The 72,089-nt window shown below is 43.2% G+C and overlaps 1 protein-coding gene across 1 annotated transcript; it reads right to left on the reverse strand.

Annotated features, from left to right (window-relative positions):
* Positions 1-24,008: 24,008 nt before the first annotated feature.
* Positions 24,009-28,029, reverse strand: sox4a (SRY-box transcription factor 4a). The gene has a single exon (XM_014178737.3). It carries the CDS (start codon positions 27,504-27,506, stop codon positions 26,346-26,348), a length of 1,161 nt encoding a protein of 386 aa, XP_014034212.1. The 5' UTR covers positions 27,507-28,029; the 3' UTR covers positions 24,009-26,345.
* Between the last annotated feature and the right edge of the window lie 44,060 nt (positions 28,030-72,089).

The raw sequence follows: 72,089 nt of genomic DNA on the forward strand, positions 1-72,089 counted from the left end.
CAGCCGAACTGAAACATGCTGACGCCTTAATGTAAACACAGTGCGTGGTGGACTCCTGCAACAATTCAACAGCTAGCTACGTCAGAGTGGATTACACAGGATTTCAATGTATTTCTAAAAGCAAAGGCTGGTGCCTTCTAGCGCGTAGGTAGGCAAAATAAAGATACAATTCCCACAAAGCAAACAAACAATGTTTAATAACATATTTTCCATTTTTTTCTTTCTCTGTGATTTTCTCTGTCCTCTCAGACAGCCAGCTCCACCAACACCCTTTAGACAAAACACCTGTATCAACAGAACTACTAGCATGACAGACCAAGCCTGGTCTATTAGCTCAGTGGACCAACAGAACTACTAGCATGACAGACCAAGCCTGGTCTATTAGCTCAGTGGACCAACAACAGAACTACTAGCATGACAGACCAAGCCTGGTCTATTAGCTCAGTGGACCAACAGAACTACTAGCATGACAGACCAAGCCTGGTCTATTAGCTCAGTGGACCAACAACAGAACTACTAGCATGACAGACCAAGCCTGGTCTATTAGCTCAGTGGACCAACAGAACTACTAGCATGACAGACCAAGCCTGGTCTATTAGCTCAGTGGACCAACAGAACTACTAGCATGACAGACCAGGCCTGGTCTATTAGCTCAGTGGACCAACAACAGAACTACTAACATGACAGACCAAGCCTGGTCTATTAGCTCAGTGGACCAACAGAACTACTAGCATGACAGACCAGGCCTGGTGTATTAGCTCAGTGGACCAACAGAACTACTAGCATGACAGACCAAGCCTGGTCTATTAGCTCAGTGGACCAACAACAGAACTACTAGCATGACAGACCAAGCCTGGTCTATTAGCTCAGTGGACCAACAGAACTACTAGCATGACAGACCAAGCCTGGTCTATTAGCTCAGTGGACCAACAGAACTACTAGCATGACAGACCAGGCCTGGTCTATTAGCTCAGTGGACCAACAACAGAACTACTAACATGACAGACCAAGCCTGGTCTATTAGCTCAGTGGACCAACAGAACTACTAACATGACAGACCAAGCCTGGTCTATTAGCTCAGTGGACCAACAGAACTACTAGCATGACAGACCAAGCTTGGTCTATTAGCTCAGTGGACCAACAACAGAACTACTAGCATGACAGACCAAGCCTGGTCTATTAGCTCAGTGGACCAACAACAGAACTACTAGCATGACAGACCAAGCCTGGTCTATTAGCTCAGTGGACCAACAGAACTACTAGCATGACAGACCAAGCCTGGTCTATTAGCTCAGTGGACCAACAGAACTACTAACATGACAGACCAAGCCTGGTCTATTAGCTCAGTGGTTCTCTCCCTTTTATGGTTACTGTACCCCCTGTCACATGACTGTACCCTTGGGGATTAATACACTACTACTATATACTGCCCCTGTCACATGACTGTTCCCTTGGGGATTAATACACTACTACTACTACTACTACTATATACTGCCTTCTGTCATTTGACCATTAGACCAATATTCTTATAAGTTTAGTTTTTGACCCCCTGTTGAATATCTTACTAAACAAATGCGGCTGATTTTTTTCTACCAATGTTTGGTTGTTGTTTAAAGTAAGCATGTTTAATGTTTAAAGTTTATTGCTCTAAAATGTATTATTATTTTCATTGTTTAACAGTAGGCTGAATTCAATGAACAGTAAACGAAAGTGACATTGACAATGCTTTTGGTGTCATGAAAATGTCACTGAATAATACAACGACATGTTTTCATACAACAGTTGTTAACTCCAGTTTAGTCTAGTGACATGTCTGCTGCTGGTGTCCAAAGTCCTTTTATGGCCTGGACAAACTGTCCAAATACAGCTATGAAAATGTTGTTTAAACGAGGCGGGCCATCTCAGCTGTCCTGGCTGTCCTGTCTGCTGTCCAGTCTGCTGTCCTATCTGCTGTCCTATCTGCTGCCAGTTTGCTGTCCTGTCTGCTGTCCTGTCTGCTGTCCAGTCTGATGTCCTGTCTGCTGTCCAGTCTGCTGTCCTGTCTGCTGTCCAGTCTGCTGCCCAGTCTGCTGCCCAGTCTGCTGTCCAGTCTGCTGTCCAGTCTGCTGTCCAGTATGCTGCCCAGTCTGCTGCCCAGTCTGCTGCCCAGTCTGCTGTCCAGTCTGCTGTCCAGTCTGCTGTCCAGGCTGCTGTCCAGTCTGCTGTCCAGTCTGCTGTCCAGTCTGCTGCCCAGTCTGCTGCCCAGTCTGCTGTCCAGTCTGCTGTCCAGTCTGCTGTCCAGTCTGCTGTCCTGTCTGCTGCCCAGTCTGCTGTCCAGTCTGCTGCCCAGTCTGCTGTCCAGTCTGCTGCCCAGTCTGCTGTCCAGTCTGCTGTCCAGTCTGCTGTCCAGTCTGCTGCCCAGTCTGCTGTCCAGTCTGCTGTCCAGTCTGCTGTCCAGGCTGCTGCCCAGTCTGCTGTCCAGTCTGCTGCCCTGCTGCTGTCCAGTCTGCTGTCCTGTCTGCTGTCCAGTCTGCTGCCCAGTCTGCTGTCCTGTCTGCTGTCCAGTCTGCTGTCCAGTCTGCTGCCCTGCTGCTGTCCAGTATGCTGTCCAGTCTGCTGCCCAGTCTGCTGCCCAGTCTGCTGCCCAGTCTGCTGTCCAATCTGCTGCCCAGTCTGCTGTCCAGGCTGCTGCCCAGTCTGCTGTCCAGTCTGCTGTTACCATTACCATGACAAAATCCCTCTGCTGAAGACAGCTAAATTGCGTGATTAGGGATAAACAAGTGAACATGACAATCAATTGACATTGACATCACGGCTTCAAATATCGCTGTTGAAATCCAGCGTACCCCCCCCCCCCCCCCCCCGACTAGACATCACTGACATCACAGTGATGTCAGTGAACAAAAGGCCAAAACCTAGGAAGAAACCTCTGCTCTCAGTGTGTCTCCTCTGCTCTCAGTGTGTCTCCTCTCCTCTCAGTGTGTGTCTCCTCTCCTCTCGGTGTGTCTCCTCTCCTCTCTTCTCAGTGTGTCTCCTCTCTTCTCCTCTCAGTGTGTCTCCTCTCCTCTCAGTGTGTCTCCTCTCCTCTCAGTGTGTGTCTCCTCTCCTCTCAGTGTGTGTCTCCTCTCAGTGTGTGTCTCCTCTCAGTGTGTGTCTCCTCTCAGTGTGTGTCTCCTCTCCTCTCAGTGTGTCTCCTCTCCTCTCAGTGTGTGTCTCCTCTCCTCTCAGTGTGTCTCCTCTCCTCTCCGTGTGTCTCCTCTCAGTGTGTGTCTCCTCTCAGTGTGTGTCTCCTCTCCTCTCCGTGTGTGTCTCCTCTCCTCTCAGTGTGTCTCCTCTCCTCTCAGTGTGTGTCTCCTCTCCTCTCAGTGTGTCTCCTCTCCTCTCAGCGTGTGTCTCCTCTCCTCTCCTCTCAGTGTGTGTCTCCTCTCCTCTCAGTGTGTGTCTCTTCTCCTCTCAGTGTGTCTCCTCTCCTCTCAGTGTGTCTCCTCTCCTCTCAGTGTGTGTCTCCTCTCCTCTCAGTGTGTGTCTCCTCTCCTCTCAGTGTGTGTCTCCTCTCCTCTCAGTGTGTCTCCTCTCTTCTCCTCTCAGTGTGTCTCCTCTCCTCTCAGTGTGTCTCCTCTCCTCTCAGTGTGTCTCCTCTCCTCTCAGTGTGTGTCTCTTCTCCTCTCAGTGTGTGTCTCCTCTCCTCTCAGTGTGTGTCTCCTCTCCTCTCAGTGTGTCTCCTCTCCTCTCCTCTCAGTGTGGCTCCTCTCCTCTCAGTGTGTCTCCTCTCCTCTCAGTGTGTCTCCTCTCCTCTCAGTGTGTGTCTCCTCTCCTCTCAGTGTGTCTCCTCTCCTCTCCTCTCAGGTGTGTCTCCTCTCCTCTAAGTGTGTCTCCTCTCCTCTCAGTGTGTCTCCTCTCCTCTCAGTGTGTGTCTCCTCTCCTCTCAGTGTGTGTCTCCTCTCCTCTCAGTGTGTGTCTCCTCTCCTCTCAGTGTGTCTCCTCTCCTCTCAGTGTGTCTCCTCTCTTCTCCTCTCAGTGTGTCTCCTCTCTTCTCCTCTCAGTGTGTGTCTCCTCTCCTCTCAGTGTGTGTCTCCTCTCCTCTCAGTGTGTCTCCTCTCCTCTCAGTGTGTCTCCTCTCCTCTCAGTGTGTGTCTCTTCTCCTCTCAGTGTGTGTCTCCTCTCCTCTCAGTGTGTGTCTCCTCTCCTCTCAGTGTGTCTCCTCTCCCTCTCAGTGTGTCTCCTCTCCTCTCCTCTCAGTGTGTCTCCTCTCCTCTAAGTGTGTCTCCTCTCCTCTCCTCTCAGTGTGTCTCCTCTCCTCTCAGTGTGTCTCCTCTCAGTGTGTGTCTCCTCTCCTCTCAGTGTGTGTCTCCTCTCCTCTCAGTGTGTGTCTCCTCTCCTCTCAGTGTGTGTCTCCTCTCCTCTCAGTGTCACAAGAAAGTATAGTTGCTAGAAAGCCAGAAGAAACCAGAAAGAACAGAGGTACTGTATATCATTGTAATGGCCTGAACCGAGTGCGACCTCGCTGTATTGGAAACAGGTTAACTGGGTGATCTGTCAAGGCACAGAATGGAAGTGGACAAGAAGACAACTAGAGAAGTATCTGGGGAGTTTTCACTTATTTTTTCTCTCCCATCTCTCTCTCGCTCTCTCTTCTCCCACAATATTCATGTAGGTTTTGCTCTCTCTATACCAACTTCTCTCTTTCTACTTCTAGTCTCTCCCCCTTTGTCCCCCTCTGTCTTTTTCTCTCTCTCCCCTCTCTATCTCTGTCTCCCTCTTCCCCCTCTCCTTTGTCTTTATCTCCCTTCTCCCCCTCCTCTCTCTGTCTCTCTCCACGTCTCTCTCTCTCTCCCCTGTCTGGGATACAGTTCAGGTCTAACTCAGAACATGTGGATGAGGTTAAAGACAGCAGACTGGTTTGGACCAGAAGCAACCTGCTAACTGTCACAGCACATTGATCTTTATTCCCCTCTTCCCATCATAACCTACATATAGCTGCATACTATACCCTATAGCTTGAGGAATGGCTTGAACAGATGTTCGCAGTGCTCACTCAACCTTACATCTTTCATCGCTCTCTCTCTCTCAATTCCTCTCTTTCTCAATCCTTCGCTCTTTCGCTCCCTCTCTCTCTCTTAATCCCTCTCTCTGTCGCTCCCGCTCTCAATCACTCTCTCTCTTAATCCCTCTCTCTGCTGCTCCCTCTCTCTTATCCTTTTTCTCTCCTTTTCTCCCTCTTTCTCCCTATACCCTTCTCTCTCTCCCTCACCCCTCACTCAACCTCATATATGTCATCTCTCTCCCTCTTCCCCAGTCTCTCTATTTCTCTTGCCCTCCCTCACCCCGCTCAGTACTTAAAGAACCTCAAATTGCTTTACCCCCTCTCCCCCACTTCTCTCAGTCATGTTCACTCTCTATATCCATCCCATCTCTTCTCACATCTCTAGACCTGATTGAGTGGTAGGCTATCAGGTCAGGCAGATCACTCTAGATTGAATTCAAAATTGGACGTCTGTCCATGTACTGAGGACGTCGGGAAACAATTTCAAAACCGGCCACTGGGGGCAACAGTGAGCGCTATTCCCATCAAGTCAAATCAAATTTTATTTGTCACATACACATGGTTAGCAGATGTTAATGCGAGTGTAGCAAAATGCTTGTGTAGGTTTGGGTTTTTGCTAGGACATTGAGTCTGGATGAGAAGGTTGCGTGTTCAATCCCAGTGGTTGATACTAGTTTTATTTTTGTTTGTTTGAACCCTATCACAATCCTTAACCCTAAAGTTAAAAGTTTACGCTTGGAGAAAAGTATGAAAAAAACGTATAATTCTGCAGTGAGACTGTAAGAGCTTGTTGATCAGGTGCCTCCGACTAAAGGAACAGAGTAAGAACAACACTCTAACCTACCATGAGGTAGACTAACACAAGTCCAACCTGAAAACGTCACACACACACACACACACACACAAACACACACAAACACACACACACACACACACACACACACACACACACACACACACACGCACACACTGCCTTAAAGTAACTCTCTGACCCTCCGTGTTGTGTTCTTGTGTATAGATGCTGCCTAAACTACCAGACAGAAAAATACAGCTGAAAGGTTTTATGTAGTGCACACACACACACACACACACTTTACATTTTTTTTTATTTTAGCAGACACTCTTGTCCAGAGCGACTTACAGGAGCAATTAGGGTTACGTGTCTTGCTCAAGGGCACATCAACCAATTTTTCACCTAGTCGGCTCAGTGATTTGAACCAGCAACCTTTTGGTTACTGGCCCAATGCTTTTTAACCACTAGGCGCCCAACCTGGGATATGAGTCAACAGCAACCTTTGGAAAATCCTCTGCATTAACATTAGCAGCAGACTTGTGCATTTCCTCAGTGAAAACAATGTACTGAGAAAATTTCTAATTGGCTTATTACCAAATGACCATACGTCAGAACATGTACTTACCCTGCACACCCTATTTGGTAAACAAACAAACCAAGTATGCTATTAAAATGAGCAAAAAACACACATTTCTTTCCACGGGGCCGTGGAATGAGACAGGGATGGAGCTTAAGCCCCACCCTCTTCAACATATATATTAACGAATTGGCAAGGGTAAACAGTAAATCTCAGTAAGACAAAAAAAAATGGTATTCCAAAAAATGTCCAGTTGCCAGGACCACAAATACAAATTCCTTCTGGACACTGTTGCCCTAGAGCATATAAAAAACTAAACATACCTCGGCCTAAACATCAGCACCACAGGTAAATTCCACACTGTGAACGATCTGAGAGACAAGGCAAGAAGGGCCATAAGCCATCAAAAGGAACATAAAATTCATCATCCCAATTAGGGTTTGGCAAAAAATATTTGAATCAGTTATAGAATCCATTGCCCTTTGTGATTGTGAGGTCTGGGGTACGTTCACCAAACAATTATTCCCAAAATGGGAAAAACACTAAATTGAGACTGCATGCAGAATTCGTCAAAAATATCCTTCATGTACAACATAAAACACCAAATAATCCATGCAGAGCAGAATTAAGACGAGACCCGCTAATTATCAAAATCCAGAAAAGAGCCATTCAATTCTACAACCACCTCAAAGGAAGTGATTCCCAAACCTTCCATAACAAAGCCATCACCAACAGAGAGATTAACCTGGAGAAGAGTCCCCTAAGCAAGCTGGTCCTGGGGTTCTGTTCACAAACACAAACAGACCCCACAGAGCCCCAGGACAGCAACACAATTAGACCCAACCAAATCATGAGAAAACAAAAGGATCATTACTTGACACATTGGAAAGAATTAACAAAAAAACAGAGCAAACTGGAATGCTATTTGGCCCTAAACAGAGTTTACACAGTGGCAGAATACCTGACCACTGTGATTGTCCCAAAATTAAGGAAAGCTTTGACTATGTGCAGACTCAGTGAGCATAGCCTTGCTATTGAGAGTGGCAGACTGTCATAGGCAGACTGTCACGCCCTGGCCATAGAGAGGGTTTTATTCTCTATTTTGGTTAGGCCAGGGTGTGACTTTTATGTTCCTTTTTCTATGTTTCGGTATTTCTTTGTTTTGGCCGGGTATGGTTCTCAATCAGGGACAGCTGTCTATCGTTGTCTTTGATTGGGAACCATACTTAGGTAGCCTTTTCCCACAGGGTTGGTGTGGGTAGTTGTTTTCTGTTTGGTGTGTTCACCTGACAGAGCTGTTGCGTTTTGTTCCACTTTGTTTTTTTTTTGTTTCAGTGTTCAAGTTATTAATAAACATCATGAACACGTACCACGCTGCGCTTTGGTCTACTCCTTCGTCCAAAGACAACCGTTACACAGACCTGGCTCTCAAGAGGAGACATGTGCAACACTGCCCAGAAAATGAGGTGGAAACTGAGCTGCACTTCCTGACCTCCTGCCAAACGTATGACCATATTAGAGAGACATATTTCCTCAGCTTTATCAGACCCACAAAGAATTTGAAAACAAATCCAATTTTGATAAACTCCCATATCTATTGGGTGAAATACCACAGTGTGCCATCACAGCAGCAAGATTTGTCACCTGTTGCCACAAGAAAAGGTCAACCAGTAACATTTGAAATATCTCTATTCCTTTTAAACTTTGGAATGTTCACTGTACATTTTGGATAGTTTATTTCACTTTTGTTTACGATCTATTTCACTTGCTTTGGCAATGTAAACATATGTTTCCCATTCCAATGAATCCCTTTGAATTGAATTGAGAGAGGAGAGAGAGAAGAGAGAGAAGTACAGAGAAAGAGAGAGATAGCATGTATGTCTGTTTGAGAGAGGAGAGAGAGAGAAGAGAGAGAGAGGTACCGAGAAAGAGATAGCATGTATGTCTGTTTGAAAGAGAGAAACAGATAATCTATCACGCGTGCTTAAAAAAAAATACTATTTTGCAGATACTTTCTATAAAGAGAAAAACTACACCGACACACACACACACACACACCGACACACACACACACACACACATCGTGTGACGAGTGTGAGCAGAACAGAGCTGTCCCTGACTTGAAGAACTTCTGCTGAGTTACAGCCCAGTCAGCAGTTTTGCTCACACACTGTGTGTGTGTGTGTGTGTCCTCTGTGTGGGTGTGTATGTGTGTGTGTGTGTGTGTGTAAGTGTGTGTAAAGACACTACAGGGAAACTGTATAGGGTATAACTTTCCCCCTGTCCAAACTTTAGTGCGTGGGCTAGCTAGCAGTACAGGTGTAGAGGACACAACTCCCACTTCAAAACTTTCCACATCTGTAACGTTGTCCATCCCTGCCAAGGTGGACCTGGGATTCAAACATATCAAAGTACCGCCAATAAAGATCTGCTATCTTAATTTGATATCTTGTTGCATTCATGGTGTAAAAAGCCTTCCAAAGTTTGTCATTTCCACTTTAACATTTCAGACCGTTACAAAAATGTGCATTAATTATGATCTATACCAATCAAAAATATAAACGTAACGGGCAACAATTTCAAAGATTTTCATACAAGGAAATCAGTCAATTTAAATAAATTCATTCGGCTCTAATCTATGGATATTACATGACTGGGCAGGTGCACAGCCATGGGTGGGCCTGGGAAGGCATAGGCCCACACACCTAGGTGCCAGGCCCAGCCAATCAGAATGACGATCCAGCAGGTGAAGAAGTCGGATGTGGAGGTCCTGGGCTGGCGTGGTTACACATGATCTCCGGTTGTGAGGCCGGTTGGACGTACTGCCAAATTGTCTAAAATGACGTTGGAGGCGGCTTATGGTAGAGAAATGAACATTAAAATCTCTGGCAACAGCTCTGGTGGACATTCCTGTAGTCAGCATGCCAATTGCACACTCCCTCAAAACTTGATACATTTGTGGCATTGTGTTGTCTGATAAAACTGCACATTTTAGAGTGGCCTTTTATTGTCCCCAGCACAAGGTGCACCTGTGTAATGATCATGCTGTTTAAATCAGGTTCTTGATATGCCACACCTGTCTGGTGGATGGATTATCTTGACAAATGATAAAATGCTCCCTAACAGGGATGTAGATACATTTGTGCCAGAAAATGTATGCATTTGTGCCAGAAATAAGCTTTTTGTGAGTATGGAAAATATCTGGGATTTTTTATTCAGCTCATGAAACATGGGAGCAACACTTTACATGTTGCGTTTATATTTTTTGTTCAGTGTAGCTAAATGCTACCTGCTACTACACAACCTCCCCGCTCCTTCTCTGCAACAGCCAGACAGAGTTGACCCGTACATGTCAAGGCATGCCAACTCTGTGTAACAGGATGTTGACATTGGAAACACTTCTTTAGGGGCCACACAAAAGTGCACAGCACCTGTCCAGTCCTGGTGCTGGAAACCACAGTATGTGAACGGAGTTGAGCAGTCGGAAAGTCTCGCTCCAGCGCTCCACGTCGTTTCCTTTCCATCCAACCGCTCTTCTAAATCCTGCTCCTCCAGAAAAATAAATAAATGCTGCTCCTCCAGAAAAAATAAAATAAATCCTGCTCCTCCAGAAAAATAAATAAAATCTGCTCCTCCAGAAAATTACATAAATGCTGCTCCAAATTCGAGCCATTCATTGAAATCCCCATTTTTAACCAACACTCATCTATTGTTCTGACTATCTAGACGTAGCATTTGGTTTTGAAGTAATGAAACCATATGATTTGAATGAAAAGTATTTGAATAAACATGAAAAAGATTACTAAAAAGCGCTCACCACTTCACACAGGCTACATGTCATATTAAACAGCATAGAAACACTAAATATGTCAGGAGCCAGACAGGGAGTCTAAGAAGGAATGAAAAGTTATTTTTTGGGGGCTATATTATTAGCCTATTATTTTCAATTATTTCAAGGCCATAGCCTACAGAAAAATGAATTGTCAAGCATTAGCGAGTGCAACACACTTAGAATGGCAGGAACAGTAAGAGCTCAGCATCTAAACAACATTTCCACGTATTCATTTATTATAGTCTATAAATTGCCCCTATAGTCTGTGACTTACTTAGAATTAAATAAAAATTCATTCTACAGTGCTTTTTAATTGGTGATGGTAAACATCCTTCAACTGGGGGATGGTGAACATCCTTCAACTGGGGGATGGTGAACATCCTTCAACTGGGGATGGTAAACATCCTTCAACTGGGGATGGTAAACATCCTTCAACTGGGGGATGGTAAACATCCTTCAACTGGGGGATGGTGAACATCCTTCAACTGGGGGATGGTGAACATCCTTCAACTGGGGATGGTAAACATCCTTCAACTGGGGGATGGTGAACATCCTTCAACTGGGGGATGGTAAACATCCTTCAACTGGGGGATGGTGAACATCCTTCAACTGGGGGATGGTGAACATCCTTCAACTGGGGATGGTGAACATCCTTCAACTGGGGGATGGTAAACATCCTTCATCTGGTGATGGTGAACATCCTTCAACTGGGGGATGGTAAACATCCTTCAACTGGGGATGGTAAACATCCTTCAACTGGGGGATGGTAAACATCCTTCAACTGGGGATGGTGAACATCCTTCAACTGGGGATGGTAAACATCCTTCAACTGGGGGATGGTAAACATCCTTCAACTGGGGGATGGTAAACATCCTTCAACTGGGGGATGGTAAACATCCTTCATCTGGGGGATGGTAAACATCCTTCAACTGGGGGATGGTGAACATCCTTCAACTGGGGATGGTGAACATCCTTCAACTGGGGGATGGTAAACATCCTTCAACTGGGGGATGGTAAACATCCTTCAACTGGGGGATGGTAAACATCCTTCAACTGGGGGATGGTAAACATCCTTCAACTGGGGGATGGTAAACATCCTTCATCTGGGGGATGGTAAACATCCTTCAACTGGGGGATGGTGAACATCCTTCAACTGGGGGATGGTGAACATTCTTCAACTGGGGGATGGTAAACATCCTTCAACTGGGGGATGGTGAACATCCTTCAACTGGGGGATGGTAAATATCCTTCAACTGGGGGATGGTAAACATCCTTCAACTGGGGGATGGTAAACGATTTTCAACTGGGGATGGTAAACGATCTTCAACTGGGGATGGTGAACATCCTGCAACTGGGGGATGGTAAACATCCTTCAACTGGGGGATGGTAAACATCCTTCAACTGGGGATGGTAAACATCCTTCAACTGGGGATGGTAAATATCCTTCAACTGGGGATGGTAAACATCCTTCAACTGGGGGATGGTAAACATCCTTCATCTGGTGATGGTGAACATCCTTCAATTGGGGATGGTAAACATCCTTCAACTGGTGATGGTAAACATCCTTCAACTGGGGATGGTGAACATCCTTCATCTGGTGATGGTGAACATCCTTCATCTGGGGGATGGTAAACATCCTTCAACTGGGGGATGGTAAACATCCTTCAACTGGGGGATGGTGAACATCCTTCAACTGGGGATGGTAAACATCCTTCAACTGGGGGATGGTGAACATCCTTCAACTGGGGGATGGTAAACATCCTTCAACTGGGGATGGTGAACATCCTTCAACTGGGGGATGGTAAACATCCTTCAACTGGGTGATGGTAAATATCCTTCAACTGGGGATGGTAAACATCCTTCAACTGGGGGATGGTAAACATCCTTCAACTGGGGATGGTGAACATCCTTCAGCTGGGGGATGGTGAACATCCTTCATCTGGTGATGGTAAACATCCTTCATCTGGTGATGGTAAACATCCTTCAACTGGGGATGGTAAACGATTTTCAACTGGGGATGGTGAACATCCTTCAACTGGGGATGGTAAACATCCTTCAACTGGGGATGGTAAACATCCTTCAACTGGGGGATGGTAAACATCCTTCAACTGGGGATGGTGAACATCCTTCATCTGGTGATGGTGAACATCCTTCATCTGGGGGATGGTAAACATCCTTCAACTGGGGGATGGTAAACATCCTTCAACTGGGGGATGGTGAACATCCTTCAACTGGGGATGGTAAACATCCTTCAACTGGGGATGGTAAACATCCTTCAACTGGGGGATGGTAAACATCCTTCAACTGGGGGATGGTGAACATCCTTCAACTGGGGGATGGTGAACATCCTTCAACTGGGGGATGGTAAACATCCTTCAACTGGGGGATGGTAAACATCCTTCAACTGGGGGATGGTGAACATCCTTCAACTGGTGATGGTAAACATCCTTCAACTGGGGGATGGTAAACATCCTTCATCTGGTGATGGTGAACATCCTTCAACTGTTGATGGTAAACATCCTTCAACTGGGGGATGGTGAACATCCTTCAACTGGTGATGGTAAACATCCTTCAACTGGGGGATGGTAAACATCCTTCAACTGGGGGATGGTAAACATCCTTCAACTGGGGGATGGTAAACATCCTTCTGGCCGCTCCTGCCAGGTTGTGCAGGGACGCAACGTTTTTTATATTTTTTCTATAGGTAGGCTTAAAAAGTTTTTAGGCAAAATAACCCTGGCAAAATGGAAAGCTCCTTGAAAGAGGTCATATGCCAGGCCTATTGGGACAAAATCAATGATGGTCTATTGAACAGATAATAGAATGAAAATGATACTAAACTTTTAAGAGATATTATTTTTTGTTTATAAATACTTTGCTACAATGACACACTTAGCTACCTTCCTCATTCCTTTCTGATAGCATGTGCACGTAGCAAGTGCACCGTTATGCTTTGCGGATATGTGTATTTTCTGATTCCACAATGATTCTTTAATTGTGGACATCACTGCAATCCTTCTCTTGATCTTGGTCCTCATCTTTGTAAGCCACCTTGATTTAGCACTTGTGTGTTTTATCAGTTTCTTCATGAAAATATTTAGTGAACTCCATGACAGTAGCTAAAGCAAGGGGGCTATAGCAGCACACAAGAAGACTACAAATGCATGCTGGGCCGGGCATGACCTGAGTTCATGAAGTGAAGTGAGGCTACTGGAGACTGGAGCGAAATTGGAGCGGGCAAGAAGGCCAACGCTCCAAACTTTGGGAAACTCACTCTGCGCTCCAGTCAAATTGGGCATGTTCCACTCCATTCCGCTCCACTCCTCTCCTCGCTCCGTTCCTCTCCACGCTCCTCGCTCCGTTCCTCTCCACGCTCCTCGCTCCGTTCCTCTCCACGCTCCGTTCCTCTCCACGCTCCGTTCCTCTCCAGGCTCCGTTCCTCTCCACGCTCCTCGCTCCGTTCCTCGCTCCTCGCTCCGTTCCCTCCCGCTCCTCGCTCCGTTCCTCGCTCCGTTCCTCCCGCTCCTCGCTCCGCTCCCCGCTCCGTTACTCGCTCCTCGCTCCCCGCTCCGTTACTCGCTCCTCGCTCCGCTCCTCGCTCCGTTCCTCGCTCCTCGCTCCGTTCCTCGCTCCGTTCCTCTCCACGCTCCGTTCCTCTCCACGCTCCGTTCCTCTCCACGCTCCTCGCTCCGTTCCTCGCTCCGTTCCTCTCCTCTCTGAACAAGGCAGTTTACCCACTGTTCCCAGGCCGTCATTGAAAATAAGAATTTGTTCTCAACTGACTTGCCTAGTTAAATAAAAAAAAGTCTTTAATGGTAACTTAAGTTTGTAATACATAATTAATAACTATCTCCAAGACCTGCCTAAATATGTACATACATTTTCTTAAGACTCATTATAACATGTATCAAGACAAGAACAATAACATGCATTGTATTGATTAATCTACTGGATGAAATTACTTATCACAACAAGAATAAAGCTTATATATTTAAAAACAGTGAGTTCAGTCCAGTCAAAGGACTTAAAGGTGAATCATGTCAAACAAGAATCAAACAAGAAACTATCAAACAAGAATATAATGAATTGATTAAAACAATTGTCCTAATTCTGAAGTAAATCTCAATTTTTTTTTATGTAAATGTCATGTTAAAGAAGGGTCCAGACACTTTTGGGGAGGGTTTGACTTGTTTGAGAAACTTACCTCAGCCGCGAGTCACTTCCTCATTGCGCAGTATCATGGCACGCAAAAGACATGAACAAAAGCTAATTAAAAAAATAGGCCCTTTTAGAAAGGGACACACTCGCAGCATAGTGATGCAGTTCTTTAGACATGAAATTGTGTTATTCCGAACTTTAGCCGTAACATTATATGCTATTTTGTTGTGACTCAAAACGTTTCCGTGTGTCCGTGTACTATAGGGACACGCTCAGCCATGCACAGCTGTGTGGGGGAAAACAGTGTACCCCTGTCCGGGGGTATCATCGGATGGGGCCACAGTGTCTTCTGATCCCTCCTGTCTCAGCCTCCAGTATTTATGCTGCAGTAGTTTATGTGTCGGGGGGCTAGGGTCAGTCTGTTACATCTGGAGTATTTCTCTTGTCTTATCCGGTGTCCTGTGTGAATTTAAATATGCTCTCTCTAATTCTCTCTTTCTTTCTTTCTCTCGGAGGACCTGGGCCCTAGGACCATGCCTCAGGACTACCTGGCATGATGACTCCTTGCTGTTCCCAGTCCACCTGGCCGTGCTGCTGCTCCAGTTTCAACTGTTCTGCCTGCGGCTATGGAACCCTGACCTGTTCACCGGACGTGCTTGTTGCACCCTCGACAACTACTATGATTATTATTATTTGACCATGCTGGTCATTTATGAACATTTTAACATCTTGACCATGTTCTGTTATAATATCCACCCGGCACAGCCAGAAGAGGACTGGCCACCCCTCACAGCCTGGTTCCTCTCTAGGTTTCTTCCTAGGTTTTTGGCCTTTCTAGGGAGTTTTTCCTAGAAAATGCATTGCTTGCTGTTTGGGGTTTTAGGCTGGGTTTCTGTACAGCACTTTGAGATATAAGCTGATGTACGAAGGGCTATACAAATACATTTGATTTGATTTGATTTACTCAAATCAACATTGTCAATAATAGGAATGACAACACTTAATGTGTATTAATGTGTATTAGATACCTACATCAATATACTGAGAGTGTGTCCATTTCTAAAATGACGTATTCGGGTGTTTTTGGAGATTCTGTTCATGTTTTTTGCGTGTCCCCTGATACTGCACAAGGGGTAATGTATTGCGGGCTGTGGTAAGTTTCTCAGTAACAAGCCACGTTACAAAAAAAATGTCTGGACCCTTCTATAACATGCCATTTATATCAAAAATGTAGTTTTACTTCAGAAATAGGAACATCCTCCTTTAAATGTGAATCATGTAGGCTAATCTTATCAAACTATAATTATAAAAGGAATTGATTCAATCAAACATCAAAATCAAAGGCACCTAGGACATTGGAGCTCGTCAAGATGCCCTGAGTGACAGTGCAGGGTTCCCAGGCTGGCTATGGATATGGGATGTCTGCCCAGGCTGGCTATGGGTATATGGTAGCTGCCAAGACTGGCTATGGGTATATGGTAGCTGCCAAGGCTGGCTATGGGTATATGGTAGCTGCCCAGGCTGGCTATGGGTATGGGATGTCTGCCCAGGCTGGCTATGGATATGGGATGTCTGCCCAGGCTGGCTATGGATATATGGTAGCTGCCAAGGCTGGCTATGGGTACGGGGTGGCTGCCCAGGCTGGCTATGGGTATATGGTAGCTGCCAAGGCTGGCTATGGATATGGGGTGTCTGCCCAGGCTGGCTATATGGTAGCTGCCAAGGCTGGCTATGGGTACGGGGTAGCTGCTAAGGCTGGCTATGGGTATGGGATGTCTGCCCAGGCTGGCTATATGGTAGCTGCCAAGGCTGGCTATGGGTACGGGGTGGCTGCCCAGGCTGGCTATGGTTATGGGGTGGCTGCCCAGGCTAACCTGTACCCACGCACACTGACTCCGTACCGGTACCCCCTGTATATAGCCTCGTTATTGTTATGTTATAGTGTTAAAAATTATTTTTTACTTTGGATTATTTGGTAAATATTTTCTTAACTTTTCTTGAACTGCACGGTTGGTTAAGGGCTTGTAAAGTAAGCATTTCACGGTAAGGTCTACACGTTGGATTCGGCGCATGTGACAAATAAAGTTTGATTTGATTTAATTTGATATTACAACCAGTGAACCATCCCTCTGAATAACTCCTACTGTGACATAACAGAGTGATGGAGGGAGAGAAACAGAGGAAGACAGATATTTATCTGTTTATTCATTTTCCATTTTTTACTTCAGCTATTTGCACATTGTTACAACACTGTACATAGCCATAATATAACATGTAAAATGTCTCTATTCTTTTGAAACTTGTGTTAGTTTATTTATCTTTTATTTATTGTCTATTTCACTTGCTTTGGCAATGTAAAGATATGTGTCCCATGCCAATAAATCCCTTTGGATTGAAATTTAATTGAGAGAGAGTGATAGAGAATGTTGGGACTACACAGAGAGAGAAACAAGCAAGTGTGAAAGATAGAAAGAGCAAGGGAGAGAGAGAGAGATGGACAGATGGAGGAAAACAAGCCTACAGCACGGCCCGAGTGTGTCGTATGTCATGGCCGTTCCACTGGAAGAGGAGAGTTCCCTGCGCCGGGTGCTGGTCGAAGGCTCGATCAAGTCCTCAGCTTGGAAATGACGGTTGCAGACCCTGGTGTGATTTGTCACTGTGAACTTGTCATGTATAATATTTATTTTCCACCTCTTCCATGCTTCTTCTAATGTTGGAAAAGTGTGGAAGCTCAACATAGAGTTGAACTTCGCCGATACCTCACATTGTGGCGCACAGTTGAGGTGCTACCGTCCTGTTGCTGAAATGTCAAAGTTTTGCTCTTCCCCGAAATCATTGGTTTTTTTTTTTATAGAAAACTAATATACGTATTTTCTTTTTATTAGGAAAAGTATGGCGTTTTTGTTTTGTGGTGACTTGCTAGCTAGCTCCTGTTCACGTTGTGGTTTGTTTCCCTCTAGATTTTTTTTTGCAGAAGTACGTTGGCTTGGTGTCATCATTCTACCCTAATATAAAAACTCAGACTAACTTTTGATTCTATCCTAGATGTACATGTAGGCTACTTACTCGTCAGTTTTTACAATATGGGCACATTACACAGTTCTAGCATTGTCAATTATGACTATTGTCTCGCCTCCTAATCTAGCTCTTCATCCATAAAAATGTCATCATGTAGGCCAGTGGTCACCAACTGGTCAATCGTGATAGACTCGTCGGTCTCCAAGGCATTCCTAGTCTATCCCCAAACATTTCTGTAAAAAAACAACAATAAAGCCTTGCGTTCCAATTATTATTTTTTTAATTGGTTTTGCGCTGTTGGAGCTAGGTGCACTTGATTCAACACTAATGCCAGGAAGGCAGTGTTCCCATTTTGAACCCTGTAATGTGTCTGAAGGTAGATCTCCGCCTACCAGCAGACCCAGAGAGCAAATCAAGAGCACCTATAGGTCTACCGCTGGCCAATCAATCCTACCCTGTCTTTCTAATGTCTTCGAAAGCCAAGTTAACAAACAGATTACCGACCATTTCGAATCCTACCGTACCTTCTCCGCTATGCAATCTGGTTTCAGAGCTGGTCATGGGAGCACCCAAGCCACACTCAAGGTCCTAAACGACATCATAACCGCCATCGATAAGAGACATTACTGTGCAGCCGTATTCATCGACCTGGCCAAGGCTTTCAACTCTGTCAATCACCACATTCTTATTGGCAGACTCGACAGCCTTGGTTTCTCAAATGATTGCCTCGCCTGGTTTACCAACTACTTCTCTGATAGAGTTCAGTGTGTCAAATCGGAGGGCCTGTTGTCTGGACCTCTGGCAGTCTCTATGGGGGTGCCACAGGGTTCAATTTTCGGGCCGACTCTCTTCTCTGTATACATCAATGATGTTGCTCTTGCTGCTGGTGATTCTCTGATCCACCTCTACGCAGACGACACCATTCTGTATACTTCTGGCCCCTCTTTGGACACTGTGTTAACCTCTAGGGGACCCCTTCCCGTTCTTATCCCGTTAACGGGATTGATTTTGACAACAGCCAGTGGAAAATCAGAGCACCAAATTCAAAACAGCTAAAATCTCATAATTCCATTTTCTCAAACAATCAACTATTTTACACCATTTTAAAAGATAAACTTCTCGTTAATCCAACCACATTGTCCGATTTCAAAAAGGCTTTACGGCGAAAGCATAAAATTAGATTATGTTAGGACAGTTCCAACACATGAAAAACCACACAGCCATTTTCCTAGCAAGGACAGGCATCACAAATACCAGAAATTCAGATAAAATTATGCACTAACCTTTGACGATCTTCATCAGATGACACTCCTAGGAAATTATGTTACACAATACATGTATGTTTTGCTCGATAAAGTTCATATTTATATCCAAAAACAGCATTTTACATTGGCATGTGACATTCAGAACTAGCAAACTTCAGTTGAATTTACTAAATTACTCACGATAAACGTTCACAAAAAGCATAACAATTATTTTAAGAATTATAGATACAGAACTCCTCTATGCACTCGATATGTCCGATTTTAAAATAGCTTTTTGGTGAAAGCACATTTTTCAATATTCTAAGTACATAGCCCAGCCATCACGGGTTAGCTATTTAGACACCCGGCAAGTTTAGCCTTCACCAAAATCAGATTTACTATTACAAAAGTTTGATTACCTTTTGTTGTCTTCGTCAGAATGCACTCCCAGGACTGCTACTTCAATAACAAATGTTGGTTTGGTCCAAAATAATCCATCGTTATATCTGAATAGCGGCATTTTGTTCGTGCGTTCCAGAAACTATCCGAAATGGTAAATCAGGGTCGTGCGCATGGCGCAATTCGTGACAAAAAAAATGTAAATATTCCATTACCGTACTTCGAAGCATGTCAACCGCTGTTTAAAATCCATTTTTATGCCATTTTTCTCGTAAAAAAGCGATAATATTCCGACCGGGAATCTCCATTTAGCTAAACAGAGGAAAGAAAACAAAGCTTTCGGTCGACGTGGGCACGAGCCTGAGTCTCACAGTACTGTAACCAGCCACTACCCAAACGCGCTACTTTTTTTCAGCCAGAGCCTGCAAAGCCACGATTCAGCATTTTGCCGCCTTCTGAGAGCCTATGGCAGCCGTAGGAAGTGTCACGTTACAGCTAAGATCCTCACTCTTCAATAAACAGAGACAAGAAGAACGACACCTTGTCAGACAGGCCACTTCCTGCATGAAATCTTCTCAGGTTTTTGCCTGCCATATGAGTTCTGTTATACTCACAGACACCATTCAAACAGTTTTAGAAACTTTAGGGTGTTTTCTATCCAAAGCCAATAATTATATGCATATTCTAGTCACTGGGCAGGAGTAGTAACCAGATTAAATCGGGTACGTTTTTTATCCAGCCGTGTCAATACTGCCCCCTAGCCCTAACAGGTTAACGGGATCCTATCTCGAAGGGGTCCTCAACATGTTTTAATATCGAGGAATATTTATTTTTCTCGGGTTATAGGAGTATCAACATGAGGCAGAAATAATGCGGTGCGACTTGAGTTTCTCCATCAGCTGGAAGACTGTCCCCTTTTTCTCAGCGGAGGGAGAGAGGAGGGACGGTGAGTCAGATGAGAGGCAGCCTCACTGCTGCTCTCTCCCCTCAGACTGACCGGCAGATGCAGGCCATCAGTACAGTAAAAAAAAGCTAATTATTTTGCTCACCCAGCTGTGCCTCGTAATACAACACATTATCTATTACCAGTGTGATCATATACCTAATTTAAAAAATATATCATTTCTAAATGGTCTGAGAAGAACAACATTGGCAGGGCAATTCAAGCATAGTAAGATTCAAAAAGATGGGTTAGCTGACAACGTAACACAAACGATGTGTGCGCTTCAATGGGGCTGAAGTCAGTGCGTTGTTGTGATTCTGGATGACCAGAGCACTAGCAAGAATGACAAGAAACTGCCGTGTGGGGAACATTAACTGACTCGTTTCGGCTCGTTCTTGAAAACATGTCTTTTTTTTTTAGGTGTTTTGACTGATTTCATGTCAATGCTAATATGGCTAAAATTCGCTAGCTAGCTAAGCAACAACTGAGATGATGTATTTGAGAGACATCAAGTGCTCATTGTGTCACATTTCTGACAATGCTAACATCTTTTCAGCCGAATCAGAGTTATAAGTAAACTTGCAGTAGCAGCAGTAACTAGCTAGTAGCAGGCTAGCAGCAGTAACTAGCTAGTAGCAGGCTAGCAGCTGTAACTAGCTAGTAGCAGGCTAGCAGCTGTAACTAGCTAGTAGCAGGCTAGCAGCTGTAACTAGCTAGTAGCAGGCTAGCAGCAGTAGCTAGCTAGCTAACACAAGTTGAATGAGAAGCAAGCTACAAGCAAATGAAGCTAGATAGCTAGGTATATTTTGCTATGGAATGTTTTTCATATGGCTGAAGTCGTCTGTGCAAACTACATTGAACAAAAATATAAATGCAAACATGCAACAATTTCAAAGAGTTTACTGAGTTACAGTTCATATAATGAAAACAGCCAATTGAAATCAATTCATTAGGCACTAATCTATAGATTTCACATTACTTGGAATACAGATATAAATCTGTTGGGCACCGATACCTTAAAAAAAAGGTAGGGGCGTGAATCAGAAAACCAGTCAGTATCTGGTGTGATCATGGGGTGGCAGTGTAGCCTAGTGTTTAAAGCATTGGACTAGTAACCGAAAGGTTGCAAGATTGAATCCCTGAGCTGACAAGGTAAAAACCTGAACAAGCCAGTTAACCCACTGTTCCTAGGCTGTCATTGAAAATAAGAATTTGTTCTTAACTGACTTGCCTAGTTAAATAAAATAAATAAAAATCATGGCCTGCATACTCACCAGTCTGTAACATCTGCATCCAACTCACACTCTCAAACACATAGATCCCCAGAATGCAGCTCACTCTCCAGATCCCATTCACCTGAATTCTGATCACCTGTTCACACCCCTGCATGTCATCATCCCACACTATTTAGTTCAGTTATTTGCACCCCATCACTGTGAGGTATTGTTTTGTTTTGAGACACTTTTTTGGAGTTCTGTTTTTCCCTGTCCTTCTCTCCTCCCGTGTATGATAGTTTTTGCCTGCCTCACTCACGACGCCTTTTGCCTATTACCTGCCTGTACTGTTGCCATTTTTGGACCTACCGTGTATGACCTTCTGCCTGCCACTGGACCCAGCTACCTGCCTCCTCCTATGGTCCCTTCCAATAAACCCCTGCTGCGCTCTGTGCTTGAAACCAGCTCTCTGTCTCCTATCGTGTTTCTTACACAGACATGTCACCCATTGAGCATGTTTGGCATGTTCTGGATCAAATCAAATCGAATGTATTTATATAGCCCTTCTTACATCAGCTGATATCTCAAAGTGCTGTACAGAAACCCAGCCTAAAACCCCAAACAGCAAGCAATGCAGGGGTAGAAGCACGGTGGCTATGAAAAACTCCCTAGAAAGGCCAAAACCTAGGAAGAAACCTAGAGAGGAACCAGGCTATGAGGGGTGGCCAGTCCTCTTCTGGCTGTGCCGGGTGGAGATTATAACAGCACATGGCCTAGATGTTCAAATGTTCATAAATGACCAGCATTGTCAAATAATAATAATCATAGTAATTGTCGAGGGTGCAACAAGTCAGTAACACAAGAGTAAGTGTCAGTTGGCTTTTTCATGGCCAATCTTTGAGAGTATCTCTACCGCTCCTGCTGTCTCTAGAGAGTTGAAAACAGCAGGTCTGGGACAGGTAGCACGTCCGGTGAACAGGTCAGGGTTCCATAGCTGCAGGCAGAACAGTTGGAACTGGAGCAGCAGCACGGCCAGGTGAACTGGGAACAGCAAGGAGTCATCAAGCCAGGTAGTCCTGAGGCATGGTCCTAGGGCTCAGGTCCTCCGAGAGAGAGAAAGAAAGAAAGAGAAAGAGAGAATTAGAGAGAGCATATTTAAATTCACACAGGACACCGGAAAAGACAAGAGAAATACTCCAGATGTGACAGACTGACCCTAGCCCTAGACTGACCCTAGCCCCCCGTTCGAGTTTCCGCCAATATCCAACACATTTTGCACAGCCCCCATGGAAGAGGGGTGGGACAATATTACACAGGCCACAGTCAACAGCCCAATCAACTCTATGTGAAGAAGATATGTCACGCTGCATGAGGCAAATGGTGGTCACACCAAATACTGACTGGATTTCTGATCCACGCCCCTACAATTTTTTTTTTTTAACCCCCTTTTTCTCCCCAGTTTTGTAATATCCAATTTCGATCTTGTCTCATTGCTGCAACTCCCCAACGGGCTCGGGAGAGGCGAAGGTGGAGTTATGCGTCCTCTGAAACATGACCCGCCAAATCACGCTTCTTAACACCCGCCCGCTTAACCTGGAAGCCAGCTGCACCAATGTGTCAGAGGAAACACCGTTCAACTGACAACCGAAGTCAGCCTGCAGGCACCCGGCCCACCACAAGGAGTCACTAGAGTGCAACTTTACTTAAGCATGGAGAATGTGAACATCTTATTGAATGATTTCTTTCTTTTATAATTTGTCATCTGGTGTTTCAATGCTTCATGTCCATCAGCATTAACAAGAAGATTTTTGACATTTTATGCACAATGAATCCATACTAAATGCTATACATCAGGGAGGGTCTCTGTCCTTGTCCCTAACCCTAAATGAATCCATACTAAATGCTATATATCAGGGAGGGTCTCTCTCCTTATTGAACTGTCTCTGTCCCTGTCCCTAACCCTTAATGAATCCATACGAAATACTATACATCAGGGAGGGTCTCTGTCCTTATTGAACTGTCTCTGTCCCTGTCCCTAACCCTAAATGAATCCATACTAAATACTATACATCAGGGAGGGTCTCTGTCCTTATTGAACTGTCTCTATCATTAGATGCACCAGACACCAGAAGTAATTAATATCAATGTAGGAGGCAGAAAAAGCAGTCTCTGGCACATTCCACTAGAATAGGCAAACACACACACACACACACACACACACACACACACACACACACACACACACACACACACACACACACACACACACACACACACACACACACACACACACACACACACACACAGACACACACATATGCACAAGCACACAGACAAAAAGACACACACACACACACAGTCAGACACACAGACACACCTGCCTTCGTCCCCTTCCCCCAATTAAGTCATGTCGAGGAAATGTTTGGCACAGCTCCTCCATCCCAAATAGCTGGCTGCGCCCCTCACACACGCAGGCACATAAATGACGTCCCCAGCTAATTGTGTGCAGCCTCCTTGGTCTTGGATACAGTGTTGCCGTGGCAGCCATGTTTTCTCCACGTGGCGATTGATAAGAGAGGAGCCACTCCTATTGATCCGAGACATAATTCAGCTCAACTCAAACGTGCACTGGCACACAAAGAAACACCTTTTTACTGAGCCCCCTATTTTCCTCTAAGAGGAGGACATATTTTGTGGCAAGGAGTGGCGTGATTGTACAAACACACGGTTGCCCAGGCTACTGTAATTAATTGCCAGTCGCCTAAATGTTCCAATAAATCAACGCAATGAGGAAAGAGACAGAAAGATTCAGTTCCAGCTGATTTTATTTCCGTCTTGAAAAAAACTAAACAAACATACAAACAAACAAATACAAATGCTCTGTATAGAGGTCTGAGGCAGTCATTGACCCGATTGGCTGGCGTTGAGTTCTATATTCAAATGAGATATGGTACGATTGGAGGAAACGTGATCATACACACAGCATATTGCACAAATGTAAAAATAAAATAAAGATCCTGGACCACAATCATCTTTAACATCATAATGACAAAAGATGGCAATTTTAGTGTCTGTCGTTGACCATTATACATAGAAACACAATCGTATCTGCATTATAGTACAGTCAATAAACATAAATATCTTCAATTGATATTCTTTAAAAAAAAAAAAAAAATCTTAAACACAACAGGTATACATATACCTGAATCTGAAATACAATTGCTAATTTGCCATGCCATAATATAGGAAAACAATTAGCTAGCTAGTCTTAGCCAAGTAAGCCAACAGGTAGAAAAACGATTAAATACTCTTATTATGCAATTGCGCAATGATATATGATCAAAGCACTTCATACACCTTTCTCCACCTCCCTCCATCTCCCTCCATCTCCCTCCACCTCCCTCCACCTCCCTCTGACTCAAATAGGCATTTAGAATGTGTGAGTGCCACATTCCATCCAGTGGTTTCAAATCAAACTTATCAATAAAAGCATACTGATGTTTTCTCTCTCAATCCAACAGTATATTTCTCTCTTTTTAACAATTCTGATATACTGTAGCCTGGGTACCAGTCTGTTTGTGCCATCGTGCCACTCCTTGACAAGGACTTGACAAGATAGCACAAATAGATCTGGGTCCAAGTTATCTAAATCCACTGTTGAAACACAGTCACTGGGTGCAGCTGACGCTCTAGTGTAGTAGCGTGTCAATGTGTTTACATGGCTGGTGTAATATAGACACTGTGCCTTTAAGAAAGCATGTGGCGCGATACTGTCAAGTGTAAACATTGTATAAAGGAGCAGATTATGTGACAATGGACCCTCTGGCTTTGAACATCAGGAATCCAAGCAACCACCCACTGGCACTCCCTCCATAGATATTGTACAAAAATACACATATAGAAAATGACACACTTACTGAGTTCTCCTTTAAAAAAAGTGAGAGATATCAACATTTAAATAAGATACACTTCTAGCCCTCCCGCACAGGGATACAGACAGGTGCATGGCTTACACACAAACAAGACCCTTTATACGATAACAATACTTCAAAGTATTACAAAAAAAAACATGTTCGGCTGGTGTAAATACATCGATATAAAAAAAAAAACATCATCTGATATAGAATAACTACAGCCAGATGTGCTAGGCGTTGCGCAGTAAGGGAATTGGTCCTGAAATGTGCATTCAGAGTGTAAAAGGTTTCAGAGAAAAGATTCTGAGTTTGAGTTGTTAATTAAAAGTCCTGCCGTTGAGAGGAAAGCTGGTGATTGTGAACTGTGTTCTGTGATCGCACACACACACACACACACGCACACACACACACACACACACACACACACACACACACACACACACACACACACACACACACACACACACACACACACACACACACACACACACACACACACACACACACACACACACACACACACACAATCAGCGCGGTAATGACATTGTAATAAACATATTTTCAGATGCATCAGTCAATGTAACAGTGCAGACTACTCCACAAGGGAGCGCATGCATGTTAAGCTTCAGAAAAAAACCCACCTGAATATTACCTTCATAAACCCCGCCCACACAGAGAACAACAACTGAAGAGGGTCACTTATACTGCTTTCATCTCCATGGCAACGTCAACCTTTCCAAAAGCCCATTTACCCACAGTCATGTTCACCATCAACCTACAAACCTCCTCCTACCGGCCTGTTGAATACTTCAGTTCAGTAAGTCCGTGTGTCTGTCTGTGTGTGTGTGTGTGTGTCAATTCTAAAAGAGGCGGGCTCAGAGTCCTTCTCTCTTCTCTCTCCAAATGCAAGCGATGCACTTTCCTTCTGTTCTGCGCACCAGGCAACAATGCGCCCTTGTCTGTCCCCGTTCGTGTCTTTGTCAATACCCACATGGAACAGACGATTACGTTTTTATACACACACTCTGCACAATTTAACCTAAACACATGTCATTAATATTAGGCTATTCTTTCCAAAACGAGGGATAGTTTAGCTCACATTTCACTCTCCCCAATAATCTGAAAGAAGCTCTGAAGATTCTTCTTTCACACTCACTGGGCTTTAGTATTACGCGGGGCGGGGCTTCTCTTTCACTCTTGTTCTCTGTGTTTTCTCTCCTTTTCCGCCGCTCAGTAAGTGAAGACGAGGTTGGAGATGGTGGACTCCAGCCAGTCTCCCGAGATCATCTCGCTGACCTCGGGGGTGCAGTAATCGGGGAAGTCAAAGTGAGATCCCGCCCCACACTCGCCGAAGCTCCAGTCCAGGTCCCTGTCCAGCTCCGACTCACACGGCCCCATGCTGCCCAGAGACATGCTCTCAAACCCGGGGCTCGGCTGTAGCTCGAACCGCTCATCCTCCAGCTCTTCATCCGAGGAAGAAGAGAGGGAGGAGGAAGAGGAGTGAGAGGCGGACGGGGTTGGAGAGGACGCACGTGTGTACCTGAGGCGGACTGCCGATGATGGTGAGGATGTTGAAGGGTTGGAGGAAAGTGCTTCGTTCGCTCCCGTCGCCTGGTCTTCATACAGGCTCATCGGGTCACAGGACTCAGATGAGCTGCTCAGGGCTGGACTCCCTGGGACTCCCACAGAGGGTGGCCCGCTGTCCAAGCTCCCTCCCCCACTAAACATGTAGCCGCGCCTGGCTGGCTTGTCTGGTATCTGCCGGGCACCAGTCACTGACCTGGATTTGTAGAGCGTGTGGTGATCCGTGGGAGACGCACACTCCTGCCCCTGGGTAGGCAGCTTGGCGCTCCCCTGTCCCGGCTTGTGCGCTCTGCTGTTCCCCCTAGACCCAGAGCTTCTTTTCGATGAAGACTTAGAACCCCTGCTTCTATCCGCGCCTTTCTCTCCCCTCTCTCCCCGCTCTGTCTTGGAGCTGGGCGTCTTAACCTTCTTTCGTGGCCGATACTTGTAGTCAGGGTAGTCGGCCATGTGCTTGAGTCTCAGCCGCTCTGCTTCCCGGATGAACGGGATCTTATCTGTGTCTTTGAGCAGTTTCCAGCGCTTGCCCAGCCGCTTGGAAATCTCAGCGTTGTGCATGTCCGGGCTCTGCTCCATGATCTTTCTCCTCTCGATCTGAGACCACACCATAAATGCGTTCATCGGTCTCTTGATGTGTCCCGTGGGGGTTTTACACCAGGCGACGTTGCCTCGGTCCCCTCCCGTGGAGGATAACGGAGACCCGGGAGTCGGAGACGCGTCCATCTCCAAGTCCATATCTCCGGTATCGGTGCAGTCCCCACCAGGAGAGAATGAATCTGTGCTCTCTGCGTGGCTCATGTGCTGTACCATCGTGTCTCTTTCTTTCTCAGTCTCTCGGTTAGACAGAAAACGTACCAAAAAAAGTGCTGTTCAGAATTATGTTATGGTGAGAAAGTGCGCAAAAGTTGCCAATGTTGTTATATCATCGGTTTTCTTTCAGTCACTCAATAAACGTATGTTTATGTAACCACACTGGACGGATTGCGTAAAAGTTATTGCAAGTCTCCTCTATCTTTCAGTCCGTTTTGGAGACGCTGCGCAGTTAGTCTCTAGTGCGCGTATATCTTTAAAAAAAAAGAGAGAACGAAATAACAAATTAAAATCCTTCAACGTTCTGCAATCAAACGTTCAACTGCCGGTGCGACTGAAAACTCTCCCTGTGATACCTAGAGCACTTCGCTGCTGAAAACAACACTGTAACTTTCCTATGAGAGGTATAATATCGCTGTCTGCGCAGCTCGCCTTAGCAGTGACAGAACCATGTGGAAGAATGGAAGTGTCGCACTTTTTCATAGTCCTCTCTTTCCTTATCGGTCTGCCAGTATACTGTAAACATAACGTTCAACGCTACACAGCTTTATATCCCCTTCGCGAGAAATAAAGGCTACACTAAACAGCCAATCACAGGCTGTCTCTATCCTGTTTTTGTCCAAAACCACGCCCAGTCGGAGTCCATTGGCTGAATAAACCGTGTAAAAATAATCGGTGTGCAATGAACGTTCGTGTATCTGACCTCATTCCTGCCGACGGACCCGGACTGAGAGTCAAAACTTCGCAGTCTCTGCCGCCTTTCTCAATAATAAGACCCCATGCTTATAAATAGAAGTGCATTAGTTCAATGCAATGTGGATTAAGTTATTCTGGAATTAGATCTTGTGCAATTTTGGATTATATAAATACAAAAGAAAATACACTATTTCAGTAAATGTTATTAAATGGCATATTATATTAAACCAACGCCAGCCATGACAGGGATCGAAAATACATGATACAATATAAATTTATAATATAAACGGATCTTTGTTTACATAACCTTTTATTAATGAAATCGCATAAAGAGTCCCCCAATAGATAAATCATAAGAAAAGCATTATGTCCATTTTCCACCAACATGTTTATTGTTGATCTAACAGCTATGGGTTATTGTTTGAGAGCACATGGTCCCTACAGTTTACACGGCCATGCGCTCATAAAGCAGATTGTTATTGTTCTGTCTCTCTCTCAGCTGCGCTCTGGTTGGTTACGCAGCATCGCTAGATGTCAGCGTAGAGCCAGAGAGAAAGTGATTCATGTTTTCATCATAAGTGTGTGTGTGTGTGTGTGTGTGTGTGTGTGTGTGTGTGTGTGTGTGTGTGTGTGCGTGTGTGTGCGTGCGTGCGTGTGTGTGTGTTTTTTTGTGTGTATGTGTGTCTATCTGTGTCTGTGCGTGTGTGTGCACATACCTTAAATAAATCATACATTTTAATATCAATTCCTTGTTAAACTGTCTTCATCATGATACTTTGGTCTAAAGTAGTGCACTACTACCCTATAGACCCTGGTCTAAAGTAGTGCACTACTACCCTATAGGCCCTGGTCTAAAGTAGTGCACTACTACCCTATATACCCTGGTCTAAAGTAGTGCACTACTACCCTATAGACCCTGGTCTAAAGTAGTGCACTACTACCCTATAGACCCTGGTCTAAAGTAGTGCACTACTACCCTATAGGCCCTGGTCTAAAGTAGTCCACTACTACCCTATATACCCTGGTCTAAAGTAGTGCACTACTACCCTATAAACCCTGGTCTAAAGTAGTGCACTACTAGGCCCTGGTCTAAAGTAGTGCACTACTACCCTATAGACCCTGGTCTAAAGTAGTGCACTACTACCCTATAAACCCTGGTCTAAAGTAGTGCACTACTACCCTATAGACCCTGGTCTAAAGTAGTGCACTACTACCCTATAAACCCTCGTCTAAAGTAGTGCACTACTACCCTATAGACCCTGGTCTAAAGTAGTGCACTACTACCCTATAGACCCTGGTCTAAAGTAGTGGACTACTACCCTATAGGCCCTGGTCTAAAGTAGTGCACTATTACCCTATAGACCCTGGTCTAAAGTAGTGCACTACTACCCTATAGACCCTGGTCTAAAGTAGTGCACTACTACCCTATAGACCCTGGTCTAAAGTAGTGCACTACTACCCTATAGACCCCGGTCTAAAGTAGTGCACTACTACCCTATAGACCCCGGTCCAAAGTAGTGCACTACTGCCCTATAGACTCTGGTATAAAGTAGTGCACTACATTGGGAATAGGGTGCCATTTGGGACCTGACCATACTATACAGTGGATGTATTACCTTGCTGTTATTCTCCATGAGTAGCCTACACAGGGAATCATTTAAGAACTGTCAGACAGGGGCCGGAGCTCAACTGTATGATTTCCATGGACAGTGTCCTAACTGCAGAGGAATGAAGCTACCAATTTGACTTAAGGTCATGCACAATGGGGCCTTTAAGTTTGTGTGTGTGTGTGTGTGTGTGTGTGTGTGTGTGTGTGTGTGTGTGTGTGTGTGTGTGTGTGTGTGTGTGTGTGTGTGTGTGTGTGTGTGTGTGTGTGTGTGTGTGTGTGTGTGTGTGTGCGCCGTTAATGCAAATACTTATCTTGTTTAACTAAGTGAAGGGGACTTTCCAACCAGTTCAAACTTTGAAATCCTGGAAAAACTCCAACTCAGTTATAACAGGCTTGTTAGAAACTGAATGACTCATTGCATGCAAACAAATACATACACACACACACACACACACACACACACACACACACACACACACACACACACACACACACACACACACACACACACACACACACACACACACACACACACACACACACACACACACACACACACATACAAACACACACACACACACTGTGTTTTGCTGACCAGTTTCTGTCCTCTGAGTCATAGGCAGACTGCATGTTCTGTCTGCTGTGTGTATGAAGGTGGCAGACAGCGCAGGTGGTGAGTTCTCCCCACATTGTTACTGTTACCAGCCACTGATACCAGAAGGCCCTACACATTACACAATCTTTAAAGAAACCATAATGAGGATGAAAAGAGAGGGACAGCTGGTATGAAAACAGAAAAATAGGAGGGAGAACAAAGGAGAACAGAGGGGGATCAGAGGGAGACCAGAGGGAGATCAGAGGGAGATCAGAGGGAGAACAGAGGGGGATCAGAGGGAGACCAGAGGGAGAACAGAGGGGGATCAGAGGGAGACCAGAGGGAGAACAGAGGGAGACCAGAGGGAGACCAGAGGGAGATCAGAGGGAGACCAGAGGGAGATCAGAGGGAGAACAGAGGGAGACCAGAGGGAGACCAGAGGGAGACCAGAGGGAGACCAGAGGGAGACCAGAGGGGGATCAGAGGGAGACCAGAGGGAGAACAGAGGGAGACCAGAGGGAGACCAGAGGGAGATCAGAGGGAGATCAGAGGGAGACCAGAGGGAGATCAGAGGGAGACCAGAGGGAGACCAGAGGGAGATCAGAGGGAGATCAGAGGGAGACCAGAGGGAGACCAGAGGGAGATCAGAGGGAAATCAGAGGGGGACCAGAGGGAGATCAGAGGGAGACCAGAGGGGGATCAGAGGGAGACCAGAGGGAGACCAGAGGGGGAACAGAGGGAGACCAGAGGGAGATCAGAGGGAGATCAGAGGGAGACCAGAGGGAGATCAGAGGGAGACCAGAGGGAGACCAGAGGGAGACCAGAGGGAGATCAGAGGGAGATCAGAGGGAGATCAGAGGGAGACCAGAGGGGGATCAGAGGGAGACCAGAGGGAGACCAGAGGGAGACCAGAGGGGGATCAGCGGGAGACCAGAGGGAGACCAGAGGGAGACCAGAGGGGGATCAGAGGGAGACCAGAGGGAGACCAGAGGGAGACCAGAGGGAGACCAGAGGGAGACCAGAGGGGGATCAGAGGGAGACCAGAGGGAGAACAGAGGGAGACCAGAGGGAGACCAGAGGGAGATCAGAGGGAGACCAGAGGGAGACCAGAGGGAGATCAGAGGGAGACCAGAGGGAGACCAGAGGGAGACCAGAGGGAGATCAGAGGGAGACCAGAGGGGGATCAGACGGAGATCAGAGGAGATAAGAGCCACTCAGGAAAAGTAATACAAGAGGAGAGATTACAGGTAAAATACAATTACATATTTTTGGAGTAGAGAGACAGGAAGACATTGAGAGATAGACATTACATTTAGTGATTTAGCAGATGCTCTTATCCAGAGCAACTTACAGTAGTGAATGCATACATTTCATACATTTTTTCTCCGTGCTGGGCCCCCATGGGAATCAAACCCACAACCCTGGCATTGCAAACACCATGCTCTACCAACTGAGCCACACAAGACAGACAGACAGACAGACAGACAGACAGACAGACAGACAGACAGACAGACAGACAGACAGACAGACAGACAGACAGACAGACAGACAGACAGACAGACAGACAGACAGACAGACAGGATCTACACCAAGAGGATCTACACCCAGAGGATTCACACCTAGAGGAGCTACACCCAGAGGATTCATACCAAGAGGGTTTACACCAAGATAATTCACACCAAGAGGATCTACACCAAGATGATTCACACCAAGAGGACCTACACCAAGATGATTCACACCAAGAGGACCTACACCAAGAGGTTTCATACCAAGAGGCCCTACACCAAGAGGATTCACACCAAGAGGACCTACACCCAGAGGGTTCACACCAAGAGGACCTACACCCAGAGGATTCACACCAAGAGGACCTACACCAAGATGATTCACACCAAGAGGACCTACACCAAGAGGCTTCACACCAAGAGGACCTACACCCAGAGGATTCACACCAAGAGGACCTACACCAAGATGATTCACACCAAGAGGACCTACACCAAGAGGCTTCACACCAAGAGGACCTACACCCAGAGGATTCACACCAAGAGGACCTACACCAAGATGATTCACACCAAGAGGACCTACACCAAGAGGCTTCACACCAAGAGGACCTACACCCAGAGGATTCACAGCAAGAGGCCCTCCACCCAGATGATTCACACCAAGATGATTCACACCAAGATGACCTACACTAAGATGATTCACACCGAGGTTCTACACCAAGATGATTCACACCAAGAGGTCCTACACCCAGAGGATTCACACCAAGAGGATCTACACCAAGAGGATTCACACCAAGAGGATTAGGACATACACCAAGAGGATTCACACCAAGAGGATTAGGACATACACCAAGAGGATCTATACCATAGAGGATTCACACCAAGAGGATTAGGACATACACCAAGAGGATTCACACCAAGAGGGTTAGGACCTACACCAAGAGGATTCACACCAAGAGGGTTAGGACCTACACCAAGAGGATCTATACCATAGAGGATTCACACCAAGAGGGTCTACATCAAGATGACTCAAACCAAGAGGATCTACACCAAGAGGCTCCACACCAAGAGGCCCTACATCAAGAGGGTTCACACCAAGATGATCTACACCCAGAGGATTCACACCAAGAGGCCCTACACCCAGAGGATTCACACCAAGAGGCCCTACACCCAGAGGATTCATACCAAGAGGACCTACACCTAGAGGATACATACCAAGAGGACCTACACCTGGAGGATACATACCAAGAGGACCTACACCTAGAGGATACATACCAAGAGGCCCTCCACCCAGAGGATTTACACCAAGAGGACCTACACCTAGACCACAAAACCACCAGCCACATCCTCACCTCAACAAGTCGACCCCTCCCCAAACAAACCCTAGCCCCACCCTATGTAGGCCCCCCCAGATCAGTCTTATGCCCCTTCATCCTAGAGGGGGAGATCAACCATTTCCAGGCCCAGGGACATGTACTAGTCTGTGGCGACCTAAACGCCAGAACTGGACAAGAACCCGACACCCTCAGCACACAGGGGGACAAACACCTACCTGGAGGTGACAGTGTTCCCTCCCCCATATGCCCCCCTAGACACAACTATGGCAAAACAACCAAGAAAAACGGGTCACAACTCCTGCAGCTCTGTCACACACTGGGTCTGTACATAGTCAATGGTAGGCTTCGAGGGGACTCCTATGGTAGGTACACCTATAGCTCCTCTCTTGGCAGTAGTACTGTAGACTACTTTATCACTGACCTCAACCCAGAGTCTCTCAGAGCTTTCACAGTCAGCCCACTGACACCCCTTTCAGTTTACAGCAAAATCACAGTCTACTTGAACTGAGCAATAATCAACCATGAGGCATCAAAGCCAAAGGAACTGAATAATATTAAGAAATGCTAAAGAGGGAAGGAAAGTAGTGTGGAAATCTACCAAAAAACAACTAGGCAACAATAAATTCAATCCCTTTTAGACTGAATTTCCAGGACAAAACGTTTCACTGTAATAGTGAAGGTTTAAACTTGGCAGTAGAAAACCTAAACAGTATATTTGACCTCTCAGCTTCCCTATCAAACATTTTTTAAGCAGACAACCAAAGAAAACAACAATGACAAATGGTTTCATGAAGATTTCAAAAACCTAAGAAAGAAATTGAGAAAACCTATCCGAACAAAAACATAGAGACCCAGGAAATCTGAGCCTTCGCCTTCACTATGGTGAATCACTAAAACAATACAGAAATACACTATGGAAAAAGAAGGAACAGCACGTCAGAAATCAGCTCAATGTAATTAAATAATCCATAGACTCTAAACGCTTCTGGTAAAATTGGAAAACAAACAACACGACGAGTTATCGATGCAAAACAGAGATGTATGGGTAAACCACTTCTCCAATCTGTTTGGCCCTATAACAAGCAAACAGCAAAAACATATACATGATCAAATTCAAATCTTACACTCAACTATTAAAGACGACCAGAACACACTTGATTTTCCAATTACACTGAACAAACTACAGGACAAAATACAAACCCTAAAACACAAAAAGGCCTGTGGCATCCTAAATGAAAGTATAAAATATACAGACCACATAATTAACATAATCTTAAACTCTGGCATCTTCCCCAGTATTTGGAACCAAGGACTGATCACCCCAATCCACAAAAGTAGAGACAAATTTGACCCCAATAACTACCATGGGATATGCGTCAACAGCTACCTTGGGAAATCTGAAGTCAAATGTCTACTGTTTGCTGATGATCTGGTGCTTCTGTCCCCAACCAAGGAGGGCCTACAGCAGCACCGAGATCTTGTGCACAGATTCTGCCAGACCTGGATCCTGACATTAAATCTCAGTAAGACAAAAAATATGGTGTTCCAAAAAAGGTCCAGTTGCCAGGACCACAAATACAAATTCCATCTAGACAGCGTTGCTCTAGAGCACAAAAAAAAACTATACATACCTTGGCCTAAACATCAGCGCCACAGGTAACTTCCACTAAGCTGTGAACAATCTGAGAGACAAGGCAAGAAGGAACATAAAATTCGACATAACAATTAGGATCTGACAAAAAATACATGAATCATTTATCGAACTCATTGCCCTTTATGATTGTGAGTTCAGGGCTCCGCTCACCAAACAAGAATTTACAAAATGGGACACACACCAAATTGAGACTCTGCATGCAGAATTCTACAAAAATATCCTCTGTGTACAACGTAAAACACCAAATAATGCACGCAGAGCAGAATTAGGCCGATACCCACTAATTATCAAAATCCAGAAAAGAACCGTTAAACTCTACAACAAAAAGATAATTACTTGACACATTGGGAAGAATCAACAAAAAAACTGAGCAAACTAGAATGCTATTTGGCCCTAAACAGAGAGTACACAGTGGCAGAATACCTGACCACTGTGACTGACCCAAACTTAAGGAAAGCTTTGACTATGTACAGACTCAGTGAGCATAGCCTTGCTATTGAGAAAGGCCGCCGTAGGCAGACCTGGCTCTCAAGAGAAGACAGGCTATGTGCACACTGCCCACAAAATGAGGTGGAAACTGAGCTGCACTTCCTAACCTACTGCCTAATGTAGGACCATATTAGAGACACATATTTCCCTCAGATTACACAGATCCACAAAGATTCGAAAACAAATCCAATTTTGATAAACTCCCATATCTACTGGGTGAAATACCACAGTGTGCCATCATAGCAGCAAAGTTTGTGGCCTGTTACCACAAGAAAAGGGCAACCAGTGAAGAACAAACACCATTGTAAATACAACCCACATTTATGTATATTTATTTTCCCTTTTGTACTTTAACTATTTGCACATTGCTACAACACTGTATATAGACATAATATGCTATTTAAAATGTCTTTATTCTTTTGGAACTTGTGTGAGTGTAATGTTTACTGTTAATTTTTTATTGTATATTTCTCTTTTGCTTGCTTTGGCAATGCAAACATATGCTCCCATGCCAATAAAGCCGCTTAAATTGAATTGAAAGAGAGAGAGACAGAGACAGAGAGAGACAGAGACAGAGAGAGAGAGAGACAGAGAGAGAGACAGAGAGAGACAGAGAGGGAGAGAGAGAGAGACAGAGAGAGCGAGAGAGAGAGACAGAGAGAGAGAGAGAGAGAGAGAGAGAGAGAGAGAGAGAGAGAGAGAGAGAGTAAGAAAGAGAGAGTGAGATTGTTAGATTACTTGTTAGATTTGTGTGTATTAGGTAGTTGTTGGGAATTGTTAGATTATTTGTTAGATATTACTGCACTGTTGGAACTAGAAGCACAAGCATTTCGCTACACTCGCATTAACATCTGCTAACCACGTGTATGTGACCAATAAAATGTAATTTGATTTGATTTGAGATAGAGAGTGAGAGAGAAAGAAAGACATTTGTGGAGGGATAGAGAAGGATGCTTCCTCCTCTTCTTGAAAAGTAGAATGCATTTCTTTTCCACGTTTTCGGAGGAGATGATAACATGGAGTCGTCAGTTATTGGAGGAGAGGATGAAATGGGGGTCGTCAGCTGTATGAGAGGACGAAATGGGGGTCGTCAGCTGTATGAGAGGATGAAATGGGGGTTGTCAGCTGTATGAGAGAATGAAATGGGGGTTGTCAGCTGTATGAGAGGACGAAATGGGGGTCGTCGGCTGTATGAGAGAATGAAATGGGGGTCATCAGCTGTATGAAAGGATGAAATGGGGGTCATCAGCTGTATGAAAGGATGAAATGGGGGTCATCCACTGTATGAGATGACGAAATGGGGGTCGTCAGCTGTATGAGAGGATGAAATGGGGGTCGTCAGCTGTATGAGAGGATGACATGGGGGTCGTCAGTTGTTCGGAGACAAGACAATTTATTGTTTGATAGGAAGAGCGATGGAAATGAAAAGTGAGAACTATTGATGTATTTTCGTCTTTCTTCTTTGTAATAAATTGTCATTTGTTTTTTGTCGGTCGACGGCGTTTTCAGATCAACGAAGTTCCCCGAGGGACGAGAGAGGGTGTGGTCTGACAATGTAACGCCCCGATAAGTCCCATAATGCCGCTCTCTTGAAGATGACAAGGCAAGTCAGATGGTAGCTGTGTCATGGCGAGACAGCCGCACACACACTCTAGCTGGAAAACACACACACACACACACAGTGAGACAGAGCTGGGTATCAGTCTGCTGCTGCAGGACTCAGATGTACAGCGGAAACGAGAGCACACACAGCGACACAACTGCACTCTGTTTTCGGGGGCATCTCTGAAAAGCTCGGGGTGGATAAGGAAGAGAGCAGATGAAGATGAGCGTAGAGAAAAGTCTTCTCGAAAAGTCGACTGCACTTATTTTCTTCCCAGAAGATCGTTTTCAGAGAAGTAGATGAAATGGGGTCGTCAGTTTTTGGAGTCACGGAATTTTCGGCGGATGAATCGGAGAAACAAAAGCAAAAACAAAAAATGTGATTTATCCTGCAGAGCAGGAGGAACAGCAGAGGAGACAAAAAGCAGAAGAGAGGAAAGGAGGAGGAGAGGAACAAAGAATTTGGGGAGTGCGTCCTGGAGTTAAGTTTTGAGCAGCGCTGCATTCGTCTGTCTGTGGATCCATCACTGGCTGCAGAGGAGGAGAGAAACAGAAGAGGAGAGAAACAGAGGAGGAGAGAAACAGAGGGAGAGTGAAAGATAGAAAGATAGAACGAAAGATAGAAGAGTAGAGAAAGTGATGAAGAGAGAGAAGAAGCAAGTTACTCAGAGAGAAGAGAAGGACAGAGGGAGGGATGGGAAGAAAAGAGAGACAGAGGGAGAAAATAATGGCGAGAGAGGGAGAGATAGAAAGAGAGGGATAGAGAGAGCTCTTCATCTGCCAAAAATCTCCAACATTTCTCTTTGGGGCACAGCGATTCTGGGTCGTCTGTCAACCTGCGTCTCTCTTTCTCTTCTCTATCAAATTCTTACCCATTCTATGATTTCCACTTTCACTATCCTCCTCTCTTGTTAGCTCCCTCCTCCCCTCCCTCTCACAGTCCTCTCCTGCACTCAGACACACACACAGAAATACATCTGGTATTTGGGGTGTCTGGTAACCCGGAACAACCCTGCCCCTGCAGGCTTTCCATGCTGTGTCTGTCCTCGTCTAACCCAGGGAAAGTGTCCTGGGCTGGGGGTCAGAGGCAAGGGCGCTGGGGGTGGTGGAGAGCAGACATGTAGTGATCAGACAGCAGAGAAACACTGCAGACAGAGAGCAGACACTCTGACCTACATCAGCACCCAACCTGGTCTCAGAGCATTTCGTATCATTCTGTATGTCAATCTAATCTACACCTTTAGTATGATATGTTACGTTTCGTATCGTATGTATTAATTTGTGAATGTCCATCACACATTTTGTATGATATGTTACGAATTACAATTCGTGTTATATGTTATGACTTTGCAAAACATACAATATCTTTAGAATTCACAAAATGTCTAATAGGTTACAAATTTGCAAAACATACGATATGTTACGAATTCGAGCTGGGTGGTTAGGTGGCTAATGTTAGCTAGCTCGCTAACATTAGCTAGGCTAAGGGTTAGGGGTTAGTGTTAAGGTTAGAGTTATGTTTTGGAGTTAAGTTAAGGGAAGGATAAGGATAAACTAAAAGAGTTAAGGTTAGGGTTAGGAGAAGAGTTAGCTAAAATAGATAAGATGAACATTTGTTAATAACAAGCTAAGTAGTTGTAAAATAGCTAAAAAAAATAGAAGATAGTTGAAAAGTTGCTAATTAGCTAAAATTGTCTGTGATGAGATTTGAACTCGCAACCTTTGGGTTGATAGACATTCGTGTTATAAGCCCACCCATCGACACCGACCAACCACTGTCCTTTTGTTTTTGCCTCAAGTAACCATCCTTCTAATGTAACTATACAAAACGTAACATTTCACAGTAAATGGAGTGTCTCAGACTTACAGTATGTACAAAATAATATGAAATGCTCTGAGACCAGGTTGCAGCACCACACAGCAGCATTTAGAGAAGTCTGCCTGCAGAGAGAGACTGAGGTGGGGGGAAGGGGGGGTTAAAAGAGAGGAGAACGAGGGAAGCGGAGAGCTTTGAAGAGAGGGGGAGAGGGACAGGGGAAGGGGGGGGGTAGCAATGGAAAGGGAATATAGGGAGGGAGAGCAAAAGAGAGGATGGTATAAACTGTAAACATGACAACGCTACAGAGATAGTGAGACAGATGAGGTAGAGTCTGGACTTCTGAGGATCTTCACTGGTCTACACATGCTGTCAGTGTTGAGGAAGCTACTCTGAAAACAGAGCTCACCAAGCTATTAATTACTTCACACTGGAAGAAGCTAATCTACACTAAAGCTAGCCTTTAGAAAAAAATAGTTTACTTTACACATTCTGTTAACATCTGTGCGTCCGTGTGTGTGGACATGTGTGTTTCAGTGTGTGTGTCTGCTCTGAGCTCCACTGAGAGGACGAATACAGAGAGAGAAGCAGCTCCACTGAGAGGACTAATAGAGAGAGAGATGCAGCTCCACTGAGAGGACTAATAGAGAGAGAGAGAAGCAGCTCCACTGAGAGGACTAATAGAGAGAGAGAGAAGCAGCTCCACTGAGAGGACTAATAGAGAGAGAGAGATGCAGCTCCACTGAGAGGACTAATAGAGAGAGAAGCAGCTCCACTGAGAGGACTAATAGAGAGAGAGAGAGAGAAGCAGCTCCACTGAGAGGACTAATAGAGAGATAGAGAAGCAGCTCCACTGAGAGGACTAATAGAGAGAGAGAGAAGCAGCTCCACTGAGAGGACTAATAGAGAGAGAGAGAAGCAGCTCCACTGAGAGGACTAATAGAGAGAGAAGCAGCTCCACTGAGAGGACTAATAGAGAGAGAGAGAAGCAGCTCCACTGAGAGGACTAATAGAGAGAGAGAGAAGCAGCTCCACTGAGAGGACTAATAGAGAGAGAAGCAGCTCCACTGAGAGGACTAATAGAGAGAGAGAGAAGCAGCTCCACTGAGAGGACTAATAGAGAGATAGAGAAGCAGCTCCACTGAGAGGACTAATAGAGAGATAGAGAAGCAGCTCCACTGAGAGGACTAATAGAGAGAGAGAGAAGCAGCTCCACTGAGAGGACTAATAGAGAGATAGAGAAGCAGCTCCACTGAGAGGACTAATAGAGAGAGAAGCAGCTCCACTGAGAGGACTAATAGAGAGAGAGAGAAGCAGCTCCACTGAGAGGACTAATAGAGAGAGAAGCAGCTCCACTGAGAGGACTAATAGAGAGAGAAGCAGCTCCACTGAGAGGACTAATAGAGAGAGAGAGAAGCAGCTCCACTGAGAGGACTAATAGAGAGAGAAGCAGCTCCACTGAGAGGACTAATAGAGAGAGAGAGAAGCAGCTCCACTGAGAGGACTAATAGAGAGAGCGAGAAGCAGCTCCACTGAGAGGATGAATAATCTCCTCTCCTCTCATCTCCTGTTTACCTCACTCTATCCAGTCCCTATGGACTCTAATCAGAAATCAATAACAGTAGATTGGCTGATCGATCATCCTTCCAAGCTCCCATTGGTCTGTTATAGGAGACCACCTCGATCAGACCACCTCGGTCCGTAACTATACACACATCAGGGTTGGGATCAATTCCATTTCAATTCCAGTCAACTCAGAAAGTTAACCAAATTCCAAATTCCAATTCCAAATGTTCCTCATTGAAAAACATTGGAGAGAATTTGAATTGGATTGTCGGTGTACTTCCTGAATTGACTGGTAAGTTTAAATGGAATTGAACTCAACCCTGATACATATTATTCACAAGCCAACCATGGCCTTAACTTCTCAATTGGGTTATTGATGCAATGGCTCAAACAGTAGAGTGAATCTGCTAATGTAGAATGACTGGGCTAGAACACAGTTCAGATCACAACATGAGGAGCCATATTTATATTATTTAATGCAGTGAAGCGATTATCTAGTTTCCTAAGTGTCATTTCCAAGGATCCTGTTTAAAAAGCTTCTGTCATTCTTTAAAAAAAAAAAAGAAGCTTCTACGTGTCATATTTCAAACACTAAAGGTTATTTTGGAGTTCCGTTAATGTTGTTTGAGTTCACATATTCCTAGATTTATACTGTATGTTGCAGTGGAAATGTCTCACCTAACAGTGTTATAGCAGAGAGAGAGAGAGAGAAAGGGTATCAGATGTAGTGTAGAAACTGGGTCACTCAACCAAGTGTGATCCAGACCCTACAACTCCCCATATGTGCAACATACAAATATACGTTAGACTTTTTCCCCTTTTTCCCCTCTGTGTGAGGGTGGGGGCGGAAGTCTGTCTGTGTTTTTTGGGGGGGTCCATGCATGCATGAGTGCTCATCTTTTTCCCTTGCATTTTATGGTATTAAAGGCTATTTTAGACATGAGCTTTGAAGCTTTGGTTTGAGTCCCAGATGGCACCCTATTCTGACTTACTCTGACTTTTACAAATGGCAGAGAATACAGCCAATTAGATGGACCTAACAACAACAGCACCGACAACAGCACCGACAACAGCACCACCAACAGCACCAACAACAGCACAAACACCAGCACCAACAACAGCACCAACAACATCACCAACAACAGTAACAACAACACTAACAACAGCACAAACACCAGCACCAACACCAGCACCAACACCAGCACCAACAAAAGTAACAACAACACTAAGAACAGCACCAACAACAGCACCAACAACACTAACAACAGCACCAACAACAGTAACAACAGCACCAACAACAACACCAACAACAGTAACAACAGCACCAACAACAACACCAACAACACCAACAACAGTAACAACAGCACCAACAACAAGAGCCCCAACAACAGTAACAACAGCACCAACAACAACACCAACAACAGTAACAACAGCACCAACAACAACACCAACAACAGTAACAACAGCACCAACAACAACACCAACAACACCAACAACAGTAACAACAGCACCAACAACAACAGCACCAAGAACAGCACCAACAACAACACCAACAACACCAACAACAGTAGCAACAGCACCAACAACAGTAGCAACAGCACCAACAACAACACCAACAGTAGCAACAGCACCAACAACAGTAGCAACAGCACCAACAACAACACCAACAGTAGCAACAGCACCAACAACAGTAGCAACAGCACCAATAACAACAGCACCAACAACAGTAACATCAGCACCAACAACAGTAGCAACAGCACCAACAACAACACCAATAGTAGCAACAGCACCAACAACAGTAGCAACAGCACCAATAACAACAGCACCAACAACAGTAACATCAGCACCAACAACAGTAGCAACAGCACCAACAACAACACCAACAGTAGCAACAGCACCAACAACAGTAGCAACAGCATCAATAACAACAGCACCAACAACAGTAACATCAGCACCAACAGTAGCAACAGCACCAACAACAGTAACATCAGCACCAACAGTAGCAACAGCACCAACAACAGTAACATCAGCACCAACAGTAGCAACAGCACCAACAACAGTAGCAACAGCACCAACAACAGTAGCAACAGCACCAATAACAGTAACATCAGCACCAACAACAGTAGCAACAGCACCAACAACAACACCAACAGTAGCAACAGCACCAACAACAGTAGCAACAGCATCAATAACAACAGCACCAACAACAGTAACATCAGCACCAACAGTAGCAACAGCACCAACAACAGTAACATCAGCACCAACAGTAGCAACAGCACCAACAACAGTAGCAACAGCACCAACAACAGTAGCAACAGCACCAACAACAGTAGCATCAGCACCAACAGTAGCAACAGCACCAACAACAGTAGCAACAGCACCAACAACAGTAGCAACAGCACCAACAACAGTAGCAACAGCATGTGTAAACACACATAGCTTGCATTCCAAATGGCACCCTTTTCCCTATATAGTAGGACTCTGGTCAAAAGTAGTGCACTATATAGGGAATAGGGTTCCATAGGGCTCTGGTCAAAAGTAGTGCACTATATAGGGAATAGGGTGCCATTTGGGACATAGACATTGAAACAGATGAAAGCAGTGGTAGATGTGTATACCCCTCATGCCATTTGCACACACTGTATATAGACTTTCTTTTTCATCTATTGTGTTATTGACTGTACGCTTGTTTATTCCACGTGTCGCACTGCCTTGCTTTATCTTGGCCAGGTCACAGTTGTAAATGAGAACTTGTTCTCAACTGGCCAACCTGGTTAAATAAAGGTGAAATAAAAACAATAAAAAATAAAAATAGACTGCTAGCGACCATTAGTTGGACAGCCACCATATATAATGTTTATCAGGGAACTTTACACACACTACATCCCTGTTCAGACGCACAGTGTCCTGTTCAGACGCACAGTGTCCTGTTCAGACGCACAGTGTCCTGTTCAGACGCACATTGTCCTGTTCAGACACACAGTGTCCTGTTTGTCGTTTTTATGAACGATTTTAAAACTCTTCTGTTTTTAGCGCTGGACTTTCTGCTCCAACGTCAATCAATCAATTAGTCAATCAACCAATCAATGAGTACTGTCGCTAAAGCACTGTTTTACTAAACCATTTCTCACAAAACAATTAGGAAAATGTTGAACTACAGTACATCTGATTTGAAGCATTACTTCTCCTCCTGAAATATCTATTGCAATAGATGTTTAAACACACATCAGTCTTTTCACTTTGGATTGCTTTAACGGTTAGAAGACAGTTGAGACCAAAGCAATTGTACACGAGTGGGAGTGGTAAATTACTTTTTTTTTTAACACGGCTGCGGTCATAAGTAAGAAGCGGAGCCGAGTCTCACTTTGCACAACCTCGAGTGTACAATTTATTTTTCCGCAACGGGTTACCAATAAAATAAATATTTGTTTTAAATAAATGTATTCATAGGCTACTATTTCGTCCCTCAACGAAAATATAGGCCCAGTCCAAACACATCTATAGTTGCTAGCCAAGCTGGCTGGTCGTTCGTTCTATCGGTTCGGTTGCCAGAGACGCGACCCAGTCGTTAAGTCTTTTTGTTCTGTATCTATGGACGCGACCCAGTAGTTAAGTCTTTTTGTTCTGTATCTATGGACGCGACCCAGTCGTTAAGTCTTTTTGTTCTGTATCTATGGACGCAACCCAGTAGTTAAGTCTTTTTGTTCTGTATCTATGGACGCGATCCAGTCGTTAAGTCTTTTTGTTCTGTATCTATGGATGCAACCCAGTAGTTAAGTCTTTTTGTTCTGTATCTATGGACGCAACCCAGTAGTTCGTTCTAAATGTTCCGTTGCCATACTGGCTGGCAACGCTCTTATCCCTTGCTTGCTAGCTAGCCAACTACGACTAACACAGTTGGGTCAAACAGTGCAGCTATAATAACAGCAAAGTAGCTGCATTTGTGTTTGTTTAAGCTGTTTTAGATACATCCATAACAAGGAGCTAATGATTTCACCTGGCTTAGGACATTTGCTCTCCTGTGATTGTTCAGAGGAGCTAGCCAACTACACAGCTAGCTAACACAATCACTTCAAACTAAAGCTTGAAATACAGCAAACTAGCTGCATTTCTTTTCGTTTGACCTGTTTTTCTATAGATTTATATATATATCAGTGGAGGCTTCTGGGATGAGCTATAGGAGGGCGGGCTCATTTTAACTTTTTAGGGATAGACGTGCCGCTAGCGACCCACCTCGACAACATCCGGTGAAATTGCAGAGCGCAAAATTCAAAAATACTAAATTCGTAATATTAAACATTCATGAAGATACAAGTGTCTTGCATAATTTAAAAGCTTAACTTCTTGTTAATCCAGATACTTTTTCAGTGTTCAAAAAGGCTTTACGGCGAAAGCATACCATGCGATTATCTGAGGACAGCGCCCCGCATACAAAAGCATTAAAAACATTTTCCAACCAAGCAGATGCATCGCGAAAGTCAGAAATAGCGCTAAAATAAATTGCTTACCTTTGAAGATCTTCATATTTTTGCAATCCCAAAGGTCCCAGTTACACAATGAATGGCCATTTTGTTCGATAAAGTCCTTCTTTAAATCCCAAAAATGTCCGTTTATTTGGCGCGTTTGATTCAGAAATACACCTGTTCCAACTCGCCCAACACGCCTACAAAGGAATGTAAAAAGTAACCTGTAAACTTGGTCCAAACATTTCAAACAACATTTCTAATCCAACCTCAGGTACTCTAATATGTAAATAATCAATAAAATTTAAGACGGAATAAACTGTTTCCAATACCGGAGAAAAACAACGAGGAACATGCACCGAAAGACTAGAGTCCACCTGAGTGACACTTAGAAAAAAAAACATTGAACAATTTCTAAAGACTGTTGACATCTAGTGGAAGCCATAGGAACTGCAATCTGGGTCCTAATAATTATGCTTTCCCATAGAAAGGATTGGAAAGTCCAATGACCTAAAAAAAAAACATTTCCTGGATGGATTGTCCTCGGGGTTTCGCCTTGCCAAATCAGTTCTGTTATACTCACAGACATTATTTTAACTGTTTTAGAAACTTTAGTGTGTTTTCTATCCAATACTACCATGCCTATGCATATTCTAGCTTCTGGGCCTGAGTAACAGGCAGTTTACTTTGGGCACCTCAGTCATCCAAACTTCCGAATACTGCCCCCTATCCCTAAAAAGTTTTAATGGCTGGAACGGAATTAATGGAACATAGTCAAAGATACGGAAACCATATGTTTGATGTGTTTTATACCATTCCATTAGTTCCATCCCAGCCATTACAATGAGTCTGTCCTCGAATAGCTCTTCCCACCAGCCTCCTTTGATATACAGTACCAGTCAAAAGTTGTGACAGCGCCCCAACTGCAGTAACCAAAAAGTGTTAAACAAATCAAAATATATTTTATATTTTTAGATTCCTCGAAGTAGCCACACTTTGCCTTGATGACAGCTTTGCACACTCTTGTTAACGTTGCAAAAGCCAGTGAACTTGATAATAAATAAAAGTGAAATAAACAATACACATTTACAGTAAACATTATACTCACAAAAGTTCCAAAATAATAAAGACATTACAAATGTCATATTATATGCAAAAAGTACAAAAGGGAAAATAAATACACACAAATATGGGCTGTATTTAAAATGGTGTTTGTTCTTCACTAGTTGCCCTTTTCTTGTCGCAACAGGTCACAAATCTTCCTGCTGTGATGGCACACTGTGATCTTTCACTTAATTGATATGGGAGTTTATCAAAATGGGGTTTGTTTTCGAATTCTTTGTGGATCTGTGTAATCTGAGGGAAATAATTGTCTCTAATATGGTCATACATTTGGCAGGAGGTTAGGAAGTGCAGCTCAGTTTCTACCTCATTTTGTGAACAGTTTGCACATAGCCTGTAAATGTGCACAAGGCTATGCTCACTGAGTCTGTACATCGTCAAAGCTTTACTTAAGTTTGGGTCAGTCACAGTGGTCATGTATTCTGCTACTGTGTACTCTCTGTTTAGGGACAAATAGCATTCTAGTTTGCTCTGTTTTTTTGTAATTTTTTTCCAATGTGTTAAGTAATAATCTTTTTGTTTTCTCATGATTTGGTTGGGTCTAATTGTGTTGTTGTTCTGGGGATCTGTGGGGTCTGTTTGTGTTGGTGAACAGAGCCCCAGGACCAGATTGCTTAGGGGACTCTTCTCTGGGTTAATTTCTCTGTAGGTGATCGCTTTGTTATGGAAGGTTTGGGATTTACTTCCTTTTAGGTGGTTGTAGAATTTAACGTCTCTTTTCTGGATTTTGATCATTAACGGGTTTCGGCCTAATTCTGCTCTTCATTCATTATTTGGTATTTTACATTGTACACTGAGGATATTTTTGCAGAATTATGCATTCTTAATTTGGTGTTTGTCCCATTTTGTGAATTCTTGCTTGGTGAGAGGACCCCAGACCTCACAACCATAAAGGGCAATGGGTTCTATAAATTTTTCACGTATTTTTTGCCAAATCCTAATTGTTATGTCGAATTTGATGTTCCTTTTGATGGCATAGAAGGCCCTTCTTGCCTTGTCTCTTAGATCATTCACAGCTTTGTGGAAGTTACCTGTGGGGCTGATGTTCAGGCCGAGGGTATGTATAGTTATTTGTGTGCTCTATGGCAACGCTGTCTAGATGGAATTTGTAATTGTGGTCCTGGCAACTGGACCTTTTTTGAAACACTATTATTTTTGTCTTAATGAGATTTACTGTCAGGGCCCAGGTCTGTCTCTCTCTCCCTCTCTGTCTCTCTCTGTGTGTGTGTGTGTGTGTGTGTGTGTGTGTGTGTGTGTGTGTGTGTGTGTGTGTGTGTGTGTGTGTGTGTGTGTGTGTGTGTGTGTGTGTGTGTGTGTGTGTGTGTGTGTGTGTGTGTGTGTGTGTGTGTGTGTGTGTGTGTGTGTGTGTGTCAGCGTGTGTGTGTGTGTCAGCATGTGTATGTGCTGATGATAATCTATTCTGTGACCCAAATATTCATGCATGTCAGCTCAAAAACTATAAAACTACATTCCCTTTCACAGCTCATCACTGTCAACTTGACTGTTTATCTGTTAGAAGGGCTGTATAGGAGATGTTTTATCTGTTGGGCTGTATAGGAGATGTTTTATCTATAGGGCTGTATAGGAGATGTTTTATCTGATAGAAGGGCTGTATAGGAGATGTTTTCTCTGATAGAAGGGCTGTATAGGAGATGTTTTATCTGTAGGGCTGTATAGGAAATGTTTTATCTGTAGGGCTGTATAGGAGATGTTTTATCTGTAGGGCTGTATAGGAGATGTTTTATCTGTTATAAGGGCTGTATAGGAGATGTTTTATCTGATAGAAGGGATATATAGGATCTGTTTTGAAAGTAACCACATCCTTAATAAATGAAGACACCCACCAAAACCCTCCCTGTCTGTCTGTGCAGAAATTCTCTCCACTTCGGCATTCTCTTAGACACTGTTTGCGCTAGAAGCTACATCCTCAGTTGGGGACACATTATCTGGTCAGCTTCCTATCTATTATTTACAGTTTTACGTCAAACACTGCAGATTTGGTACCAATATCAATGGCAGCCACTTCTAGTGTATCCTGAAGCATCACACAAATGCAAGCACAAACACCCGCACATGTACACACACTAAAACACACATGTACAAACACGCACATATACGCACACACAAAATTAACTATTTCATACCCATTTCAGACAAATGTTCTGGTTTATTTCTTGTAAAAAATATAAGGCAACGTTTATATGACCCCCCCTTTCAAACAAATTGGGTAGGGTGGGGGTGTTAAACCATGGGTGCTGGTTGCATTTCAAATTAGGGAGGTGTTCAACAATGTAAGTGTTCATGAATTTACCTGCAGGGAAGCAGAGAACCATTCACACCAGACCTGATATCTGTATTTTGGTTTCAGAGTCGGTGAAAATGCAGGAATCCTGACTAGGTCTTTAGGTGGCTTTTCATTGTCCATGTTTGTTTTACTCCCCCAACCCTTTCAGATATACCAAGAAGAAGCAGGCAAAAAAAGAAGCAGGCGAAAAAGAAGCAGGCAAAAAGAAGCAGGCAAAAAGAAGCAGGCAAAAAGAAGCAGGCAAAAAGAAGCAGGTAAAAAGAAGCAGGCAAAAAAGAAGCAGGCAAAAAGAAGCAGGCAAAAAGAAGCAGGCAAAAAAGAAGCAGGCAAAAAGAAGCAGGCAAAAAGAAGCAGGCATGATAAATTAGTGGGATTTTGATGTGTGCATGAAAGGACTTTTATACTGTGTCCTAAAGCCATAGTCGTGATAAATAAGCTATAATATAATTACAGCAGCAAGAGGAGAACTTTAAAAGTTAGAAATCTACAACTAAATTAAATGAATTACTAAACTCACCAGACATGTGTGTCACGCTGCATGAGGCAAATGGTGGTCACACCAGATACTGAATGGTTTTCTGATCCACACCCCTTACCTTTTTTTAAAGGTATCTGTAACCAACAGATGCATATCTTTATTCACAGTTATGTGAAATCCCATAGATTAGGGCCTAATGAATTCATGTCAATTGACAGATTACCTCGTATGAACTGTAACTCAATAAAACCTTTGAAATTGTTGAATGTTGCGTTTATATTTTCTGTTGATGTTGAACCCTTTTCATATAGTCTGAGTCAGTAAATCATGGTGACGTGATGACTAACCAGTAATTTTACCTGAGAGCTGATGTCTTGCATTACTTCCCAAAGCTAATGCCAAGGCTTTAGCTCAAAATCAAATCAAATGTTATTGGTCACATACACGTGGTTAGCAGATGTTAATGTGAATGTAGCGAAATGCTTGTCCTTCTAGATCCGACAGTGCAGCAATATCTAACAGGTAATATCTAACAATTTCACAACAACTACCTAATACACACAAATCTAAAGGGGTGAATGAGAATATGTACATATAAATATATGGATGAGCGATGGCTGTGCGGCGTAGGCAAGATGCAGTAGATGGTATAGAGTACAGTATATATGAGATGAGTAATGTAGGATATGTAAACATTATTAAAGTGAGATTATTTAAAGTGGCATTGTTTAAAATGACTAGTGATCCATTTATTAAAGTGGCCAGTGATTGGGTCAGCATCCTCTCAGCATTAGCTCAGTTCATCTAACACATTTTGTGACACACTGACGTCTCAAATTCAAAATCCAATCTTTTACAAATGGGAGCTGTATTTAATTGCTTCACTTCCTACACACAGGTATGCATTTTTAATTTTATTCAATACCCTACTGTTTTTGGCATGAATATGTATCAATATTGGAGTATGCAGTATTATTAGTTGTTGTTTATGGCCCTTTCATGATAAATCATTACTTTGGGGTGTGTCTATTTAGGCGCCAAAAAAAATCTACATTTTAGAATACATCTAAATGCTTAATAGAATCTGTTGTTTTACTTCTCTTTATTCATCATTTAAAAATCTACCTTCTGTAGAAACCACACAAATACCTCACCAAAAAAATGCACATGTGGCTGAGAAGCACCCCATGCCCTGACAGCATTTTAACAAGCCAACACCCCCCCCAGCATTTTTAGGTATCCCCCTGTTGCTATGCAACCGCAACATCCAATTTGGTGGGTTCTTTAGCACCCACTTTTCTTTTCTTTCAGCCATACCCCTCTCCCTCTTCCCCTCTGTCTCTCCATCTCTCCTTGTCTATCTGTCTAACCACCACTGCCTTCCCCCTTTCTTTCAGCCAAACCCTCTCCCTCTTCCACACAAAAGGCAAATAATGTACTCTCCCGTTTCCTCTTTCGGTCTCTCTCCATCAGTCTGCCTCTCCCTCTATCTCTCTCTCTCTCTCTCTCTCTGTCTGCCTCTCTCTTTCTCTTTCTCTTTCTCTGTCTGTCTGTCTGTCTGTCTGTCTGTCTGTCTGTCTGTCTGTCTGTCTGTCTGTCTGTCTGTCTGTCTGTCTGTCTGTCTGTCTGTCTGTCTGTCTGTCTGTCTGTCTGTCTGTCTGTCTGTCTGTCTGTCTGTCTGTCTGTCTGTCTGTCTGTCTCTCTCTCTCTCTCTCTCTCTCTCTCTCTCTCTCTCACACACACACACAAAAGGCACATACTTTCTCCATTCATCCCTGTCTTTACCTCTCTCTCTCTCCATCCCTGTCTTTACCTCTCTTTCCCTCCATCCCTGTCTTTACCTCTCTCTCTCTCCATCCCAGTCTCTACCTCTCTCTCCATCCTTGTCTTTACCTCTCTCTCTCCGTCCCTGTCTCTACCGCTCTCTCTCTCTATCCCTGTCTCTACCTCTCTCTCTCCGTCCCTGTCTCTACCGCTCTCTCTCTCTATCCCTGTCTCTACCTCTCTCTCTTCATCCCTGTCTCTACCTCTGTCTCTCTCTATCCCTGTCTCTACCTCTGTCTCTCTCTACCTCTGTCTCTCAATCTATCTGTCTGACTTATTTCAGGAGTACCTCCTTTTCCCTTTCTTTCACTTACATTCACACACACACACACACACACACACACACACACACACACACACACACACACACACACACACACACACACACACACACACACACACACACACACACACACACACACACACACACACACACACTCTCTCTCTCTCTCTCTCTCTTGTAGAATACGTAAACATCTTCTTCCATATGGTTATTGTGTTCTTAACTGTATGAAGTTGTTCATGTCTTAGTTTTATCCGTAGACAATAGACACTTAAAAAGATTCTGGGGATGAGCATGTTCATCTTCAATATGAACCCATCATTCCTCTTTAGTGCATTTTAACTAACTATATGTCGCAAGTAAAAGCCTTAGGTGGGGAGTTGATACAATTCCAAGTCCTGGAAGGTTAAACCCACCCTCAGACGTAGGAAGATTTATTCTATGAGTTTTATCTGCTCATATAAAGTCTGGTATGACCGGGTGTACTTTTTTAAAGAATGTCTTTTGGAGTCACGCCATTCTAAAGAGGTTTATTCCAACTGTAAGATTTATGGGAAGATTGTTCCATTTAATTAGATTTTCTTTCATGTTGTTCAGTAATGTGATAAAATCTTTATATTTTTTGTTGTTTGTTATCACTTATTAAGCATCTTATGTATGTAAAATGTATATGATCCACATAAAGGACTGATGGAGATCAGGAGTTATTATTAAAAATGTTCCTATTTTTGGAGTATTCTGAAAATATCTTTAACAAGGGGGGCATTGAGTTAGTCAGGTATATCAGGAGATTCTCTGCAAATCATTTTAGATTATATTCATGTTTACCAAACCTGTTATCTTTTGATCCTGTAAAATTATTTCTGCAAGCTGCAACATTTCCAGTTCAAACAGGAGGGGCGAGAGAGGACACCCCTGTCTTGTACCTCTTTCTAAAGCAAATTAATCAGAAATAGAATATGTGATATTTGGGCATAGTTGTGATATGTGATATTTGGTCCCTGTGGTGATATGTGACATTTGGTCCCTGTGGTGATATGTGATATGTGGGCCCAGTGGTGATATGTGGGCTCAGTGATTATATGTGATATGTGGGCCCAGAGGTGATATGTGATATGTGGGCCCAGTGGTGATATGTGATATTTTGGCCCTGTGGTGATATGTGATATTTTGGCCCAGTTGTGATATGTGATATGTGAAATGTGGGCCCAGTGGAGATATGTGATATTTAGGCCCAGAGGTAATATGTGATATGTGGGCCCAGTGGTGATATGTGATATGTGGGCCCAGTGGTGATATGTGATATGTGAAATGTGGGCCCAGTGGAGATATGTGATATTTAGGCCCAGAGGTAATATGTGATATGTGGGCCCAGTGATAATATGTGATATGTGGGCCCAGTGGTGATATGTGATATGTGGGCCCAGTGACGGTATGTTATATGTGGGCCCAGTGGTGACATGTGATATTTGGGCCCAGTGGTGATATGTGGGCTCAGTGATTATATGTGATATGTGGGCCCAGAGGTGATATGTGATATGTGGGCCCAGTGGTGATATGTGATATTTTGGCCCTGTGGTGATATGTGATATTTGGGCCCTGTGGTGATATGTGGTATTTAGGCCCAGAGGTAATATGTGATATGTGGGCCCAGAGATAATATGTGCTATGTGGGCCCAGTGGTGATATGTGATATGTGGGCCCAGTGACGGTATGTTATATGTGGGCCCAGTGGTGACATGTATATTTGGGCCCAGTGGTGATATGTGGGCTCAGTGATAATATGTGATATGTGGGCCCAGAGGGGATATGTGATATGTGGGCCCGGTGGTGATATGTGGGCTCAGTGATAATATGTGATATGTGGGCCCAGTGGTGATATGTGATATTTTGGCCCAGTTGTGATATGTGATATGTGAAATGTGGGCCCAGTGGAGATATGTGATATTTAGGCCCAGAGGTAATATGTGATATGTGGGCCCAGTGATAATATGTGATATGTCGGCCCAGTGGTGATATGTGATATGTGAAATGTGGGCCCAGTGGAGATATGTGATATTTAGGCCCAGAGGTAATATGTGATATGTGGGCCCAGTGATAATATGTGATATGTGGGCCCAGTGGTGATATGTGATATGTGGGCCCAGTGACGGTATGTTATATGTGGGCCCAGTGGTGACATGTGATATTTGGGCCCAGTGGTGATATGTGGGCTCAGTGATTATATGTGATATGTGGGCCCAGAGGTGATATGTGATATGTGGGCCCAGTGGTGATATGTGATATTTTGGCCCTGTGGTGATATGTGATATTTGGGCCCTGTGGTGATATGTGTTATTTAGGCCCAGAGGTAATATGTGATATGTGGGCCCAGAGATAATATGTGCTATGTGGGCCCAGCGGTGATATGTGATATGTGGGCCCAGTGACGGTATGTTATATGTGGGCCCAGTGGTGACATGTGATATTTGGGCCCAGTGGTGATATGTGGGCTCAGTGATAATATGTGATATGTGGGCCCAGAGGGGATATGTGATATGTGGGCCCGGTGGTGATATGTGGGCTCAGTGATAATATGTGATATGTGGGCCCAGTGGAGATATGTGAGTCTAGCGCTCCCTTCACTGTCCATAGCAGAGTGGGTCTGCATGCCAAATGGCACCCTATTCCCTATATGGTTCACTACATTTGGCCTGGCCCCTATGGGCCCTGTTCAAAAGTAATGCACTACATAGGGAATAGGGTGCCATTATGGACGCAAGCCTGACCCCTAAGGCCATTGTTTAGCCAACAACAGTATCAAGTGAAGTGATACTAACACTATGAAGCACTGTGCTGAAATAGGCAATCCCCATACACTACAACAATCTAACTGTCCACCAAACCATATGCCTTGAACCTGTCAGCACAGCAAGAGGAAGACAAATGGGCTGATAGATGGAATGAAGTAGGAAAGAAAGAAAGAAATAGAGAGATGAATAATTCCATTTCCATGTTGTGTTATCCCAATGACACATAATGATAATACAGAGAACCATAAGGCTGACATATGAAGCAGCTGCAGGTTAGCTTAAGGAGAGTAGAACTAGGAACCTTTTGGAACCGTTTCAAACAAATCTGTTACACACACACACACACACACACACACACACACACACACACACACACACACACACACACACACACACACACACACACACACACACACACACACACACACACACACACACACACACACACACCATTGTTGCCATCTGTCACTCCAATTAAGACTGCCATAGGGTGAGAGATGCAGGCTGGACACATGATGCAATAATCTCATATTATTGTAATAATTGTGATGACTATAGGCCAAACAGGGTTGTATTACGTTTTTTCGCTGTTGAATTGATTCCATGATCTTAATTAACACGCAAGGCGATAAGGCCCATATTCTTACCCGAGCTAAGCCCGCGGAAATGAAACGTTTTTCTTTTTTTATGGGCTTTTCTCTATATGTGTATTCTGATCTTGAATTTAAGCAGGAGAATATAGCATGCTACAGTTGAAGTCGGAAGTTACACTTAGGTTGGAGTCATTAAAACTCGTTTTTCAACCACTCCACAAATTTCTTCTTAACAAACTATAGTTTTGACAAGTCGGTTAGGACATCTGCTTTGTGCATGACACAAGTAATTTTTCCAACAATTGTTTACAGACAGATTATTTCACTTATAATTCACTGTATCACAATTCCAGTGGGTCAGAAGTTTACATACACTAAATTGACCGTGCCTTTAAACAGCTTGGAAAATTCCAGAAAATGATGTCATGGCTTTAGAAGCTTCTGATAGGCTAATTGACATCATTTGAGTCAATTGGAAGAGTACCTGTGGATGTATTTCAAGACCTACCTTCAAACTCAGTGCCTCTTTGCTTGACATCATGGGAAAATCAAAAGAAATCAGCCAAGACCTCAGAAAAAAAAGTCTGGTTCATCCTTGGGAGCAATTTCCAAATGACCTGAAGGTACCACATTCATCTGTTTGACCCAAGTAAAACTATTTAAAGGCAATGCTACCAAATACTAATTGAGTGTATGTAAACTTCTGACCCACTGGGAATGCGATGAAATAAATAAAAGCTGAAATAAATAATTTTCTCTACTATTATTCTTAAATGTCACATTCTTAAAATAAAGTGGTGATCCTAACTGACCTAAGACAGGGAATATTTAGTAGAATTAAATGTCAGGAATTGTAAAAAACTGAGTTTAAATGTATTTGGCTAAGGTGTATGCAAACTTCTGACTTCGACTGTATATATATATATATATATATATATATATATATATATATATATATATATATATATATATATTTCTTGGTATTTTGTCTGTTCGCCTGTCTGTCTGTGTGCCTCTCTGTCTCTCTCTCTCTCCCTCTTTTGCTATATAGCGAAAGAGAGAGAGACAGAGAGGCACACAGACAGAGAGGCAGACGGACAGAGAGGCAGACGGACAGGCGAACAGAATGACAGGCGAACAGACGGACAGGCGAACAGACGTAATACCAAGAAAGGTAAAGGCAACTATAGTGATAAAGAGGGAGAAAGCAGAGGAAGAGAGTGTGATGGGGGAAACAAAGAGAGATAGGGAACAGAGCAATACTTAGGGAAATAAGGCGAGAGATAAGGCCAGGGAGGAAGATGAGAGAGAGGAAGATGGCGCTGCAATGGATAGCTGCCGTCTCACAGCCTTATGCTATTTAGGTTTGATCGTAACCTTATTTTGGTACATAATATTTCCGCCATCATTTCTTACGACTGAAAACAGCTTCTGTACATCAGAACAGCGATCACTAATGAAGGTGCGGCAGAAGTGTGTCTACAGATATGCCGTATTCTGACCTTGAATTTATTCCATTATAATTCCACTACCTTTATGTGCGAGGAAATCTCCCGGTTCCAAGTGGTTAAAGCATCTACTTTAACACAATTTTGCAACTTGATAAGATGTATAATAGATAAGAGCTATTGATAAGACCTAGGTAAATGAGCAATCCGTTTGGAGAAGTGGATTGTAAATATACATGGCAATTGTTTTAGATGCTATTTTTTTTTTTTTATGATTCATGGAGATGAATGTGAAACCAGCCATATGGAAGCAAACTGAACATCATATTAGTGTGACATGTATTGCGGACCCATTTCCACAGTGAAATAGGCTAGACAGTGCTATCAGAAACTATTCACAACCCTTGACTTTTAGCACATTTTGTTGTGTTACAGCCTGAATTTTAAATGGATTGAGATGTTGTGTCTGCATCCTACACACAATATCTCATAATGTCAAAGTAGAAATATATTTTTAGATATTGAATTTTTTTAAATTAAAAATGAAAAGCTGAAATATCTTGAGTCAATTAGTATTTAACCCCTTTGTTATGGCAAGCCTAAATAAGTCCAGGAGTAAAAATGTGCTTTAATTTAAGAAGTCACACAATAAGTTGCATGGACTCACTGTGTGCAATAATAGTATTTTACAGGGTTTTTGAACGACTACCTCATCTCTGTGCCCCACATATACATTTACAGTGCATTCGGAAAGTATTCAGACCCCTTTGACTTTACCCACATTTTGTTATGTTACAACATTATTATAAAATGTATTAAATCGTTTTTTTCCCCTCATCAGTCTACACACAGTTTTTATTTTATTTAATTTTTGCTAATTTATTGAAAATAAAAAAAACTTTACTCAGTACTTTGTTGAAGCACCTTCTGCACCGATTACAGCATCCAGTCTTATTGGGTATGACGCTACAAGCTTGGCACAGCTGTATTTGGGGACATTCTCCCTTTCTTCTCTGCAGATCCTCTCAAGCTCTGTCAGATTAAATGGGGAGCGTTGTTGCACGGCTATTTTCAGGTCTCTCCAGTGCTATTCGATTGGGTTCAAGTCCGGGCTCTGGCCAAACAAGGACATTCAGAGACTTGTCTTCTGAAAGTATTCAGACCCCTTGACTTTTTCAACATTTTGTAACGTTTGTTACATTACATCCATACAACAGTTGTTTTTAATACATTTTTGCAAATGTATTACAAACAAAAAATAGAAATACCTTATTTACATAGGTTTTCAGACCCTTTGCTATGAGACTCAAAATTGATCTCAGGAGCATCCTGTTTCCAATGATCATTCTTGAGATCTTTGTAAAACTTGATTGGGGTCCACCTGTGGTAAATTCAATTGATTGGACATTATTTGGAAAGGGACATACCTATCTATTTAAGGTTAATAGTGCATGTCAGAGCAAAAACCAAGCCATGAGGTCGAAGGACTTGTCCGTAGAGACAGGGTTGTGTCGAGGCACAGATCTGAAGAAGGCTACCAAAACATTTCTGCAGCATTGATGGTCCCCAAGAACACAGTGGCCTCCAACATACTTAAATGAAAGAGGTTTGAAACCAACAAGCCTCTTCCTAGAGCTGGCCGCCCGGTGAAACTGAGCAATCGGGGGAGAAGGACCTTGGTCAGGGAGGTGACCAACAACCTGGTGGTCACTCTGACAGAGCTCCAGAGTTCCTCTGTGGAGATGGGAGAAACTTCCAGATGGACAACCCTCTCTGCAGCGTTCCACCAATCAGGCCTTTATGGTAGAGTGGCCAGACAGAAACCACTCCTCAGTAAAAGGCACATGACAGCCCACTTGGAGTTTGCCAAAAGGCACTTAAAGACTCTTAGACCATGAGAAACAAGATTTTCTGGTCTGATGAAACCAAGTTTGAACACTTTCGCCTGAATGCCAACTGTCACATCTGGAAGAAACCTGGCACCATCCTACAGTGAAGCATGGTGGTGGCAGCATCATGCTGTGGGGATGTTATTTAGCGGCAGGGACCGTGATCCTTGATGAAAAGTTTCATCAGATGCGCTCAGGACCTCAGACTGGGGGCAAAGGTTCACCTTCCAACAGGACAATGACCCAAAGCACAGCCAAGACATCGCAGGAGTGGCTTCGGGACAAGTCTCTGAATGTCCTTGAGTGGCCCAGCCAGAGCCCGGACTTGAACCCGATCGAACATCTCTGGAGAGACCTGAAAATAGCTGTGCAGCAACGCTCCCCATCCAACCTGACAGAGATTGAGAGGATCTGAGTTTGAGTTTGAGTTTATTTTATTTTTACAGGGACAGTGTACATTAATCAACGTTTCAGTAATAGTGCCAGTTTTAGCCAGCCGGCTAATTTTCAACCGCAGTCCCTGGGCAGGTTATTAAAAACAATTACAATATAGACAATCATTGAGCAGTGAGGGCACGCAGAGCAACATAGAACAAGCAAGACATAGCATACAGACAGAGCAACATAGGACAAGCAAGATGTAGCATACAGACAGAGCAACATAGAACAAAAAGCAACAAGACAAAACCCATAAAAGCAACAAAGTGTTTCCACACCTCACAAGCTACAGACAACATGGAAAGCGGCAATACACAGCTAGGGATTATGTTCACAAATCTGACTGACCTTTAGTCATGTCTTCATGCATTTTGTGAAAGTGTGATATGTGGTGCAGTTATGTGTGTCTGATGGCAGTGTATTCCAGACATGGGAAGCTCTCACAGAGAAAGCGGATTTACTAAAGATGCTTTTCCTTAAGGGAACTATACAGTCACCTCTCATGGCAGACCTTGTGGATCTGCTGCCATATGTTTGGGTTTTCTGTTTAACAAAAGTACAGAGTGGAGGGGGAGCCAGGACATTTAGGATCTGGAATACAAGACATGCGTCGGTGTATTGCACAAGATTTTCCCAACTCAGGAGCTCATGCTTCTGAGGATGTAACAGTGATGACGGCTATTGGGCTTCCTATCAAGCACCTATCAAGCACCTATCAAGCACTATCAAGCCAAATCTGCAGAGAAGAATGTGAAAAACTCCACAAATACAGGTGTGCCAAGCTTCTAGTGTCATACCCAAGAGCTCTCAAGGCTGTAATTGCTGGCAAAAGTGCTTCAACAAAGTACTAAATTAAGAGTCTGAATAGTTATGTAAATTTGATATTTCCGTTTTTTTTTTATACATTTGCTAAAATTCTAAAAGTCTGTTTTTGCTTTGTCATTATGGGGTATTGTGATGTCATTATGGGGTATTGTGATGTCATTATGGGGTATTGTGATGTCATTATGGGGTATTGTGATGTCATTATGGGGTATTGTGATGTCATTATGGGGTATTTTGTGTAGATTGATGTGGAAGAAAAACAAATGAATCGGTTTTGCAATAAGGCTGTAACGTAACAAAATGTGGAAAAAGTCAAGTGGTCTGAATACTTTCCGTATGCGCCTTATATGCTGCTATACGAAAATGTAGCATGGCTAAATGGCTGCACTAGGTCAGTGTTTACGTTAGCATCGGCTGCTGCCAAGGTGCCTGAAGACCATCTGGGGAACTGGAGATGACTAGTAGCACCCAGGTCTTGGCCCTGTGTGTGTGTGTGTGTGTGTGTGTGTGTGTGTGTGTGTGTGTGTGTGTGTGTGTGTGTGTGTGTGTGTGTGTGTGTGTGTGTGTGTGTGTGTGTGTGTTTGTGTGCGTGTGGCCAAGGCACTGTAATATTGTAACTCTCCAGGCTAGGTAGATAGGCTAGAGAGTTTGACTCGTGGCTAGGACAATTGTTGTGATGGATATGTCTCATAATGAATATGTTGTCATACAGGCACATCACATAACACCTAACCGCTTGTTGAAATAAATTAGTAAATAAGCTTAATCGCTGTCACCTTTATTTTACCAATGTTTTAAATGCTGGTAGAGATGCCTAGAGACGTAGAGATGTGTTTCTAGTCTAGGCGTACCTCGACAACACAGTAGACATTTAGGAGACATCTCTCTCTCTACAGTATGTTGTATACTGAAATTAAAAGATAAACTGAATATTTTCTGTATAAGAGATTATGTTTTCTTGTGATCCACAACAGTCTCAGTAGCCAGGTTCAACTGGGTTCAATAATCACTATGCCAACTAAATCACTCACCCTCTGTGCATGAGTGTGTGTGTGTGTGTGTGTGTGTGTGTGAGTGAGTGAGTGTGTGTGTGTGAGTGAGTGAGTGAGTGAGTGAGTGTGTGAGTGAGTGAGTGAGTGAGTGAGTGAGTGAGTGAGTGAGTGAGTGAGTGAGTGAGTGTGTGAGTGAGTGAGTGTATGAGTGAGTGAGTGTGTGAGTGAGTGAGTGAGTGAGTGAGTGAGTGAGTGAGTGAGTGAGTGAGTGAGTGAGTGTGTGAGTGTGTGAGTGAGTATGTGTGTGTGTATGTGTGTGTGTATGTGTGTGTGTATGTGTGTGCGTGAGTGAGTGAGATAGAGTGAGTGAGTGAGAGTATGTGTGTGTATGTGTGTATGTGTGTGTGTGTGTGTGTGTGTGTGTGTGTGTGTGTGTGTGTGTGTGTATTGTGTGTGTGTGTGTGTGTGTGTGTGTGTGTGTGTGTATTGTGTGTGTGTGTGTGTGTGTGTGTGTGTGTGTGTGTGTGTGTGTGTGTGTGTGTGTGTGTGCGCGTGCTGTAATTTCTCTCCTAAACTACTATTCAATGTTAAATGGATTACCCACTGCTTTTACGCCAACATCCACAAATCAATAACATCCATTATGGTAATCACTCTTTAATTAGTGATTTATGCATTCCGTGTGTGTGTGTGTGTGTGTGTGTGTGTGTGTGTGTGTGTGTGTGTGTGTGTGTGTGTGTGTGTGTGTGTGTGTGTGTGTGTGTGTGTGTGTGTGTGTGTGTGTGTCTGATCATCTGAAATTCCTTTCTTCCGAACTGTTGTTTTCAGATTGTTCAAAGCAAGACATTACTCTTACCAGAGATCTGTTGTATATTATTATTACATAAACCCAGGGTAGCAACTTCGGTTTTAGAAGTGGGGGGGGGGGACATAACTTCAATTTAAAAAGTTGGATAAACACTACCAAACAACGGAGGCGTCCGCATGGTCCTAAAGCACACCGTTGCCTCGTTTTGTATTACATTCCAATGATAAAACTTGGGGGTGGGGGGCAGAAATGTGGGGATGCCCCCCCACCCCTGTCCCCAGTGAAAGTTGCGCCCCTGCATTAACCTACACTGCTCCTAGACCTCTGCTTATGTTGAGAGTCAATTTTGACCCATTAGTGAGTTTATTAACAAACACTGAAATAATATTTAACGAATTTCACCATGACCCTTCATCTAGTCCTCTAGATAGGGCTAATGAACTTGTAAAACAACAAAACAAAACAACAAAAATAATATGCTACTCTCTGCTCTGTATTTGACTTACAATTTGACTTTTTGTGGCAGAGAAATGGTCTTCTGTGCAGTGAAAGTGTAACCATGACAATCACAAGGATCAGGTCATTGTAGGTTTTGCCTTTTGTTCGATTGGGTACGTCCTAAATGTCACCTTATTCCCGATATAGTAGCACTACTTTAAACCAGGGACCTATGGCCAATGGCACCCTATTCCCGATATAGTGCACTACTTTAGACCAAAGCCCTATGAGCCCTGATCAAAAGTAACGCAGTACATCAGAATAGGGTGCCCTTTTGGACACAGACACTGTTTTTAGATGTGCCTTTTAGTACACACTGCTACCAGGGCCAGCCTTAGTCTTTTGGGGGGGCCCTAAGCGAGATTTGGTTGGCACAGGCCTCTGGGCATGTGTCTGGTCAATAATTCAGCCACGATTACTACAGGTTTAGATAGCTGGCTAGACTAACTTACCTAGCAATATATAAAATGTTACTTGACATGGGCTGACTGAGTGACTGTCAGTGACTGACGAAAACTGTTGATGTACTAACAATTTTCGATATTGTTTGTGGGCCACGGAGCCCTAAGCTACTGCTTATGGTGCTTACATATGGAATTGTTTTAATATGGTGCTTACATATGGAATTGTTTTAATATGGTGCTTACATATGGAATTGTTTTAATATGGTGCTTACATATGGAATTGTTTTAATATGGTGCTTACATATGGAATTGTTTTAAGATGGTGCTTACATATGGAATTGTTTTAAGATGGTGCTTACATATGGAATTGTTTTAAGATGGTGCTTACATATGGAATTGTTTTAAGATGGTCATACCATGGATCATTTAGCAATTTATTTCGAATTGTAGCACCCATGTTGGTATCTGTCACTTCGGTATGAAAGATTCAGGAGACAGATGCAGAAATGCGTAATAGTTTTTTAAAATTAAACCCAAAATGATGGCATGCCGTGTAAAGTCACGGGGACGAAGACCAAACAAACACGTAACAAAAACACAGGGTTGAAACCCAAACAAAAAGAGCGAGGAATACCTTGAATAAATAACACAAGCGCACAATGATTAACACACGGGACGAGACAGTAATCATCTGCGCAATACACAATGTCACGAAAGCCCAAAACACACAGCACAGGTACTCACACGCACCAACAATCGACAGCCCCAATGGAAACCAAAAGGCACATATATACAAATACTAATCAGTGGGAATAGGGGACAGGTGTGTCTAATGAAAGTTCCGGAGGGATCCGTGACAGTATCCATAAAAATGATTTTACAATTATTTAGCAATGATTTACCACTATATCCCATACTAGCAAATCAGCATAACAGACAGTAAAACATGTATCATATGAGGGATAAGGTTCTGAAGTGTCTGTCCTTTATCTAGGAGATATAGAGAGACAAGAAAAAGTATGTGAACCCTTTGAGAAATACCTTGATTTCTGCATAAATTGGTCATAAAATTGCATCTGATCTTCATCTAGGTCACAACAATAGACAAACACAGTCTGCTTAAACTAATAACACACACACAATTATACGTTTTCATGTCTTTATTGAACACACCGTGTAAACATTCACAGTGTAGGGTGGAAAAAAGTATGTGAACCCTTGGATTTAACCGGTTGAGCCTCCTTTGGCAGCAATAACCTCAACTGAAACGTTTTCTGTAGTTGCTGATCAGACTTGCACAACGGTCAGGAGGAATTTTGGACCATTCCTCTTGACAAAACTGTTTCAGTTCAGCAATATTCATTGGATGTCTTGTGTGATCCGCTCTCGAGGTCATGCCACAGCATTTTAAAATCGGGTTGAGGTCAGAACTCTGACTGGGCCACTCCAGAAGGCGTATTTTCTTTTGTTGAAGCCATTCTGTTTTTGATTTACTTCTGTGTTTTGGATCGTTGTCCTGTTGCATCACCCAACTTCTGTTGGTGGACAGATAGCCTTACATTCTCCTGCAAAATGTCTTGATAAACTTGGGAATTCATTTTTCCGTTGATGATAGCAAGCTGTCCAGGCCCTGAAGCAGCAAAGCAGCCCCAAACCATGATGCTCCCTCCACCATACTTTACAGTTGGGATCAGGTTGATGTTGGTGTGCTGTACTTTTTTTCTCCACACATAGTGTTGTGTGTTCCTTCCAAACAACTCAGTGTAGTTTCATCTGTTCACAGAATATTTTGTCAGAAGCACTGTGGAACACCCAGGTGCTCTTTTGCGAACTCTTCCGTGGTGTCCTCCCATGAATACTATTCTTGTTTAGTGTTTTACGTATCATATTCTCAACAACAGAGATGTTAGCGTGGTCCAGAGATTTCTGTAAGTCTTTAGCTGACACTCTAGGATTCTTCTTAAACTCATTGAGCATTCTGCGCTGTGCTCTTGCGGTCATCTTTGCAGGACGGCCACTCCTAGGGAGAGTAGCAACAGTGCTGAACTTTCTCCATTTATAGACAATTTATCTTACCGTGGACTGATGAACATCAAGGCTTTTAGAGATACTTTTGTAACCCTTTCTAGTTTTATGCAAGTCAACAATTCTTAATCTTAGGTCCTCTGATCTCTTTTGTCCGAGGCCTGGTTCACATCAGGCAATGCTTCTTGTGAATAGCAAACTCAAATTATTTGAGTGCTTTTCATAGGGAAGCTCTAACCAACATCTCCAATCTCGTCTCATTGATTGGACTCCAGGTTAGCTGACTCCTGACTCCAATTAGCTTTTGGAGAAGTCATTAGCCTAGGGGTTCACATACACTTTCCAACCTACACTGTGAATGTTTAAATTATGTATTCAATATAGACAAGAAAAAATCAATAATTTGTGTTATTAGTTTAAGCACACTGTGTTTGTCTATTGTTGTGACTAAGATGAAGATCAGATCCAATTTTTTGACTAATTTATGCAGAAATTAGGTATTTCCAAAGGGTTCACATACTTGTTCTTGACACTATAAGAAAGCTCAGGATTGTTTCCCCGTTCGGACGCACATGGCCGGATTAATGCAGGGATTTACCGTGGATGAAGCACCTCCACCCAGGCCCGTGGGGAGACCAAGAGAAAGGATTTATTTTTTTACAAAATAACAAAAATGACATATATACTGTATACTTTATCATCGCTATGTAGTATATTAGTAGAAATATTAGTCGTATATATACAGTACCAGTCAAAACTATAGATACACCTACTCGTTCAAGGTTTTTTCTTAATTTTTTACTATTTTCTACATTGTAGAATAATACTGAAGACATCAACACTATGAAATAACACATGGAATCATGTAGTAACCAAAAAAGCATTATATAAATCAACAATTATTTTAGATTTTAGATTCTTCGAAGTAGCCACTCTTTGCCTTGATGACAGCTTTGCACATTCCAGAGAGAATAATTTTTTCACGTCTGCTCCTGCTCCTCCCCTCCGGCGTACGACGTCGCCAGAATACTAACCACCGGTCCTGGGATTCATCTTTACGCACACCTTTGAATCATTATGTTTCACATCTGGACTCCATTACCTTCATCATTTCCTACCCTTTATAAACTCGGCAAAAAAAGAAACGTCCCTTTTTCAGGACCCTGTCTTTCAAAGATAATTCGTAAAAATCCAAATAACTTCACAGATCTTCATTGTAAAGGGTTTAAACACTGTTTCCCATGCTTGATCAATGAAGCATAAAACATGTATGAACATGCACCTGTGGAACGGCCGTTAAGACACTAACAGCTTACAGATGGTAGGCAATTAAGGTCACAGTTATGAAAACTTAGGACACTAAAGAGGCCTTTCTACTGACTCTGAAAAACACTGAAAGAAAGATGCCCAGGGTCAATGTTCATCTGCGTGAATGTGCCTTAGGCATGCTGCAAGGAGGCTTGAGGACTGCAGATGTGGCTAGGGCAATGAATTGCTATGTCTGTACTGTGAGACACCTAAGACAGAGCTACAGGGAGACAGGACGGACAGCTGATCATCCTCGCAGTGGCAGACCACGTTTAACAACACCTGCACAGAATCGGTACATCCGAACATCACACCTGCAGGACAGGTACAAGATGGCAACAACAACTGCCCGAGTTACACCAGGAACGCACAATCTCTCCATCAGTGCTCAGACTGTCCGCAATAGGCTGAGAGAGGCTGGACTGAGGGCTTGTAGGCTTGTTGAAAGCCAGGTCCTCACCAGACATCACCAGCAACAACGTCGCCTATGGGCACAAACCCACCGTCGCTGGACCAGACAGGACTGGCAAAAAGTGCCTCGGTTTTGTCTCGGTTTTGTCTCACCAGGGGTGATGGTCGGATTCGCGTTTATCGTCAAAGGAATGAGCGTTACACCGAGGCCTGTACTCTGGAGCGGGATCAATTTGGAGGTAGAGGGTCCGTCATGGTCTGGGGCGGTGTGTCACAGTATCATCGGACTGAGCCTGTTGTCATTGCAGGCAATCTCAACGCTGTGCGTTACAGGGAAGACATCCTCCTCCCTCATGTGGTACCCTTCCTGCTGGCTCATCCTGACATGACCCTCCAGCATGTCAATGCCACCAGTCATACTGCTTGTTCTGTGCGTGATTTCCTGCAAGACAGGAATGCCAGTGTTCTGCCATGGCCAGCGAAGAGTACTGCAGTACTTAATGCAGCTGGTGGCCACAACAGATACTGACTGTTACTTTTGATTTTGACCCCACCTTTGTTCAGGGACACATTTTTCCATTTGTGTTAGTCACATGTCTGTGGAACTTGTTCAGTTTATGTCTCAGTTGTTGAATCTTGTTTTGTTCATACAAATATTTACACGTCAAGTTTGCTGATAATAAACGCAGTTGACAGTGAGAGGACGTTTCTTTTTTTGCTGAGTTTATGTCACTCTCCCATGTTCACTCACCAGCTGGTATTGTTCTTGTGTATCGGCATATTGCCTTAGGTTAGTGTCGTGTTCTTGGTTTTGATGTTTTATTAAAACGTTACACCTGCATCCGACTCACCGCTCAATCATTACAAATTTTGCCACAGAGGATCAATAGTTTAAAATAAATAAATAAATAACAATGGCTGCCAGTCCTGACTTCAATGGGAACTGCCATCTATGAGTTATATTTCTATGGTTGGTTGTGTCTGCCTGTGTCTTTTTCAAATCCGAAATACAATCATGGGAAAAAAGGTACAGTTTGGAAAGCAAAAGCCTACCACTGAAAAGAGAAGACTAGTCTGTCTGCTGAAAAGAGAAGACTAGTCTGTCTGCTGAATAGAGAAGACAAGTCTGTCTGCTGAAAAGAGAAGACTAAACTGTCTGAAAAGAGAAGACAAGTCTGTCTGCTGAAAAGAGAAGACTAGTCTGTCTGCTGAAAAGGGAAGACTAGTCTGTCTGCTGAAAAGGGAAGACTAGTCTGTCTGCTGAATAGAGAAGACAAGTCTGTCTGCTGAATAGAGAAGACAAGTATGTCTGCTGAAAAGAGAAGACTAAACTGTGTGAAAAGAGAAGACAAGTCTGTCTGCTGAAAAGAGAAGACTAGTCTGTCTGCTGAAAAGGGAAGACTAGTCTGTCTGCTGAAAAGAGAAGACTAGTCTGTCTGCTGAATAGAGAAGACAAGTATGTCTGCTGAAAAGAGAAGACTAAACTGTCTGAAAAGAGAAGACAAGTCTGTCTGCTGAAAAGAGAAGACTAGTCTGTCTGCTGAAAAGGGAAGACTAGTCTGTCTGCTGAAAAGAGAAGACAAGCCTGTCTGATGAAAAGAGAAGAATAAATTGTCTGAAAAGAGAAGACTAGTCTGTCTGCTGAAAGAAAATACTAAATTGTCTGCTGAAAAGAGAAGACAAGTCTGTCTGCTGAAAAGGGAAGACAAGTCTGTCTGATGAAAAGAGAAGAATAAATTGTCTGAAAAGAGAAGACTAGTCTGTCTGATGTAAAGAGAAGACAAGTCTGTCTGCTGGAAAGGGAAGACAAGTCTGTCTGCTGAAAAGAGAAGACAAGTCTGTCTGCTGAAAAGAGAAGACTAGTCTGTCTGCTGAAATGAGAAGACTAGTCTGTCTGCTGAAAAGAGAAGACTAGTCTGTCTGCTGAAATGAGAAGACTAGTCTGTCTGCTGAAAAGGGAAGACTGGTTTGTCTGCTGAAATGAGAAGACTAGTCTGTCTGCTGAAAAGGGAAGACTAGTCTGTCTGCTGAAATGAGAAGACTAGTCTGTCTGCTGAAAAGAGAAGACTAGTCTGTCTGCTGAAATGAGAAGACTAGTCTGTCTGCTGAAAAGGGAAGACTGGTTTGTCTGCTGAAAAGAGAAAACTAGTCTGTCTGCTGAAAAGAGAAGACTAGTCTGTCTGCTGAAAAGAGAAGACTAGTCAGTCTGCTGAAAAGAGAAGACAAGTCTGTCTGCTGAAAAGGGAAGACAAGTCTGTCTGCTGAAAAGAGAAGACTAGTCTGTCTGCTGAAAAGGGAAAACTAATCTGTCTGAAAAGAGATGAGAAGTCTGTCTGTAGAACCAGCAGAAGAAACATTCTCAACAACTCCCAGTTTGTAGCGAACAGTTTTTCAAAGTAGCTCACCTTGAGATAGGCTGTTGCCAAGAGGAGCACATCATCCATCACCGTGAGTAGTAGCCTATGGCTATATATATAGAATTCAATAACAGATTTTATTAGATTTATTTCACCTTTATTTAACCAGGTAGGCCAGTTGAGAACAAGTTCTCATTTACAACTGCGACCTGGCCAAGATAAAGCAAAGCAGTGTGACACAAACAGCAACACAGAGTTACACAAGGAATAAACAAACATACAGTCAATAATACAATAGAAAAAGTCTATATACAGTGTGTGCAAATGAAGTAAGATTAGGGAGGTAAGGCAATAAATAGGCCATAGTGGTGAAATAATTACAATATAGCAATTAAACACTGGAGTGATAGATGTGCAGAAGATGAGTGTGCAAGTAGAGATACTGGGGTGCAAAGGAGCAAAATAAATAACAGTATGGGGATGAGGTAGTTGGATGGGCTGTTTACAGATGGGCTATGTACAGGTGCAGTGATCTGTGAGCTGCTCTGACAGCAGGTTCTTAAAGCTTAAAGATTGATCTCAGTTTGTCAGTATCAGAGGAGCCCCTCATTTCGATTCATTTGTGTGGTATTAAAAAAAGATTCCTCTGTCTTCTGTCATGTAAATGATGTAGAATTGCATGAAATCTGTTTTTAAAATGCAAAAAATAAATTTGGACCCTGCTAACAAATGTTCCCCATGTATGTGGAAATCCTAAAAACGCCTCAACTGTAGCCTATACCACAGCGCAGCTATTATTATGGCTTTAGTAAAAAGGTGCCTTTCCTTCAACAGTCAATTGGCCACGCGTCTTAGTGCACGGACTTGTTTACAGAAAATAAAAAATGATGTCCAAATCAAATCAAATCAAATTTTATTGGTCACATACACATGGTTAGCAGATGTTAATGTGAGTGTAGCGAAATGCTTGTGCTTCTAGTTACGACCATGCATTAATATCTAACAAGTAATCTAATCAATTTCACAGTACCGGGAAGGGGGGGGCTATAAAAAAACAAAAGCCCCGGGGCCTGTGATTTCTTTATCCGGCCCTGTTGACGCTACAGACGTTTTCGTGAGAAGACCGTTTTTCGGGATGTCTCCTGGTCTGACCAACACCGCTGTAGCTCTGCCACTTTCCACCACAGATGTGGAAGGCTGCCATATGCAACAAAAAGATATCTCTAGATTAAACTCATTGATTTTTATGGGGATTTTTGTATTATGTGAATTTGATTGACGCACAGGTGCGTCTATAAACTCTTAACAACGTTTTATTTATTCACCTTGTTGCAGGAGAAATAGGTTTCTGAAGTTTGTAATTTCCACTTTGAAATCTCAGACTTGATTTTCCCTTTTTTTTTTTTTTTTTATAATCCACAAAATGACTCACATTTCCTGTTGCTGCAGGATTATTTTCCTGCTGTAGCAAACTGGTTCAAATTAAGACCCTACATCTGCATGCCTAGAAACTTAAGTGTCTGTTTGTGTCTGAGAGAAAAGTTTAGCCTTCGGGTATTGAATCTCAGAGCTTTGATTATTGATTCTAGTCCCTCTCTTTTATAAACAAAATGTGCTGCTCTAGTCTGAAAGACGAGTGAACGGATATTGAAGAAAAGAGAATAGGAGAAGAGAGGTAATGGGAGAAGAGAGGTAATGAGAGGAGAGAGAATGAAAGAAGAGAGGGAATGAGAGGAGAGAGGGAATGAGAGGTAATGAAAGAAAAGAGATGATGAGAGAAAATAGGTAATGAGAAAAGAGAGGTAATGAGAGAAGAGATTTAATGAGAGAAAAGAGGTGATGAGAGAAAATAGGTAATGACAAAATAGGTAATGAGAAAAGAGGTAATGAGAGAAAACAGGTAACGAGAGAAGAGAGGTAATGAGAGAAGAGAGGTAATGAGAAAATAGAGGTAATGAGAGAAGAGAGGTAATGAGAGGTAAAGAGAGAAAAGACAGAATTTACACACATCCACCTAGAAATATCCATATCAGGGATCTACGCATCTATTTAATGTCATAGACTTGAATGAATCTATTGGTGATGCCAGATGTGTAATTCCATGCCTGTGTTATAAAAATACTCATTATCTCTTATGATTCTCTTTTTGTTTATATCTCTTTGAGGAGACTTTGATAATCTCTCTGTGTCTGATGTTGTTTTTCACGATGTTATGGAGCCAGGCAAGCAGATGAGAGTGAATTTAGCTACACAGAAAAACACCGAAGATGTCGCAATCAGTGCAACGCACCAGCAACCGATACAGTTGTTTACCAGTAAAAAGATCAAGTCGCCCTAAAACACTGATCTGAGATAAGTGTTGTGTTTTTATTCCAGATGTTTAAGGTTAGGGGGTTGAGAAAGATAAGCTGATCCTAGATCTGTGCCTCATGGTAACACAGAGCATGTTTGTTACCAGGGCTTAAATGCAATATGGAAGATTACCGGGAAAAAAGACAGGTCACATTCAGTCAAAAATAAGGAAAAACACACAAACAGCTCCAAAGAATTATCCCACTCAATCCATTTCCATGAGCTTAAGATACATTTGAATCTTTTTTTTTTACATCATAAAATAAACATTCTATATCCTGATTGTCAGCTGTACAATAGTACAAGGTTTTAACGCTTTATAGTGTGAATGTCAAGGTTTTACGGCTAAAGGTGTCAAGGTTTCGCCGCTAAAAATGTGGATGTCGGTTTTGAATAAATAACAGGAGATTTGCTCCAACCAATGTTCTGTTAAGCATGTGTTCTTTGTCAGGACTGAGACATACACTGAACAGCAAATCTCCTGTTATTTATTCAAAATTGACAGCCACATTCTTTTTGCGGTGAAACCTTGACATCTTTAGAGGCAAAACAACATTGGATTCACTGCATAGTACTGGCCTTTATGACATAGAGAAAAGATGGAAGCCTTTGTTTAAAAAAAATCCACTCTGAATCATTCATTCTAGTTGCAACAAGTCCATTAGGTAATACTGCAACACAACACAACAAAGTCATTTACTTTTTTGGGGCCTAATATAAATACAACAGGCTTGAGTCAAATCCAATACAACACTACACAGAGTGAAACCCTTTGTAGTTTCAAGTATTCTGGTGGCATCATCATGTTATTGGCATTGCTTGTCACTGGATGGGACTGGGGGAGTTTGTCAGGATAAAAAATAAATATGAAAGGAGAACATTTCAGTTAAAAAGTTAGAGGAAAACCTACCTCAGTCTTCTGAAAAACTAACCCTAGGATAGAGTTTTATTTTTTAGCGCTACAATTGCAAAACATGTAATGCCAAAGACACACCTGACTATCTTTCCAAGAGGTGTTGAGTGTTCCTGAGTGGTGCAGTCTCAGTCCTGACTTAAATCAGGGACCATGTTTATAATATTGCTGGCCATCAATGGTTCTCAACCAAATTTACTGAGCCCCCCCCCCCCCTTTGAAGTTGAAGTTTGTGGACATGTGAAATTAATGTAGGAGAATATAACACATTAAATCTGGTGAAAGAAAATACAAAGAAAAAAACAACAGTTTTTGAAAGACAAAGGCCATAATATATTATTCCAGCCCAGACGCAATTTAGATTTTAGCCACTAGATGGCAGCAGTGTATGTGCAAAGTTTTAGACTGATCCAATGAACCATTGTATTTCTGTTCAAAATGTTGTGTGAAGACTGCCCAAATGTGCCAAATGGGTTTATTAATATCTTTTCAAGTTCATAACTGTGCACACTCCTCGAACAATAGCATGATATTATTTCACTGTAATAGCTACTGTAAATTGGACAGTGCAGTTAGATTAACAAGAATTTAAGCTTTCTGCCAATATCAGATATGTCTATGTCCTGGGAAATGTTCTTGTTACTTACAACCTCATGCTAAGCACATTAGCCTACGTTAGCTCAACCGTCCCGCGACCCACCGATCCTGTAGAGGTTTTAATTACATTTTTGGCAGTGAAACGAGGCTACTCAGGCAAGAAAAAAACTCATCCAAATGTGTAGCCCAGTTGGAAAATATAAATGGACTGTTAGAAAATGTGTAGAAAACATAAAAATAAAAAAACATTAGTCTATTAGCCCTACGACTACGTGATATAACTATTAGTAGGTTATAGTCTATTAGCCCTACGACTACGTGATACAACTATTAGTAGGTTATAGTCTATTAGACCTACGACTACGTGATATAACTATTAGTAGGTTATAGTCTATTAGCCCTACGACTACGTGATACAACTATTAGTAGGTTATAGTCTATTAGCCCTACGACTACGTGATACAACTATTAGTAGGTTATAGTCTATTAGACGACTACGTGATATAACTATTAGTAGGTTAGAGTCTATTAGACCTACGACTACGTGATATAACTATTAGTAGGTTATAGTCTATTAGACCTACGACTACGTGAT

The sequence above is a fragment of the Salmo salar genome, chromosome 27 (assembly GCF_965601325.2).
Source record: "Salmo salar chromosome 27, fSalSal1, whole genome shotgun sequence".
NCBI lineage: Eukaryota > Metazoa > Chordata > Actinopteri > Salmoniformes > Salmonidae > Salmo > Salmo salar.

Bases quoted from the DNA above. Each gene is read 5' to 3' on its own strand.
- sox4a (XM_014178737.3), bottom strand. From the start codon at position 27,506: ATGGTACAGCACATGAGCCACGCAGAGAGCACAGATTCATTCTCTCCT.